Source organism: Neovison vison, chromosome 7, assembly GCF_020171115.1.
Source record: "Neovison vison isolate M4711 chromosome 7, ASM_NN_V1, whole genome shotgun sequence".
NCBI lineage: Eukaryota > Metazoa > Chordata > Mammalia > Carnivora > Mustelidae > Neogale > Neogale vison.
In genome coordinates, this window is record NC_058097.1 from 119,109,359 (window position 1) to 119,162,074 (window position 52,716).

At 51.1% G+C, this 52,716-nt stretch overlaps 1 protein-coding gene across 2 annotated transcripts; it reads left to right on the plus strand.

Annotated features, from left to right (window-relative positions):
* The first annotated feature begins 2,120 nt into the window (after window positions 1-2,120).
* On the plus strand, window positions 2,121-42,073 carry ST14 (ST14 transmembrane serine protease matriptase). Of its 2 annotated transcripts, none has more exons than XM_044258211.1 (19): window positions 2,121-2,341; window positions 24,689-24,848; window positions 25,171-25,298; window positions 25,538-25,608; window positions 26,368-26,525; window positions 26,754-26,789; window positions 27,052-27,292; window positions 29,092-29,231; window positions 29,546-29,643; window positions 30,374-30,483; window positions 30,575-30,705; window positions 32,024-32,128; window positions 32,423-32,533; window positions 32,635-32,748; window positions 33,049-33,171; window positions 33,992-34,178; window positions 40,056-40,330; window positions 41,108-41,244; window positions 41,409-42,073. In XM_044258211.1, the coding sequence occupies exons 1-19, from the start codon at window positions 2,261-2,263 to the stop codon at window positions 41,568-41,570; spliced, it is 2,568 nt and encodes an 855-aa protein (XP_044114146.1). In that variant the 5' UTR covers window positions 2,121-2,260; the 3' UTR covers window positions 41,571-42,073. The 2 variants fall into 2 exon arrangements, with proteins under 2 accessions (XP_044114146.1, XP_044114147.1); XM_044258212.1 differs by lacking the exon at window positions 2,121-2,341 and adding an exon at window positions 15,244-16,021.
* The last annotated feature ends 10,643 nt before the right edge of the window (window positions 42,074-52,716 follow it).

A 52,716-nucleotide genomic window follows, 5' to 3' on the forward strand; every position in this document is an offset into this window, starting at 1 on the left:
TGGTGTAGAGGGAAGGAAAGCCTCACGGAGGAGGTAATAGATTAGGGTGGGCTAGGCTTGTTGCAATATCAAACCACCCTCAACTACCAGGGGCCTACTGTCCCCAAAGCTGGCTTCCCATTCAGTCTCCGCAACCAAAGCCCGTCAATCAGCAAGAGGCTCTGCTCACTGCAGCTGTTTCGGATCACCGGGTGAGTGAAGGTCTTACCTAAACACATACTTCACTGGGGCAGAGGGCATGGCACTGTGTATTCCCTCTTTACGCTCCTACCTGGAAGTGGTGTTTACCTCCTCATTTAACAATTCCTTGTCCACAGCTGGCCATATGACCACACCTGACTTCAAAGGAGAGGGAGTGCAATCCTAGCCCGTGCCCAAGGCATAGAACTAAAAACACCCTGTGAACAATGACAACACACTCATAACTACTGTGAGCGACTCTGTCCCCATGTGCAGAGACGGGTGTGAAGGAGAAGGGCTTTTCTGTGCATGAGGAGCATTAGGAGAGGAGCACATGTGGGGAGGTCTGCTTGCGGAGACCGGGTCCAAACAGGAATGCTGGGCAACAAGGTTGCAAAGGAAGACGGGTGACACTGTGAGAGCCATGCTAAGGAGGATGGATTTGATCCAAAAGACAGGGAAGGTTTTACAAAAGCTGCGTCTTCGGAAGGGTAATGGCGCTGTGTGCAGGAGGGATCAGAGGGGAGCAAACTGGAGACAGGATATCCCTTTGCTTCTTACACAAATCCAGGAAAAGGGTGATGAGGGCTTTTATTCAAGCGGTCTTTGAAGGAGGGAGGACAGAAAGGGCTATCCCTATCAGGTCTTGGAGAGAAAGACTTGGCCAGATTTGGAACAAATTAGATACAAGGTGTAAAAAGATAGAGAGTCAAAGATAATTCCAAGATTTTGAGTCTAGAAGACTACTATTACAGCCCGAGGAAAGTGTGGAAGATGGTCAAGCCTGGGAAGGAAGTTTGGGGCTTGTGGATTGCAAAGCACAGATTTTTGTTTTGTTTATTGTTTCCCAGCACCTACAAGAGTGCTGAGCATATACCATGTGCTCAGTTATATTTGTTGCCTGTGTAATACTGGTAGAACACAAATGGAGAAGTTTCTGAGCTATTTTTAATGCAGAAAGGCAGTCCTTCATGACGTCAATATTAGAAAGGCAGATTTACCTACCTGAAGCCATTAGAGGAGATGAGATGTCAAGAAAGTGTAGGAAGGAAGGCTCAAGAGACAACTTTGGGAACCTTGACCTTTAGGGGCCAGAACATAGGGACCAGAATCCAGGGAAGGTGAGCCTTTGAGGATGGGATCCATCAGTATGGGATGTGGGGAGTAGGTGAAGGATGCTGGGAGCCGGTAAGATTACATTTGGTGGAGCAACTGGAGTCTCTGGTCCCCCAGCCAGGGAAAGCTGGACACACATCCCAGTAAGGACCTCCCAGCAGAGGGGAAGAGGCAGCAACAGCCATGGCCACGCACCGGGAAGGAGGGCCGTGGCTGGAGGGGGAGGCTGGGTCAAGGAGCAGTTCTGGTTTTTGTTTAGGTTTGGAGGGTTATAATTGAGACCTAGTCATAGAGCAAGGTAGAGACTGCACAGAGATGCCAGAGAGAGGGAGAGAAACCATGGCTGGCATCAGGGAGGTGGACGGAAGGATTGTCTCCCGGCGCAAAGTGTCACCTCTAGGAGAGGAGGAGAGCGGTGGGTTTACTCTCTTTGCTCCTAGGTACTCACCTTGGGCCCACACGGGCGGGGCACAGTTCATGCTAATGGCCACCACCACGCAGGTCGCTGAGTTTTACTTGTCCCTCACCTTCCGGGCCATGGCCTGCTCTTTCCCTTCTCCCCGAGGGGAGGAGGCGGCGCGGGGCTCTGCGCTGGGCGGGAGCGGGCGAGGGGGCGGCAGGCCTGGGAGGGGTGAGCCGGAGAGGCGGCCGGGCGGCGGGGCGGGCCCGGGGAGGCCACACCCTGAAACTACCTGCCCGGGACAGGAAGAGTGAGGGCGAGAGCGACCGCCGGCGGCCGGCACGCCGGGCTGCGACCGGAACTCCTCACGCTCCGCGCCCCCGGCGCCCCCCGCTCCCCCGCGCGCCCTGCGACCCCCGCGCAGCCCGCGCGACCCTCGCCCCGGTGAGCCTCGTGCGCCCTCGGCCGCCCCGCGCCCTTCGTGTCCCCCGCGCCCCGACGACGATGGGAGCCAGCCGCCCGCGGGGACCACGCCTCTGAGACTCGCGACCGGCCACCGGGACCATGAAGAGCAATCGCGCCCGCAAGGGCGGAGGGGGCTCCAAGGACCTCCGCGCGGGACTCAAGTACAGCTCGAGGCCTGAGGTGGGAGAGGGGCGCGGGCTTTGCGCGCGTCGTCGAGGCCCGGGAAGCCACCCCAAGTGGCCCGGCGCTGGGCGCTGCGCGCGGGCGCATAGGGCCCCGGGCGCTGTAGCGCGGCGCTTTGTCTTGGCAAAGGGAACCGCTCCATTGCCCATTTGTGGCCCGGGCGCTGGCCGGCCCGGCAGGTGGAATTTCCTGTTCGGCGGGTGCCTGGCGGACCTTTGGTACCAGCCCTGCCCCGCGCCAGCCGGCCACGGTGGAGGCGGCAGCCCACAGGTCCTTGGAGACGCCGAATCTCTCCCCCGTCCTTTCCCTGACCTGAAAAAAGGGCTCCATCTCAGTTCCTCCATTAACTCCGTGCTCTTACCGCACACCTGGAAAGAACCAGGGGTGGAGGCACGGTGATTTGGGGTGAGGAAGGGAGGTTTCGGGGGCTTTGGAGCAGAGCCTCTGCGGGAGTTTGCTTTTTTCCTTCCCGGTCAAAAGGCATTTTGCGACCTCTGTCGAGGGCGACTGGGAGACCAGAGCTAAGGTGGTGCTAAAGTTCTAACGATTTCAGGGTTGGGCTTCCCTGGGCTTCGAAGAGGGAATGGAGCCCTTTGGGAAGGTGATTCTCTGGGAAGGGATGTGAGACCATGTATCTTGAGCCTTTTGGAAGATCCCAAAGCCGGCAGCTCCTGTTATACAAAACAATGAAAGACCTCTTGAAAGATCTCAAGGATGTTAAACCTTAGTGCGAAGATTTGGGCATGGGTTGTTCCTTTACTGAAGGACACACAGGTGGCGACACGCAGGTGGGACTAGCAACCAGGACTCTACCTCCGTCTAACTGGGACCCTGGTTTCCCAAAATGTCAGCGAACTCTGGCTCACAGCAGACACTTAACGGGTGCTCAGAGGCAGGGCTCCCTTTGCAGGGAGCTTTCCCCTCCGCAAATGATGGGGGGCTCTGCATCACCAGCTCTCACTTTCTCTCCTGTCCTGTGTCTGCTGGCACACTTTGTGGCCGTTGCTCCATGTCAGGCCACAGTTTGTAGCTCTCTGAAATCAATTCCTTTTCTCCAAGTGGCCTGGTGACTGGGGGAGTTTGCAGAAGGCCAGATCCTGGGGCTGCTGTGATTAGCCGGACCCCAAATAACCATCAAGGCTGGTTACTCTTGTTTTCTCCACATTTCACTTCCTGTGTGGAAGGAAGCACGGACAGGGCAGCCAGCCCAGAGGCTTGGGACTGGGTTCCTGCTGAGCCTCCCTGCCTGAGGCCAGTTCGACCCCATGTATGCCTTTTATTTTCACTTCTGTAACTGCCATGTTTATGAATCCCTGATAATCACCTCCTGGGGTTCGAGTGTCCTGCCTCCTCAGCAGAGGGCGTACTGTTTGGTATTTGCTATTTCAGGTTTTTTTTTCAGAGTCCCCCACCCCCACCCCACCACCCCCCGCCACTTCCCCTTCTGAGATTCCATAGTCTTGTCTGTGCTGCCCGGCTACCCACACGCCCTCCAGACCAGGGGCCAGGCCTGGGGCCCATCTCCATGCTCCCCCTGGAGCCACAACAGCCAGCTTTCTCTCATCACCTGCAAGCCCTTGCTTATTTTCCCCCTAGGCCCCTGCTGGTTTTCTCATCTTCTGTGAGCTCACGCGTTCTCTCTTCCATTGGGTTTTCCCCTCCATTTCGGATTCTGCGATTTTCCTTCACTCTGTCATTTCTCCTGCCAGGCTCCATTGAACCAACTCTACCTAATCCCAGGCCAAGAACTGTTGGAGGGAGGGTTCTCAAAGACAAATAAGATACAATTGCTTCCCTTAAGGAAACCACAATCCTGAGAGTCGTGCTGAGAGACGTGTGTAAAAATTAGGTATGATGCAGTGTATCCAGAAGAAAGTAGCCGACTGTTCCCAAAGCTCATTTCCATTTCTCCAGGATGTCCTCAGATACTCCTTCCCACCCCATGTCTTCGCAGAAATCTCGTTCCTGGGATCACCTTACAGTGTTTGCAGTCAGGGTCTGTAGACTTGGCCTTGACCTCCTTGACCAGGAGGTGCATCTGCTGTCCCTGGTTTTGCTCTGTGTGTCAGCAGAGCCTGGAGTGGTTGTGCTGAGCCCCTCAGGGGGACTATTGCTTCTGATTGCCAATTTCTGGCTACTTCCATTCCTGCATGGATGGAGAAAGTCTCTGTCTGGAGGTTCTCATATTTGGCTGCATCCTTCCCTAGGCCGATGATGGTGAGCCTCGCCCCACCCCAAGCTGTTCCCATCAAGCAGGAAGTGGCCACCACAGTGTTCCCTACTGTCCCCAGGGCCCTACTGACATATGCATTGTGTCTGGGGATTGTGTGAACCCTCCCTCCATGATAGCTAGTGTAAAGATGCCAATTATTATGGCCAGAACTGGGAAGCTTGCCTCACTGAGCGCCCAGTATTGAGTCTTTGCTAGAGCTATAAAAGTACTTTGACGTCCATTGGTGCCTTCTCAGGTCAGGAGTGGCCTGGGTGGGACTCAGTATCCACTAGGCACACGGAGATCCGAACTGGGAAATCATGTGTGGGGGCTAGGCTCTACAGCTCTGGCTATTCAGAGAGTCGTCTCTTTGTGAACTGGTCACACATTCACTCATCCATGTAACAAATATTTATTAGATACCCACTGACTGAGCACGTGCCAGGTTCTGGACAATAATAGGAGAAAGACCCCAGTCAGAGAGCCCCTGCTTGCAGGGGACATCAGTATAGTGTGGAATACAGGAAATTAAGTTCTGTGCGTATGGTAAGCACTAGAGTCCGGAGAATCCTGGGCAGAGTGCAGGAGATACTTCGGAGGCATCTAACCGAGGTTCAAAGGCTCAGGGTAGGGGAATTGGGGCATGGGGCCATCTGTGATGTGGTGGCGGGAGTGTCCAACATGATGGAACCAAGACCTGCTGCCTCCACTTTCCTGGTGGGAGATCTCGGAGATGTTACCTAATGTCTAAGCCTCAGTTTCTATGACTATAAAATGGGGATGACATGTGTGTTATAGATTTGCTGCAAGAATTAATAGGGATACTTTACATCACAGCCCTTTGTAAGTTGCAGCGTGGTACACGCATCACACGGGTTGGAAAAGGCCTGGAGACCAACAGGAAGGTGCGTTGTATCGGTAGGAGGCCTGTGCAGAGGCCCGGAACCCCGGCTGGCACTGGGGCACTGGCCTCCCAGAAAGGCCGGCCTGCCCTGCTGAACACAGGGACTCTCTCTGAGGAGCTGTGGGAAACGAGAGCACCCTTTATGTAACTTCTATGGGAAAGATCCTTCTATGGGAAGGAAATGTGAGCCCAAGACCAATGCAACTGACTCCTTCTTCCCTTCTTCCTCCCGCTGCCCCCTCCCCACCCCGCCCAGACTTTAAAACAACTTCCTTCTTTCCGGGCTTTCTTGAGCATGTGCCGGGCTCTCTCAGAGGCCCTTGTGCTGAGAAGGGGTATGCAGGGAGTGAGGGAAGAGCAGAGAGGGTGGGCAGTGGGAAACCAGGATGGTTCTTTAGGTGGGGACTCGTCTCCTGGGTGCTGTGAATGAACAGGGAGGCTGCCTACTCCGGGGGGGGCCTCCAGTCCTGGGAAGACCTGGACCTTCATGGCCTCATTTGGGAGATGGGGAAACTGAGGCAGAGAAGACAACCCTAGCTCGGTAGCTGCCCAAGTCAGAAGCCCAGGGCATCTAAATCCATGGGACAGTCCACAGTGGGGGTGGGGTGGGGTCTCCCAGAGCCGGCTTGTTGGTGGTAGTGCCCCATCATCACAGCTCCCCGCCCCACTTGGACCTCTCATGCTGTGGCCCCAGGGGGGATGGCTGCCTGCACTGTGGCTGTGGCCACACCGGCCATAGCTGGTGGCCACCGTGGTGCTGGAGTTCCCTGGTGTCAGTTCCTTCTCTGGCCTCTGGTCCTACCCAGACTGTTGGCTCATGTCTCTCCTAAGAGAGAAAGTCTGTTCTTAGAAGAAGAAAGTGTGACTCAGCCCAAGGCCTGAAGATGTTGCTTCTGACATTGTACATATACTACTGGAATGTTCAGATCATTGCTAGCATTTGGTGAGCATAGACCAATACCTCTTAGTATTATTATCACCCCTTCATAGGTGAGGAAAGTGGAGCACAGAGAGGCTAAGTAACTTGCCTGAGGTCACAGAGTGAAACAGTGGTGGGATTGGAATCTGAAGCCAGGCAGTCTAGCTCTGCTGTGTTCTCCTTGGCCTGCTGGAGTGTCAGACAGTAGGCTCAGGACTGGATGGATTACTGAGGCTAAGAATGAGCTTGATTTGGGTAGAAACTGGATTTCTCTTCTCAGGACATTTCTGAGATGCTGGGTGCTTACCATAATTATCATGGTCAGTTTGTAGATGGGAACGGGAACTTCTGGGCTTCCCTCAGAACCCTCACTCAGGCTGGCCGTGGTGAGAAGGTGCTTGGGGTTTGTTCTCAGACAGTAATTGCCCCTTTTTCTTTGTTAAGAACTTTTCCAGAAGCAGGTCTACTAAAATTTCTGGTTTGGAATCTCATATTTTCTGAATTTGTGTAGTTTGTCCAGGCTTAGCAACAGAATCCTTAGAATCCTTGGGACAGTTGGTGAACTGGTCAAAATCTCAGATCCTTTGTTTCTCTGACTTGGTGATGTTAGTGAAAAGGTAGAGCGGAATAGGATTACAACCATTTCTACCCATCACTCAACGTTCATTATCTCTCTCTCTCCTCACAGCAACTCTAAAGGAAAAAAAGCCCAGTTTACAGATGAGACTACTGAGGCTCAAAAGGTTTGCATAATGGCCCAAAGGCAATTAGAGGTATACCAGGGTTCAGACCTAGATCTGTGTGACTTCAAAGCTTAGATCTTAACCGCAAAGCCATTATACAGTTGTATTCCAAAGGTGATGGTGATTGATGCATATCCCCAGCAAAATTTTGGAACACGTCATTAAACAGAGAGTGGTAAGCACCAGGCGCCAACACAAGTCCACAAAAACCTCTCACACCAGACTCGTCTGGTTTCCGCTTTTGATGAGGTTACTCATCTGGTGGACCAGGAGACTGGCAGGAGATGTGATTTCAACAAGGCTTTGAACAAAGTGTAGCCTTATTTATTATACACATGATTACAATTATAAAGGCAGTTTTAAAAGGAAGAAGGCAAAAATTCACCTACCCAAGCCAACACATCAGGTTGTTTATGATTTACTCTTACCTGCCTTACCATATGTGTATGTTTTACCCAGTTCCTTGCTGTGGAGACAGTTTGTGTCCTGGGGAATGGCTGTACAAGCCTTCTATCAGCTTAGCATGGTGGCAGATGGGGGGCTGGAAGACAGTGAGGTCTGGTAGATTTGGTCTGTGCCCAAGAGGGTCCTTTCATGGACAGTGTCACTCTGTGCTGTACCTGGGGGCTGCTCCTGCCTTGTTTCTGGGTTCTGGGCCATTTCTTTTTTCTTTTTTTTTTTTTTTAAGATTTTATTTATTTATTTTACAGAGAGAGAGAGAGATCACAAGTAGGCAGAGAGGCAGGCAGAGAGAGAGGGGGGAGCAGGCTCCTCGCCGAGCTAAGAGCCCGATATGGGGCTCGATCCCAGGACCCTGAGATCATGACCTGAGCTGAAGGCAGAGGCTTAACCCACTGAGCCACCCAGGTACCCCCTGGGCCATTTCTTGTTACTAGCAATTCTTTTTTCATTTTTTAATTTATTTGACCGAGAGAGAGAGCACAAGCAGAGGGAACAGCAGAGGGAAAGTTAGAAGCAGGCCCCTTGCTGAGCAGGGAACCCGATGTCGGGGGCTTGATCCCAGGACCCCAGGACCGTGACCCAAGGTGAAGGCAGCCACCTAACCTACTGAGCCACCCAGGCGCCCCACTGTTTACTAACAATTCTGGTGAAGTCTTGGAGCATTTGCTTATCAGCTTTGTAGATGACAGCCTCCTGGGAGGGAAAGGCCAATACCTCAGATGACTTAATTCTGAGTCAGAAGGACCTGGACAGCCTGTATGGTGGGGTGTCAGGAATTGTGTCCATCTTCGTTCAGAGTAAATGCCATGCGCCACCTTAACACTGGAAACAGAAACCACCTCCCTCCCACGACTGGGATGTGAGGAGATGGGGGAGAAACAAGCAGGGCGCTATGGGAGAGCCAATATATTGAGTCAACGGCAAGCTCACTAAAAGCCAGACATGTTCCGTGGCTCCCTAAAATGTAAAGGAAATTCCTCCTTCCCCACATTTGTATTTGGTTACACCCTTTAAAATTATTATTAAGAAGACTAAGATATACATATTTAGAGACAAGTTGGATAACTCAGATAAATAAAAAGAATTGAGAAATGGGAGAAAGAGCCCTAGAAAGACATTTTAATAATTTGGTATTGCCTATGCATTTCTCAAAAAGAAAAAAGGTGCTTCTTTTTCTGAATACAAAAGTTAGGAAGGTTTTTTTTGTTTTTTTTTTTTGTTGTTGTTTGTTTGTTTGTATCAATCGACGTAGAAATATGCAAACTAGAAAGCAAAAGACCTCTGAAATTCTTTCTCCTTGGTTTTATAACCCCTACAAATAGTTTGGCTTATATTTTCCCACAGTCTTTTTCTTTTTCTCTTTCTTTATTTTTTTTTTAAGATTTTATTTGTTTATTTATTTATTTGAGAGAGAGTGAGAGAGAGAGGGAAAGCCCCAGCATGAGCAGGGGGAGGGGCAGAGGGAGAGAGACAAGCAGGGGGCCTGATGCTGGGTCAGGACCCTGAGATCATGACCTGAGTGGAAAGGCAGATGCTTAACCGACTGAGCCACTCAGATACCCCTGGGTCATTTATTACTTGTGTTGACCCATACTGGGACTGTGGAACAAGATAGCCTGTTTCTACCATCCTTAAAGAGCAGGTGGTTGACCTTGAGACGGTGAGAGGCTGGGACTGAGGGGTGTTTGGGGTTCTAACGAACCCTTGAGAAGTCACCTGACTAAAACAGAGGAGGAAGGGCCCTCCTTGGGAGCCTCTCAGAGGAGACACCAGAGTTGACTTTAGAGGAATGGGAAGTACTTATATGTTTTTTTACTCCCCCCCCCGCCCCATTTTAACCCTGTATCTTAGAGGATGCCTGGATGGCTCAGTTGGTTAAGTGTCTGCTTTTGACTCAGGTCATGATCCCAGGTCCTGGTTCGAGTCCCACATCCGGCTCTCTGCTCAGCAGAGAGCCTCCTTCTCTCTCCCCCTCTGCCTGCTGCTCCCGTACTTATGCTTTCTCTCTGTCAAAGAAATAAATAAAATTTTTAAAAAATCTTAAAAAACACAAAACATTGTATCTTAGAGTTTTTTCATGGTATTACCTATCCTTTGAAAATCCATTTTTGATTTGTGCATAAGCTTTCCTCAAGTGGCTATATTATCTTTTATTATTATTTATTTTTAGTATTTGTGTTAATTGAATGTATTATTGGACGATTGATGGAAATCGAGCCATCGGGATAAGGGAGGTAATTGACAAATGGCTGCTGTGCAGACCATGCCCGTCCCTGTTTGCATTATGCTGTTGAAATCTGGACACTGTGTCTTCACGGGAATACTGCTACCTGGGAGGTTGCAGATGGCCAGAGGTTTAGAAAACACATCGTTTGAATCATTGAGGGGAACGTGTTTAGCCAGATCAGGAGCAGACTCGGTGTAGGACTGTGTCTGGAGTCAAGGGCTGGTTCTATCGCAGTGCTAATGTGCGGGGTTATTGTGACGCTGATCATGCTGGTGTGACCAGAGAGCTTCCTAAGATTGGCAGGAAAGGAAAATACTATCCCCTCCCCCAACTCTGGAAGGTATGGCCCTGGGAGCACAGGAGATGACGTGGTGTCTACAGCCTGTCTCAGCTCTAGGAATGTGATTCCAAGGACACATTTCTAGGTTTTCACTTTCCTGCCCTTCTGCTTGCACCACCGGGATTCTGGCCCCCGACTGTGGACTTGGGCCTCCAGATGCCTTTCCCTCAGGGCCCTGCTTACTTGCTTCTCCAAGCCTCTCACTCACACTGACCCTTCTGTTTATTGCTCTCTAAACGTGCCTGACGTGGCTTTGGGAATCTAGTCAGTTCCAGGAAGCGGGTGGCTGGGGCTTTCCCTACCTTCTGGAGATCCCTGGGTGTCCTGAGGCAGCTGTTAAAAAGGGTTAGCGGAAAAGCTGTTGCACAGACCGTGGTGCCTGCGTGAAATACTACTCAGCAATAAAAAGAACACGCTCCCGGTGTCTGCGATGACTCAAAGAATTCTCCAGGGAATTTTGCTGAGCAGAAGAAGCCAGCAGTCTCAAAAGATTTTATCCTGGATGATTCATTTCTATGACATTTTTTTGCAAGGACTACACTAGAATAAGAGGCTAGTTGAGCAGGGAGGGGGCAGGAAGGAGGGGGGCGTGGCTACCGAAGGGTGGCGGCTGGAGGACCACCCTCCCCCGGCCAACAGTTACAAGGAGCTGAACACACACACGCCAGTGAGTCTGAGTAGAACGAACGCTGCCTCAGTGGGTTATGTCGGCTTGTGGTATTATGATACAATTTTACAAAACGTTACCGTTGGGGGAAACTGGGCAGAGTGTACAAGGGATCTCTCCTTGAGTTATTTCATATCACTGCACCTAAACCTAGTTCTCCCAATAAAAAAATGAAGTAAAAAACAAAAACAAAAACAAAAAACCAAGAAACAAAAAACACCAGCTTGTGAAATCGGAAGGCGCGTTCAGTGAGAAGTTGAGGAATTAATGAAAAGAGTTGCATGGCGCTGCCCTCCCCTCATGACTCTTGTTTCGCTTCAGGTGTAATCTCTGTTTGGGCTGCTCTGGGCGGATGCATCTGCTCCCTGAACCTGGGAACTGGGCGCAGGAGGGGAGAGGGATCGCAGGAGATTAAGGACGAGGACCAGGCGGACAGGAGGAGGAGGAGCCCGGGGTAGGGCGGGGGGCTGCTGGTGGCATTCTTTCCCACCTGATCTGGAAGCAGAGATGGAATTCTCAGGTTGAATTACAAAAGAGGTTGTGTCCTGCGGGGGAACATGTAATTGAAAGCTAGGAAAGGAAGAGGCTGGGGGAGTCCACACTTAGGTGGGCCTGCCCAAAGCAGGTGGCCAGGCCAGGGCTGATACTAGAGAGCTTAGGAGGCTGTCAACAGAACCGTGGGGAGTGGACTGACCATTCTCTCCCCTTCTAGGTAGATGAAGGTACCTTGGGGATATGAGACTGGAAACTCCTGGGCCCTGGTTCCCCAGAGAGTCTCACCTTGCCCCCATAAGCTCCCCAAGTGTGGCTATGGAAAATGAGGTCCCTCAGTCAATCGACCAACCAACCAATCAAGTGCTACCTCTGGGCAAGGTCCTTAAGGGGGTTGAGGAGAGAAGCAGTATGAAAAAGAAACAGGGGTAACCTGACCCCCTAGGACTGCCTGGTCTTAGCATGGCACTGGGGTATCGCTGATGCAAGTGGATGGTACAGGTCATAAGGGAGGTGGGGTTCCAAGAGAAAGTACTGTGGGTGAAGGTGGTCCATGCAGGTTTCCTGCAGGAGCGGAGCCTTGGGTCATGTTTTCAAGGGCAGGTGGATTTGGTAGGTGATGAGGAGAGCAGAGCCATTCTGAGTGGGCAGGATGGGAACAGCTTCCCAGCTCCTTACAGGTGTGGGGGCCTCCTGGCTGGGGCCAAGGTCAGAGGTGGGGAAAGTCAGCACCCCAGACCAGTGTTGAAGGGGTGGAAATGCATAGACAGTGTTGGGCAAGCTGTCTCACCACTTGGGCCCCCGAAAACGGTTTTGTTGTAGGAAGAGTTTTGCAGAGAGTTCTTTAAGACTGTTCCTCTCTATACTTTGGTGTGCTTGTCTGCACGCTGCGGGAGAAGAGGTGACAGCTGACCCCGCTGAGAAGCAGCAGGCTGTCCATCCCTTGGAATCTGGAATTCTGCCCTGCCACTTTTTAGCTATCTGGGTTTTTGATGTAACCCTCCTTTACACATTTCCTCATGTGGAAATGAAACCTATTTGTAGGAATTAGGGATAATCTGTACTTAAGATGCCTAACGTAGCACAAAGATGCATAGAAATCACGACTATGTTTGTGGTGGCCTCTCCTCGTCTCCGGGAGCTGTGAGGCATGAGGACGATGGGGGTGGGTGCCCTGGCAACCGTCAGGGCATCCCCAGGGCTTCCGTGGGCTTTAGCCCCTTTCCTGTAGCCATCCAGGAAGGCCTTGGGTTAGGTGCCGTCTACCTCTGTGGTTTGGAAGGCTGTCACTGTCCTTGAGGGCAGTGATTCAAGAAATATTCTGGACACCCTTTGGATCCTGAGGCCACTTGAGCCAAGGTATTTATTATTTTATTATTTTGAGGTTCTGCAAAAAATTGCATTCAAAATGGATTTCTAAAAAGACTTCTTTACTTGAGAGGGGGAGGAACGGGCAGAGGGAGAGAGAAAGAGAATCTCCAAGCAGACTCCTGCTGAGTACAGAGCCAGACATGGGGCTCCCAGGCCTCCCCACCCCCAAGATCTGACCTGAGCCGAAATCAAGAGGCAGCTGCTCCACAGACTGAGCCACCCAGGCGCCCCTGGAACGGATTTTTTTTTTTTTTAAGATTTTATTTATTTATTTGACAGACATCATAAATAGGCGGAGAGGAAGGCAGAGAGAGAGGGGGAAGCAGGCTCCCACTGAGCAGAGAGCCTGATGCGGAGCTTGATCCCAGGATCCTGGGATCATGACCTGAGCCGAAGGCAGAGGCTCAACCCACTGAGCCACCCAGGTGCCCCAATGGATTTTAATGTTTTAAGAAATGTTTCGGAAATGACTGGAAACTTGACGTGTAGATGGAGGCCTAGAATGTAAGTAGATGGCAGACTTGATGGGCTTGCTAGGTTGAGTCGCCTCTGGGCTGTGAGCGGGTGCAGAGGTCCCTAGGAAGGCTCTCTTCTCCCCCCAAGGCCAGTGCCTACCTTCCTCAGAAGGAGGAGAGGACGGGAAGTGTGGGAGCCCAGACGGGAGAACGAGGACTTACTGGTGATTTTTGGTCAGGGCGAGTGACAAGAGGGCAGGGGACATGGGCTACCTTTGAGGCTGCCTGGTTGTTTTGCACCAAAACAACCATTACATTCATTGTAATGTTTGAACTTGAACTCTGGCTGTTTGACCAGACCAGGGGGAGGAATGCGCCTTGGTCACTTTAGGCAGGTGGACCGACTGTGGGTGGAGAAATGAGCATCAGAGGGCAGTTGTAGGGAGGCCTCTGTCATTAGCAGGAATCAGCTAATTATGTTTTACAACACCTCTACTTAGAGACTGTAAGGGGTTATTAACCCACTTTTTAGAGGGGAAAACTGAGGCCCAGTGAGAAATATTGGCCCCCATAGCTCAGGGTTCTCAGGTATGACCCCTCATCCAGGTGATGACCAACCCAACCCTTCAAAAAGGAAGGAAGGGATTTGGATCTGGTGGTCCTGCCCTCTGTCTGTTTTCCATTCCCTTGTGAGGTCTCGCTGCAGGAGCATGTGGTCCTGGCCCTCGGCTGTGTGGGTGGGGTCTGGGAAAGGGACATGGCGTGACACCTGCGGCAGCCAGATGCCGGCTGTGTGGGAACTACTGAGTCTCTGTGTAGCCCACGGTGGCAGAGTCAGGCCCCAGGGGACTTTCCTTCCTGCTGTGACCAGGTGGGCAGAGTTGGGATTTACTTCCTTCAGTAGCAACTGTTGGCTGTGGGTCGGCTTTTCTCTCCTCTAGACAGCTCGAGGTCACAGATCCACAGGTGATTCTGGATCCTCCTTGGGGCCCCGAAGCCCCACCCATTTCCCAGCAGCTGCTTCTGGTGGGGCGGCTGAGGACAGGGATGGGGTCAAAGGGCAAGGGTGAGAGGGTTGGGCACCAAAAAGGCGGAAAGGTTTAGGGAGTCCCCCACCTGCTGACCAGGCCTCGGCTGGGAATGCGTTACTCTGAGGAACTCTGGTGGCAGCCTTGGGGACTTTGGGGTGATGCTGATCCCCTCTTGTGGGACCCATTGTGGGAGGGTCCCTGGGCGAGAAACAGAGCCCAGTCTGTAGAGCAGGTGCCTTGCGTGCAGGTGGTTGTTTAAAATGGGGCGGGTGAAAGCCAACCTGGCTGGCTCCTCTCACAGCAACAGGAAGTGGGTGAGTCCGGCAGGCAGCCTCTGGGAAATGGCAGGTGGAGTTTCTCCAACTGTCAGGTTCCTAAGACTCACCTGGGTGAGTTGTTAAACTTCTAGATCCCGGGGCCCTGCCCCTGACCTCCTGAAATCAGAAGCTCCAGGGAGAGTGGCTTGGGAATCTGGATACCGGGCAAGCACTGTGTTTGCTTTATTTTATACTTTTATGATCTTTCATGACCTGACAAGCCCAGAAAATGTTAAAGTGGTAGGATCATGGGAACGGGAGCCTCTTGTGGGTTTCTTGAGACTCCTACCTTCTGTGGGTTTGATTGGGTCAGTGTGGTGAGTGGGTGGAGGATTTCAATGTTCCCTTCTCATTTGTCCCCTCGGTCATCCCATGATGAACAAATCAAGTGTCCTCTCTGTGCTGGTCACTGGGAAGTCTCTGCCCTCAGAAGTCTCTGTGCTGGTCACTGGGAAGTCTCTGCCCTCGGAGCCTGTGCATGGGCTGGGTGTTCTTTGTCCACAGCGGCTGAGTTTGGAGAGAGCCCAGCTACGTAAGGACCCACCTCCCTTCCTAAACAGCAACTGGAAAAAAGAGGCCTTTTTCCAGGGTCACTCACATCTGGTGGGTCAGTTCTGTGCATGTCTGTGCTCAGCATCGCCTGGGATGCCACTACAGTGCTAGTGTTCAGAGGTCATTCCTTGCTCTGTTGTCTCAGGTGACTTTGCACTGTGCTGTGTTTCTAGGGACTTTGTCCAGGCTTGGACTCGAACGAGCATCAGGGGGTGGCCCTGGGGAGTTACGCTGGCTTTGTCTTGCTCCTTGCAAAGGAGGGCTTCTTCGAGTGCTACAGAATACCTCCTTGCCTTGGAAAGCCGTTGCAGAGGCTCTGGCTGTCCTTTCGTGCTTGGACAGTCTGAGGGACATTCGCATGACTGTGCTGGTGATGATGACACCGTGAGATTGGGACCCCTCCCATGAAGCCAGCCACCCTTGTCCTTGTCTATGGTGGGAGCAAAACACCTATGTCTCTAGCCAGTGACATCACCTCTGCCCCTTGATCCTGATCTTCCAACAGCAGAAGCAGATGACCAGTTGTTGTGTGATGTCATCCCACGAATCCGCGTGACTTCTTCAGTGTTATTTTCCTCCCCTGCCTTCCCATCAGGTCCCACCCAACTGTAGCCGAATGAGGAACAATCATCCAAAAAAAAAAAAAAAAAAATTCTAGCACGAAGGTTAACTGCTCCCCACCCCGCCTCCTGCCGCCCGCTCTGATCGAAATCTTGTGTAGATTTTCGGATAGTCAGTGTTATTTTTGCTGTTTAAAATGCACGCACTTACCAGTTGCTTGTCTCCAGTGAAGAGCACCTTCTGAGCTACCAGAGGAAGGCTCTGGCTTTGGATTTGCTGGTCCCTGGAGCCCATGGGAGGGTGGGTCCTGGAGAGTTGGAGCCGGTGACAGGCACCCCAGGAGAAGATGCCTTTCAAAGTGGGAGGAAGTTTTGGTTGACTTGGACACCGGGTTTTGTTTGCTTCACATTCAACTTCAGTTACGGTGAGTTTTTACTTGATGGGAGTCAGGTGACGGCAAGAGTTTTCCCTGTGTCATCAGAGTTTTCCTTCTCTAAGTCATTTTCTTTCGGACGGTCCCTGGATTTCTGTACTGTACCTCCTGGTCCCCTCCAGGAAGCCGGATGGAAACGGTGGTGGTCTCATCTTGTCCCTGCATCCTGTCCCTCGGGTTCTTCCTCTTCAGCCCTCCAGGTTGTCAGCATGTGTGTGCTCCGAGCCCTTCATGTTCATCTGTCCTTTGGCAAGTCATTCCTTGCTCTCTTGTCTGAGCTGGCTGGCCTTGAGCCATCCTGTTTCTGGGGACTCGGGCCATAATTTAACTTGAGCTGGCCGGTGGGAATTGGCCACAAAGTTATGTGGCCTCTGTCTCTGTTCATGATAAGTGAGCACCTGGCTTCCCAGCACTGAGATTCTGTGTGCACCTGTTGATGTGTTTACTTTTATGAGAGAAAGGAGAGGCAGGAGCAGGCACTGGCATACTTTGTCTTCCGTTGGTTTTATGGCCCTGCAGAGAGATTGGTACATGTGGAGAGTTGGTTACATATGCAGTTAAGATCTAGTGGATGGGAGCTTCCTGCCACCCCTCCTCTGGAGGCTGAGGGACCTTGGGCAGGTCTGAAACTCCATGTGCGGCGGGAAGGACATGGCTCTTGTCTCAGCTTTGCTGCTTTCCTGACCTCACTCTCTTTGTGACTTTGGACAGGTCACACTCCTTCTCTGTCAGCCTCAGTTTCCTTATAAATAAAGTGACTAAGTTAGGCAAGATGATCTCTAATACGCCTAAGAATGGAACTGAGAGTAGGGTTATAAAAGGAAGCAGTCTAGTTACTGATTAAACAGCATGTCTGGGCTGAGTGGAGCCCCAGAATTCACACTGGAGGGGTGACTAAGGCCCTCCCATTGAGCCAGTCCCAATGCTGACAGCTTTGCTCTACAGCAGCGCTGGGGGTGGCCCCTGGGGTCCACTGTCCATGCTGTCAGCTGCTTTCCCCTTCCCAAGGAGCTTGCTTTCCATTTCCCTCAATACCTGCATCCTGAGTTCCTGAAGCTGATCACACTGGGAGGTAGAAAACCAGGATCAAATCTGGGTCTGCCGCCAAGTAGCTGTCCTCATTTCTCCCTGCCCTATCGATAGAGTGGGAGTGATGGTGCCAGTCATGAGAGATTCCAGGATTGAGGATCTGGTAAGAAAATATTGTGAATTACTCTGAAAATGGAAAATTAGGTTCGTAAGTTATTATTTTGTTACATTTTATCGACACGTGTAAACATACACACACTGTATTCAGAGAGTCTTGCCAAAGCCATACTACTTTTTTTAAAAAAAGATTATTTATTTATTTGTCAGACAGAGTAGACACATGTAGGCAGAGAGGCAGGTGGGGGGCAGGGAGTAGGCTCCCCGCTGAGCAGCGAGCCTGATGCAGGGCTCCATCCCAGGACCCTGATCATGACCTGAGCCGAAGGCAGAGGCTTTAACCCACTGAGCCACCCAGGCGCCCCAAAGCCTTACTACTTTTTCATTTGTAAACATGATTAGACTACCAGGGGCCATTGGACATTTAATGAAAATTTACACCCTGAAAGAGAAAGGCAAAGACAAAGCCAAAATTCTAATGTAAATCAATTAATCAATCAATCAATCGATCAATTTAGTATCCTAAGAAAGAGCAAGAAGGTCATGTAGTCATAAAATAAGAAAAGACTGCTCTAAAAAGTAACCATCAAAGTATAAAACTTCAGTCTTGGAAGTGAAATATATGATTTTTGAAGTTAAAAATAAAATTCATTGCCTTTATAAAAGGCTTAAGATTAGGTGACACTGGTCCAAAAAGTTTTGTTCTTTTTATTCTGAGTCTTTTGCATTTTCCATGTGAATTTCATAAGCAATACAGCAATTTCTCCAAAAAGCCTGCTGAGATTTTGATCACGATTATATTGAATCTCTAGGCCAATTTGAGGAGAATAGCCAAATATATTGAGTCTTCCAATCCCTGAACATGGGATATTACCTGATTTATTCAGTCTTCTAAAATTTTTCTCAGCAGTATTTGGTATTTTTTAGTTATAGGTCTTGTATATCTCTTATTAGATTTGCCCCCTAAGTATTTCATGTTGTCGATGTTATTGTAAATAGTATTTAAAAATTTTTTAAATTTCTAATTGGCCCTTGTTAATATATAGAAATACAATTGACTTTTGTGTATTAATTTTGTATCCTGGAAGCTGGCCAAACTCACTTAGTATTTCAAAAGCTTCTTTGATGTACAAAGCTTCAGTAATGAAGACAGTATGGTGTTAGCATAAACATACATAAGGAGGTCAGTTGAACAGAATGAATCTGGAATTAGACCCAATTAAACATACATAAAGAGATCAAGGGAATAGGATGGAGGCTGGGATACAGACCCACAAATATATGGACAACTGATTTTAAAAAATTAAAAAATAATTAAGAAAAAAATTTTTGATTTTATTTACTTATTTGACAGAGAGAGCACAAGTAAGCAGAGAGGCAGATGGCGGGGCGGGGGGGCGGTGGGTGGGAAAGTGGGCTCCCTGCTGAGCAGAAAGCTCTATGTGGTGCTCAATCCCAGGACCCTGAGATCATGAACTGAGCCGAGAGCAGAGGCTTAACCCACTGAGCCACCCAGGCACCCCTAAGAAAAAAATTTCTAAGTAAGCTCTGTCCCCAACATGGGGCTTGAACTCACAACCCTGAGATCAAAAGTTGCATGCTCTACCAACAGCCAGTCAGATGCCCCTTGGACAACTGATTTTTGATAAAGATGCAAAGGCAACTCAGCAGACAAAGGATGGTCTGTGCAACAAATTATAGTGGAACAATTGGATATCCATATGAAAAAGGAAAGAAAGAAACAAAGAAAGAAAACTTTCATCCATACCTTGCACCAAATAAAAAATTTTTTATTTCCGGCGCTTGGGTGGCTCAGTGCATTGAGCCTCTACCTTTGGCTCGGGTTGTGATCTCAGGGTCCTGGGATCGAGCCCCACATTGGGCCTGCTTCCCCCTCTCTCTCTGCCTGCCTCGCTGCCTATTTGTGATCTCAGTCTGTCAAATAAATAAATAAAATCTTAAAAAAAAATGTTTTTATTTCAGAATGCATTATAGGTCCAAATGTGAGCCTAAATGTATTGGAATAAAACATAGGAGAATATCTTTGTTGTTTTGGATTAGGCAAAGATTTCTTAGTTACAGCACCAAAATCACAATCCATAAAAGAAAACCTTGACAAATTGAATGTCATCAAAATGAAAATCTCTTCTTCAAAAGACCCTGTTAAGAGAATGAAAATACAAGCTGCAGGCTCGGAGGAGAATCTTTGCAAATTATGTATCTGTGAAAAGGCTTGTATCCAGAATATATGGAATGAACTCTCAAAACTCAGTAATGTGAAGCTAAGCAAACCAATTTTAAAAAACTAGGGAAGAGATTTGAAAAGACACTTCTCCAAAGAAGACAAACAGATGGCAATTTAAGCACATGAAAAGATGCTCAACATCGTTAGTCATCAGGGAAAAGCAACATAGGACCACAGTGAGATGCCACTATACATCTATTAGAATGGCTGAAATGAGAAAGATTGACCATACCAAATGTTGGATAGGATGTGGACAATGGGAGTCCTCGTACACTGCTGATGGGAATGTAAAATGATATAGTCACTCTGGGAAACAGTTGGGCGGCTTCTTACAAAGTTAAAAATACACCTGTCGTGCAAACTTGCTCCCTTCCTTTCATAGGTATCTATCCAAGAGAAATGAAAGCATGTGCCAGTACGAGGATTTGTACAGGAATGTTTATAGCAGCTTTATTTGGAATAGCCTCAAATTAGAAACACCCCAAATGTTCATCAACAGATGAATAAGTAAACAAATCGTTGTATGTACATATAGTGGGATACTGCTCAAGAATAGGAAGGAATGCACTGTTAACATAATAAACCTAATATTGTGGCTGAATCTCAAAATATTGTGCTGAGTAAAAGAAGCCAGACAATAAGGAGTACATGCTGTATAATTCCATTTTTATAAAGTTCTGGAAGAAAGCCAATTAATCTTCACTGATAGGAAGCAGGTTAAGTGGTTGCTTTGGGACTGGAAAGGGAATCAGAGAGGAATGGGAGGGAAGGGCCAGGAGGAAACTTTTGAAGATGACAGATATGCTTATTATCTTGATTGTGGTGATGGTTTCATGGCTGTATATATATATGCCAAAAATTGCACACTTTAAAAATGTACAGTTTATTTTATGTCAACTATATGTCAGTGAAGCTATTTTAAAATTCCATAGAAGGTTCACAAGAGTAAGTTTAAAAAATCCCAGAATAGAACCAAATGACAAAGAAATGTAAAATATGAGAGGGGGGAAAAAACACCAGGGAGAGATGCAAAGGATTTCCTCTATCCTTGGTGTCCTGAAATTTCATTGTGATATGTGTAGTTAAGCATGCTTTTTCATGTATCTTTCTTACTATTCAATGAGCCCTTTGGGTTTAAAGATATGTGCCTCTCTTTAACTCTTGGAAATATTCTTACAGTATTCTTTGATAAACTCCTGTCCAGGTTCAGGAGTTGGGCTCAGGCTACGAGATAGAGGAGAGCTAGGGATGGGCATTGTTAGAAATTCCCAGATCCCCACTTTGATCCCAAACAAACATACCCCTACCCCACTAGTCCCCCATAAGGGATGGGAAATTGATTTCTCTAGACTTGAGGACACTAGGTACAGAGGAAGGCTGTAGTGAGGGGTGAAAAATAATCAAAGGCTTATTCTCTCATGTGTTTCAGAATGCCAATGGCTGGGCTTAAATTGGTCTATCCAGGAGATTAGAAAATTATTCTCAGGAACAATTAAACCATTCCATAGAAAAGATAGTTGGGAATGTCTAGTGAAAAAAAAAAAAATCTGGCTAGCCACTTAATTGTAGCCTACAGTGAAGCCGCTGGTGGCAAACCACACACACGGAGCTTCCCAACTGCCTTTAGGACCTCATTCGTAAATATGGGTGAACAACCAAACACCCTGAGGCATTTGAGGGAAGTCTTCAACATGAAAAAGAAAGTAAAAAACAGAGAAAGGGTACTCAATAGCAATATAAAGATGAGAAGATTTTGCATTCAAAATTCAGAGAACAAGAAAGAAGAAAATTCAGAGAACAAGAAAGAACCATTGGAAATAAGTTAACAACAGAAAAGAAAAACTCACTGGAAAAGTTCAAAAACAGTAAGATGGGGGTGTCTGGCTGGCTTAGTTGGTAGAACATATTACTCTTGATCTCGGGGTTGTGAGTTTGAGTGTTGGGTGTAGAGATTACTTAGAAAAAAACCAATGAGATGTATAATAGCAGAGAAAGGATAAGTAGAGGATCAATTATCGGGAATTGGAGAAAGACTAGAAAGAATGAAGGGGAAGACATAATTTAAGAAATAACACAGGCATCCTTGGGAGATATTGTAGGTTCAATTCCAGGTCACTGTAATAAAGCAAATGTCACAATAAAGCAAGTGAAGTGAATTTTTTGATTTCCTAGTGCTTATAAAAGTTATGTTTACACTATACTGTAGTCTATTAAGTGTTCATTATGTCTAAAAAAAGTATATGCCTTAATTTTTAAAATACTTTATTACTCATAAATGTCAAACATCATCTGAGCTTTCAGTGAGTTTTAATCACTGATCACAGATCACCATAACAGATCTAATAATGAAAGAGTTTGAAATATTGTGAGAATTAGCAAAACATGGCACGGAATCTGGGCATGAGTAAATGCTGCTGAAACAGTGGCACTCCTAGACTTGCTTGGCCCACGGTGCCACAAACCTTCAATTTGTAAAAAGTGCATTATCTGTGAAGTGCAGTAAAGCAAAGCACAATAAAACAAGGTCTGCCTATACAAGAAAGTTTCTCAGACTGATACAAATTTCCAAATTCAAGGAGCAGGTGGAGAGAACACAGCACAGTGAAATTTAATGACCCAATTCAAAGCACATTCTCAAAGCTTTCAGAGAAGGATAACAAATTATGAATAAGAAATAATGATTTGTACTTTATGTTATTTCTCAAAGGCAAAATTGGAAGCTAAAAAACAATAGAGCCTTCAAAATTTTAAGTGAAAATTATTTGAGGGGCGCCTGGGTGGCTCAGTGGGTTAAGCCGCTGCCTTCGGCTCAGGTCATGATCTCAGGGTCCTGGGATGGAGTCCCGCATCGGGCTCTCTGCTCTGCAGGGAGCCTGCTTCCTCCTCTCTCTCTCTGTGCCTGCCTCTCTGCCTACTTGTAATCTCTCTCTGTCAAATAAATAAATAAAATCTTTAAAAAAAAAAAAAAGAAAATTATTTGAAACCTATAGTTCTATACCCAGCTAAACTATGAGCAAATGTGAGTACAGAGTTAAGATACTCAGAAACATGGAAAGTCTCAGAAATTTTCCCTCTTGGGAAGCTACTGAAGTATGTATTCCACCAAAATGAAGTAAGCCAGGAAAAAAGAAGACATGGAATTCAGGAAATAGGGGTTTTAACACAAGAGGGAGAAGAAGGAAATTCCCAGGGTGATGCTGAAGGAAGTTCCAGACACTAGCTATAGGAAAGGGCAGAGGGCTGCCGGAGGGAAGCGCTCAGGAAAAAATGAAGTGGGAGGTTATTTGACAGACTTTATATGTGGAAGATTAGAAGAGTATTACAGAGCTCTTAGATTGTATAGAAACACCTGGGTATATGTTAAAAAAAAAAAAACCCAAGTAAATCAATTTTGCAGCAGGAGAAACAAATTCGTTGTTCTGGGAAGGAAACAATTGTGAACAATATTTTCAAAGACTAATACAATTGACTTCTGAAAAACAGGGGTTTGAATTGTGTGGTCCCACTTATATGTGGTGCTTTCTTTTTTTGATAAATACCGTATGGCACTATAAATGTATTTTCTCTTAAGATTTTCTTAACATTTTTCTCCAGCTTACCTTATTGTACAGTATGTAATACATATAACATATAACATACAAAATATGTGTTCATCAGTAAGCCTTCCTGTCAACAGTGGGCTGTGAGTGGTTTTGATGGAGTCAAAAGTTACATGTGGATTTTTGATTGTGTAGGAGGTGGATACCCCTAACCCTCCAAGGGTCAGCTGTAATGAAAATATAGAGTATGGTTATAAAACAAAAACAAAAACTTTAGCCCTATAACTATTGGGAGGATGGGTGAGACAAAGAGAAAGAAGGATATTGAATTTCACATTATCATAATAGGAAGTCAGATGCTTGTATTTTAAATAGATGAATCAAGAGATAGTGGTATTTAGAAATATGGAGATAAATTCCACAATAAGCAGATCACGAAAGCATTTTAAGTGGTTGCCTCTGGGCTGTGTTTCTTTCCTTTTTAAAAATTTATTTTATTGAGATATAATTGACATAGAGCATTGTGTAAATTTAAGGTCTAGGACATGTTGATTTGATAAGTTTGTATATTGCAGTATGATTACCAAAGTAGAGTTAGCTATGGGGTGTGTTTCTGTATGCAATATTAAAGTCACAAAAATAACCAGTTATGAAACAGAAATATAGTATCCAGGGTGGCAGGAATGGGGAGACTCTTTGAATGGTGAAGTTAACAGATGATGTGACAAATCAAGAAATGTCAGTTCAAGCACATCGTGGAGAGCCCGAGGTGGACACCAGAACCACATCTGGAAACTGTTAACATGACCTCATCTGTGGAATTTGGGGGTGGGGCTATTGCTTTTAGCACATACCCCTTTGGAGTGGGTCTGAGGTAGCTAAAGCTGGAAGGGCAGGGCTCCTATCTGGGATTTCGGGCAGATAGAGTGTGTGTTAGAGTGCTGGAGAGCTTGTCTTTCTGTCACCATGTGCCTGTGGACACCCCACCTGCCACAGTCACACTCCTGTCTTCCTCGGGAGCCCCTGGCCGGGAGGAGCCTAGGTAAGCCACCGTCCTATTTGTGGGAAGTTTTGCTTTTCCTGCTCTCAGGGTGAGCATGGGTATGGATTCTAGTAGAGACGTGGCCTTGCATCACCTTGAGTTTCCGGACCAGGACACCTGAGGCGAGAAACAGAGTGGCTGCTTCCACAGGGCTGTGGCAGGGCGGCCAGGGTCGACTGCCTTTTTACTTTGGGCTGGTTAAACATTGGCAGAGCAAGGCCACTGGGTAGGGTGTACAGTCTCTGTGTGGCCCATGGGCTCCTGGCCCACACCTCCCCCAACCCCCTCCGTGATCGGTGGGGACTGAATCTGTCGGGGCCCCCTGCACCACACCCCAGGGCTGTGTCAGCCCGGGGAGGGGCTGCCTGGAGAAGCTGACATGGTGGTGGTCCCGGGCTCGGCCTCTTCTCCCCGCACTGTAAGTGCGGAGCCTCCATGTGAGTGGAGAGCCTCCATGACTGGGTTTAGACAGCCTCTTTGTTTGATTTTCCTTTAAACTACCAGTCCTTAAGCAATACCTGTGTGGCGCTGCCCAGACACGGGGATGCATGGATGAGAAGGCCATTTCTCCTTGCCCTTTTCCCCAAGCTGGACCTTAGGACAGATAATCATGCTTCCCGGAGCAGGGCGGGGAGGCTGCTGAGGTGAGGGAGTGTGTCTGAGCTGCGTTGCCTTTCTCTGTTCAGAGCATGAACGGCATTGAGGAAGGCGTGGAGTTCTTGCCAGTCAACAACACCAAGAAGGTTGAGAAGCGGGGCCCGAAGCGTTGGGTGGTGCTGGTGACCGTGCTGGTTGGCTTATTCTTGCTTTCTCTCGTGGCTTGTTTCCTGGTGTGGCACTTCCAGTGTGAGTAAAGCCGGGGCTTGGCTCTGGGGTAGGTGATGTGGGCGTGGCTGTACCTCCCTTCTCAGTGGACAGGGGCGGGGGCCGTTGGTTGTGGACAGGAGGGAGGAAATGGAGGGTGCAGCGGGGGGCTGTGGGGAAGGGTCCAGGGCTCTGCCTCCCCTGGTTCTTTGAGGCCATAAGGGACAAGTGCTGGCCCAGAGGCCCATGTATGCCCTGGCCCCTCCTGGCCTTTGCTCCCCGAGGGTAGCTGAGGGCAGCTTGAGGACCGTGGGGGTGACGGTGTCACTTCCTCTGACCACCCTCCTTCTCTGGTCTCCTGTAGACCGGAATGTGCGAGTTCAGAAGGTCTTCAATGGCTACTTGAGGATCACAAATGAGAACTTTCTGGATGCCTATGAGAACTCCAACTCCACGGAGTTTGCAAACCTGGCCAACAAGGTGAAGGAAGCGGTGAGTCCGGCCCCTGGGAAGGGAGCCCTGTCCCTGCTGTCCACCCTGGCACTCCCACCATCCCCCAGCCTGGAGGGCACGGCTCCCCTTCCTCCCAGATTGCAGGTGGCTCGGGCTTCCAGACACCAGGGAAGGGGGCCCAGGTCCCCGGAGGGAGGGAGCAGGGCGGACTTGTGTGGGACGGAGCGGGGATTGTTGCCTCTCTCTGGCCTGCTGTGAGCCTTCTCTCCTTCCCTCAGCTGAAGGTGCTATACAGTGGGGTGCCATCCCTGGGCCCCTACCACAAGGAGTCGGCGGTGACTGCCTTCAGGTGGGTGCTGGGGAGGAGGCTGTGGGGTCGGTGCTGTGTGGTCCCGGTGGGGGGTAGCCGACAGACTGCGGGGTCTGGCTCGGGGAGCATGGCGCCCGGCCTGTTCCTCCCTCAGCACACACTGCGTCAGGCTGTCCACCAGGCAGGGGTGACCACGGGGGCATTGCCAGGACAATACGGGTGAATGAGGCGGCGTGTCTGCCACAGAAGCCACTCAGTAACGGTGGTGACCGTTCATTCCTTTTCCAAATCGCGCTTTGGAAGGCGTCCGTGAGCCTTCATGTTTTCCTTGCTCACCCCGCCTTCAACAGGCTTTTTTAAAAATAGACTTTATCTCAAAAGTGCTTTTGATTTTGTCAGTTTAATTTAATCCTTATGAATGCTGTGTGGCAGGTGGCATCATCCCCTCTCCAAGATGAGGAGACAGACTCCAGAATTTGTTACTCAGGGTGCCCAAGCTAGTGGGAGAGCTGAGTCCACGACCCAGGGCCGTTTTCCCAGTCCTAAACCCGATCCGGCCCCACAGCACGGCTGGACGGGTGCGAGACGTGAGAGGAGAGGGTGAAGGGGCACGATCTCGGGCTTAAGGAATCAAAAGGTGGGGAAGCATAAAAGAATCCGGGGTGGGCCCCCGCCTGGAGGACGGTCTCATTGGGGGCCTGAGCTGTCCCGTCTGTGCCCGGCATCGGGGAGTGTGGGGACGGGTGGTGTGCCCAGGGCCCCCCGCCCCAGCACCTCAGGCTCGCCCCTCTCCCCCAGCGAGGGCAGCATTATCGCCTACTACTGGTCCGAGTTCAGCATCCCCAAGTACCTGGTGGAGGAGGCCGAGCGCGCCATGGCCGAGGAGCGCGTGGTCACTCTGCCGCCCCGTGCCCGTGCCCTCAGCTCCTTCGTGCTGACCTCCGTGGTGGCCTTCCGTGAGTACAGGGACGCTAGGGGTGAGCATGTGTTGGGCCTGTCTTTGGAGGAGCAGGGCCAGCCCCTGGACTGCTGGGGGGACGGTCGGGGGAGCAGCACTGCCCAGCCAGGACGCGGAAGGGAAGACGGCCTGCCTGCCGGCCCGGCACCTCCCTCTGGGGGAATAAGGAAGCAGGAATGAGGAAATTGACCGCGTCAGTAAATACTTTATTCTCCTTGTTCTTTAGCCACTGACCCCAGAACAGTCCAGACCGCCCAGGACAGTAAGTATCGTGCCCTCCTCCCAGAAAAGAGGAGGGATGTGGCCAGATGCCCCTCAGTCACGGGGGTCCCCCAAATCATACACGCACACACTCGCCTCTCCCAGGCCACGAGGAGCCCCCTCTTCGGTGTCTCTGGGTCCAGGGCAGCCTGGGACATCTCAGAGGGGCCAGGCCTGGTGGCCCCACCAGGGAAGCCCTGGGCGGCTCACCCCTGCCAGCTGTGCCCAGCGCTACCCCCACAGCCTCTCTGTCTCCCACGCAGACAGCTGCAGCTTCGCCCTGCACGCCCGGAGCGGGCAGCTGACCCGCTTCACCACGCCCGGCTTCCCCGACAGCCCGTACCCGGCTCGGGCCCGCTGCCAGTGGACCCTGCGGGGGGATGCCGACTCCGTGCTGAGCCTCACCTTCCACAGCTTTGATGTCGCGTCCTGTGATGACCGTGGCAGTGACCTGGTCATGGTGTACGACACCCTGAGCCCCGTGGAGCCCCGTGCTGTGGTGCAGTGAGTGTCCCAGGGGTGCAGAGGTGGGCTGGGGGCTTTCCTCGTGGGCCAGAGATGGACTGTGGGACTCGAGGCCCCAGGGCACTTTAAAGGCTATAGGGATCAGCAGAGCAGCTCAGAGGCAGTTTCATCAGCCATGGTCGGGGTGAGGAACACTCAGTGGCCCCTTGGTGCCGGCGAGCTGGGTGTGCTTCCTTTCCTCGCCAGAGTGGAGATGCAGACCCCACTTTATTAGACTCACTTATGTTGAGGCTGATGGCTCAGGAGATGGCTGCCCATTGAAAAGTTAGTTTGTTCTGACTGTTTGCAAGAGGAGGGACAGTCCCCAGGTGCCAGGGCACATAGTCCCCAGAGTCAGGAGAGGCAGAGCGGGCGGAGGGGGTGGAAACGGGTGAGAGCCTTTGTCATGGTTTCTGGGAAAGGCCAGGCCAGGCCGTGTAGGCAGGTTTAAGATTGGCTGGTTCAAATAATTCCAGTGGGTTCTGGGGCACAACACAAGGCCATCTCTAGCTGTCTGGTACCTGGTTGTGGCGTGATGAGGGCTGGTGGACAGTCACCTGGAGGGGAGAGCCCCATGGAGGAGGTGGTTGGGGTGTGTGGGCTCTGGATTGAGGGGTCTGTATGTGGAAGGCTTGTGCAGGGGTGACTTTTGACTCTCTCTGGTAATTGCCTAGTCCCGGGAGGGGCAGTGTCGCCAGAGCCAGCAAGGCCCCAGCCTGCGGCCAGAGCATCAGGACCACAGGAAATAAGGAGGTGTTGTATATGCGTGGGGCCACCCGCAGCCCCCCGTCCCCGGCCTGGATGGAGCGTGCCTCGCTCAGCGCTGTGTGTGGGGGTGGGCTGCCCCCTCCTCAGCTCTCCCTGACTCAGTGGGCCACAGCCTTCCCTCGCTGTCTGCAGAAATGAGCACAGCAGATGTTCTGTGATAAATAATCGGCTAGAATTCCGGGTCCGGACAGGATAAAACCATCTGCTGCCACAGCTCAGCAGCCAGGGCTCCCTTTCCTGTAAGGTTTACCCCCTCTCTCATTTATGAATCGTACAACAAAATCAGCATGTGGCTCTGAAGGGAAGAACTGGGAAATCGGTGTGCACAGAGAGCACGGATCTCAGTCATGGTCTCGCTCTCTAGAAGGAGTCGCTGAGAGGCTTGCGATGTACGTTTTTTCCTGTGCATGGCTATGTTTGTGTGTGATGTAAAAATGGGATCAGAGGGCTCGTTTGGTTTTGCTCTCTGCTTCTTAAAACTGAAGCATGTCACGGTGCTCTTTCTGAATCAGTAAGTGCGCTTCTGTCGTTTGTGGTGGTCGTGTAACGTGGCATTCTCGTGTGAGGGCAGCGGGACACCGTCCTTGGCTGCGTGGGTCGGGGAGCCGGGGGCCTGAGGTTTGCGTCCAGCCCCACCACTTAGTCACTGTGGATCCTTGGGCAAGTTACTTCTCCTCTCTGTGCCTCAGTTTCCTTGTCTGGAAAGGGGGGATTTTAGTATTTACTTAGTAGAGCTGTTAGGAAGAACACTGAGTGCATGTTCTGTTCCTAGGTGGTGTCGGTGCTGTTACTGTTACTGTTCTTAGTTAACACATAGCTGAATGGATCTTCTGTGGTCAGGCATTCAGGGTTGCAGAGTTTTTGCGGTTTGTTGAAAAGACAGTCTTACAACTAAATCCTTACTCAGGTCGTGTATGCAGGGAGGAGCTTTGAAGTGACCCCGCCCTCGGCCTTGTGTGGATGGGACCAGGGTTCCGGGACGCCGGGGTTCTTGATGCTGTCAGTAACACGTGCCCTTTCTGCCCCCACAGGCTGTGTGGCACCTACCCGCCCTCCTACAACCTGACCTTCCTCTCCTCCCAGAATGTCCTGCTCGTTACGCTGATCACCAACACCGAGCGCCGACACCCTGGCTTTGAGGCCACGTTCTCCCAGCTGTCCAAGCTGAGCAGTAAGGAGGGGCACGGCAGGGCAGAGGAAGGATGGGTCTGAGGGGCTGGCCCGCGCCCACGAAGCCCGGGCCAAAGCCTTCGGTGGGTGAACCGACTCGGGTCAGTGACAGAGGTTGGCAGCTTAAGCCGTGGGGCCTTTGGCCTCTCGTGTGGGTAGGGAGCCCTCCGTAAAGTGTCGGGCTCCCCGCACTCAGGCCTTCCAGCAACGGGCTGCGGAGCGCACAGGGGCCCTCGCGTGTAGCGTGAGAGACGGGTGGGCCGGCTCTGCCAGGGCCCCCAGGTCCTCGAGCCTTTCTCCTGCCTTTCCTGTCAGGCTGTGGAGGCTCCCTACGTGGCACCCACGGGACGTTTAGCAGCCCCTACTATCCAGGCCACTACCCGCCCAACATGAACTGCACGTGGGACATCCAGGTAGGAGGCTGTAGGGTGCCTGTGAGAGCAGAAGGTGGAGGGAGGGAGAGGGGGCTCGAGGGGGAGGGAAGAGGGGAGAGAGGGACACTCCAGGAAGGCAAGTGAGGAAGGGCAAGGAGATGGAGATGGGCTCCCTGACCAGCCCATCCCAGGATGGTGATGTGTCTAAAGCGTTGCAGGGTGGGGAAGGGTGGGGCAGGGTCGGGGAGGGCCGATCTCATAACGCCCCCGCAGACTCAAATCCTAGTTCTTGACCGGTGCCTGCCTGAGGGACCCCGGGCCGGTAGCTTCACCTGCCAGGCCTCAGCTTGCTCCTGGGTGAAGGGAGAGTAAGGGAGAAGCAGAGAAGGGTGTCTGCCTCTCAGAGGTGAAGTCGCAGAGTGTGCGTGGAGAAAGCACTTGCTGGATGGCAGTGGGACGGGAGTCTTGCTGCCTGGCGCTTCCGCTCACTCCCTCCAAGTCAGAGACCTGCTCTCTTTCCTTTCTTCGGTGACACCGGAAGGACCTCTGGTTTTTCTTGCCTCTGAGTCCAGAAGTTCTTCCAAAGGTCTAACTCGAGTCCCTCCTGCTGTGTGTTCCGTATTGCCAACGGGAGTGGTAGAGAGGAAAGCGCAGTGGCCGTGCCATGTGCCATGGTCCCCCCAGTGCCCGTGGCCAGCAGCCCACGGCGTCCCTGGGTTTAGGAGGAGGGAAGGACGCAGCAGACCCCCAGCAGCGTGTCCCTTCTTAGGTGCCCAACAACCAAAATGTGAAAGTGCTCTTCAAGCTTTTCTACTTGGTGGAGCCCAACATTCCCCCGGGCTCCTGCCCCAAGGACTACGTGGAGGTCAATGGGGAGAAGTAAGTGCCCTGGAGCGACTGGAGCTGGAAGGGGAGGGGTGCCCCAAGCCCCTCCGGATCCCCCTCTTACCTCTGACCATGGTCCCCATAGGTACTGCGGAGAGAGGCCGCAGTTCGTGGTCACCAGCAAGAGCAGCAGGATCACTGTGCGCTTCCACTCCGATCAGTCCTACACCGACACGGGTTTCCTGGCCGAGTACCTCTCCTACGATTCCAGTGACCGTGAGTACACGTCTCTAGAAGGAGGAACCTGGCTGGAGGGACCGGCCCGCGATGACCCCTGTGTTCTGTATCTTCCCAGCATTGTGCTCCCCTGATTCTGAGATCCCGAGAACTCAGGGTGCATATCACTCAGGTGCCTTTTGGAGGGATAAAAGGACAGGCTGCCATGAATGCGTTTCTTGACAAAGGTGAACAGTGAATGCTGCTACAGGCTGTGCCCTCGAGTCCCTGTGGGAGGCACTGGAGCCCAAGGGCCCCCCAGGTTCCTTGGGGCCATCTGTCCCTGTGTTTCAGCAGGACCACACCTCCGGGAATCCATGCTTGTCTTTGTGGCCTTTTAGCCACAAAGACATTGGGGAATAGCATAGTAGTTCTGAGACACGTGAGAAAATCCTGGGGCAGGAATCATGGGCTCCGAAAATTCTGCCATCTCTACATAAGAGATGTGGCGGTTTCTGTGGCTTTTAGTTTCCCTGCCTGCTGTGGGCAGACCAGCCGGTCCCTATCCACGGGAACTTTTTGTTTTGGCCCCACGTCAGAGAGTGACCTTTTGGGAGAGCTTTTAACTATACACGAGAATCCAGATTTAAGTTAGAATGCACGGCCCGGCTCACCACCTGGAGTCTACCTGGCAGGCAACAGGGCCAGCGGGCAGGTGAAGGCCCCGCCTTCCGGGACAGGCTCACCCCCACCTACCCGCAGCTCTGTCACCGGCCCTACAACGTCAGGTGGCAGATACCTTCCAATTTCAGAAACATGGAAATGTGAGAACAACCTTAGAATTATGGAAATCTTGAGCTGCCTTTTTTTTTTTTTTTTAAAGATTTTATTTATTTATTTGACAAAGACAGATCACAAGTAGGCAGAGAGGCAGGCAGAGAGAGAGGGGAGGAAGCAGGCTCCCCGCTGAGCAGAGAGCCCGATGTGGGGCTCGATCCCAGGACCCTGGGATCATGACCTGAGCTGAAGGCAGAGTCTTTAACCCACGGAGCCACCCAGGTGCCCTTGGGCTGCCATTTGACGCTTGGGTAGGACACCTATATCATCTATTTGCCGAGCTAGGTCCATGCCGGGCAAGGGGAACCTGGCACTCGGGGGGATGTGGCTGGCCAAGGACACGGGGCAGGAGAACCGAGTGCACACCCAGCCAGCCTGTCTCCATTCTGCAGCTCCCTGGGGTTTGATTGCTGGTGGTCAGGAGGGGCCCCTCACTGTGGGTCTGCGGCTGGCCCTCCCGGGGCGGCTGTAGGTGGAGGGCAGCCAGCGTGGGAGGGAGGGCTGGTGCTCGTGGACTTGAGGCCTGCCCTCTCCCCTGCAGCATGCCCGGGCAAGTTCATGTGTAACACCGGGAGGTGTATCCGGAACGAGCTGCGCTGTGACGGCTGGGCTGACTGCACGGACTACAGCGACGAGCTTAACTGCCGTGAGTCCCCTCTGCCTGCGCGGTGATCCATTTAGACCTCATGCCCCATCCCCCCCTCTGCTGTTTGGGAGGCTGGCCGCCTGCTGCAGCGGGCAGTGGAGTGTTTCTGCAGTGCCGGGCTCAGCTTCCCTGGCCGGGGTACCAGGGCACCAAAGAGCTGCCTCCCCCCAGCAGGAAAGGGGGTCCCTGGGCAGCTCTCTGGTCGCCCCTGCTTCTGTGGGAAGCAGTGAGCAGTGACTGATGTCAGAGCGAGGGCTCAGAGCCCCGCTGACTGTGGCCCCTTGTTCCCATCAGAATGCAACGCCACCTACCAGTTCACGTGCAAGAACAAGCTTTGCAAGCCCGTCTTCTGGTTGTGTGACAGCGTCAACGACTGTGGGGACAACAGCGATGAGCTGGAGTGCAGTGAGTGTGGGGTGGGGCTTCCTGGGCCACCCCGCGGCCCACCCTCAGCAGGGGGCATCGTTGAGCAGCTGCTGAATGTTGTTGGTGCATCCTGCCCCCAGGCTGTCCAGCTCAGACCTTCAGGTGTGGTAATGGGAAGTGCCTCCCCCAGAACCAGCAGTGTGACGGGACTGACAACTGTGGCGATGGCTCCGATGAGGCCATGTGTGACCTCGGTGAGACCTGGTGGGAGCAGGAAGGAAGGAAGCAGCTGTGAGCACACTCACATCTCAGGGTGTCCCAAATTTAATAAACACACACCATCCTAGATGTGAAATGTGATGAGAAAACGCGTCAGTGTGGGGGAGAATCTTCCGGAAGGTGGAGAGCCTTTGGCGAGGCTGGGAGGACACGGGCATGAGTGTGGAAGGGTGGGACAGGCTTGATGAGGGGCATCAGGAAGATGGGTCATCAGGTTTCTGGTTGGGTGCTGCAGAGGAACTGATTCCCTGCCCCTTGGACTCCTTCTTGAACAGTGAGAACCGTTGCCTGCACCAAACACACCTATCGCTGCCACAATGGGCTCTGTTTGAGCAAGAGAAACCCCGAGTGTGATGGGAAGAAGGACTGTAGCGACGGCTCAGATGAGAAGGATTGTGGTGAGCAGGGCTGCTGCATACTGTTGCGCAGGTTGTTCACTGTGCAAGGCACACACAGAGATGGAAATGTATGCAGTTGTTCACTGCATACATGTGCAGGTTGTTCACTGTGCAAGGCACACACAGAGGTCAAATCATGCCAGTGTCTCACTCATCCAGCTCTGCCCTGGTGAGAGGGTGTATCTGTCTGGGGGAAAGGACGATTTTGCTGACTGGCAGAGAGGCACTGTTGTCCTGGAGGCAGGGCCGGTGGCCACCAGCATGTCAGCACCTCTGTGGCAGAGCTGATGTCCTGGCTGATGTGCTGGGCTGGCCCCTGCTCTGTGGACCTGGCCATCTTGCCCGGCTGCTCGGGCCTACCTGAGCAGCCGGCAGGTTTCACCCCACTGCACCCATGCATCAGTTTGTGGCCTCGTGTGTATTTCAGAAGCATTGGCCTGAGGTTATATCTGAGCCCAGCTATAGCCATTTTCTGACTTCACGTCGCCTATCCGCTCTTTCCTGGGAGCTGTGCCTGTCAGCAGTCAGCAAGGAAATCTAGGCAAATGACACTCAATTTAAATCCGAGCAAACCAGCAGATGTCGGAAGGCCTCTAAATGCATTTGGGCATGGATGGGGAGCAGGGAGTGCAAGGGTTTTGGGTTTGGAAGCAGGGAGAGGGGCCGGGGACCATCAGTGGGATCTCTGAGTCTAGAAGATATTTGTAGGGGGTCCCACCCACAGGCGACTGCCTCACATGGTCTCTTGCTGAGCCTGGGGTGGGCTGGGGGACTGGTGCCCCGCCTTGACTCTGACCTGTGCGTTTTCGGCACTTCCCAGACTGTGGGCTGCGGTCGTTCACCAGGCAGTCTCGGGTGGTCGGCGGCACGAATGCAGACGAAGGTGAGTGGCCCTGGCAGGTCAGCCTCCACGTCCAAAGCCAGGGCCACGTGTGCGGGGCTTCGATCATCTCTCCCAACTGGATGGTGTCAGCAGCTCACTGCTTCATCGATGAGAGAGATTTCAGGTGGGCCGCTGGGTGGGCAGGGTTCTCCTTGGGTTTTCTGGGCTCGGAAAGCCCCCTGTATGTAAGTCATGCTGGAGCGGATGGCGCTGGGACTGGATCGGGCGGAGTGGCAGACACCCCGGGATGGGGCTTAATAACAGTAATTATGAAAACAGACCCTCGTTACGTGCTCCCTCTCTCTCTGTAAAGCGTATCGTAGTGCCTCTCCTACAGCCCAGTTAGATGGGTCCTGTTACGTCCCCATTTTACAGAAGCGGGGGTTCACGGAGGTCAGGACCTGTGCTCATGAGTGTGCCGCTGGGAGCGGCACCGTCAGACTCAAGCCTGGGTGTGCCGGGTCCCAGGCGTGCGTGGTCAGTTTGTGCACGGGGCCGCCCCGGGACCGGTGCAGACTCCCCATGAGCTCTTACCCTCGGGGCCCTGAGAGTAAGAAGCACGTGCTCCTGGAACCCTGAGCTCTGCGCGGGGCACACAGTGCGCTCGGCCCATTGGAGCTTGTTGGCCCGTCTTTGTTTCTGTGATCTTGACAGCCCGGAGGCCGGGTGTCCTGTAGAGTGCCCCGCATCCGGGTTTGTCTGATGTTCTTGTCCTGCTCAGACTGCGCTTCTGGGTGTTTGGAAGGAATATCACATGCTGTCACAGGGCACAGGACACCAGCCTGACTTATCACTGGTAACGGGAATCCTTCTCGGCCGGTTGAGGGAGTGTTTGCCAGGCTGCCTCACGGTGAAGTCCCCCTTTCTCTATTTTTTGGAAGCGAGCCAATGTGGAATTCTTCTGTGAGGAAGCTTTGTCCCTTCTCTTCCATTTATTTATTTACTTAGCTATTTATATTCGTATGGGCGCACGCGTATTCACGTTTCTTAGGGTTGTAATCCAGTGCCGTGACGTGACTTCGTTGCTCGGATTGTTCCAGATTTGACCATTGCCCTCTCTTCCAGTGTAGCTCCTGTGTCCCTCTGATCTGACCCCATTCTTTTGTTCTTTTCAGCCACTTCCATGCGTTCTGGCCCTACCAGGAGTTCTAGGCTCATCTTCTATTTTCCCTGGCCCAGGGCTGGAATGAGACACTCTCCCACACTCCTACCCAGGGAATCCCGTTAGCAGGGAACAGCGAAGCTGGGGCCCTCCGTATCCTGTGTTACTGCAATCCCACTGCTTCTAGACCCTTAGCAGGGCAAGCCAGGATCTCCATGTGTGGTCCCCATCACCTCCATTCCTTCTCCCTCTTTCTCTTGCTTCATCACTCTCTCATTTCCTCTTCCTTCATTTTCTTTTTTTTTTTTTTTAAGATTTTATTTATTTATTTGACAGAGAGGGATCACAAATAGGCAGAGAGGCAGGCAAAGAGAGGGAGGAGGAAGCAGGCTCCCTGCTGAGCAGAGAGCCCCATGCGGGGCTTGAACCCAGGACCCTGGGACCGTGACCCGAGCCGAAGGCAGAGGCTTTAACCCACTGAGCCACCCAGGCGCCCTCCTTCATTTTCTCTTGATCATCAGTCTTCCATGAAAAAATAATGCAGTGAATGCATTCGACACCCGATGCTGTTACTAGCATCGGGGACAGAGATGAGTAAGCCTTCTTCCCCGCACTTCCCAGGCTTCCCAGGCTGGGGAGACGAGATACGTGACCCATGCTCGTGCACACACACGTACATGAGCGCATGGCAAGTGCTGTGTGGGGGCTGGGTAAGTTACCTGGGCCCAGCATGTGGGAGTTGAGAATTCCCACCCCCTTCCCCCTGGGGCGGGGGTGGGAGACTTAGTGCTTCTGTGAGCAGGGGTGTCTGATAGGAGTGTTGAAACCTGAGAGTGTTTGCAACTGGACGAGGTGACGCAGACCTTCCAGACAAAGAAGGGTGTGAGCGGAGGCAGGTGGGTGTGAAGTGTGCAAGGATCTGGAGTGCAGTTACTTTGGACACATTTCTGAGTTGGCAGGTGCTTGCAGGGTGTGGCCATGGTTAAGAGTAGAGGCTGCCTGGGTTCAGTCCTGTCCACAACTCATCAGCTGTGTGGTCTTGGGCAAGTCAGTCCTCATCTAAAAATGGGCAGCCCTACGTTGAAGGGCTGCCTGGGGGATGGCATGACTTGACGTGTCAGCACTGAGAAGAGAGCTTGGTGTGGCTACCACCAGCGCCCTCCCAACCACCCGCAGTCCCCGGGCTCCTCTGTGGGTGTACCTTCACACCTGGTCTCTCAGTTGCTGGTGAGTGTGTGTACCTTCAACGACTAGAGATTAAGTCTGCTCATATAGTCGAAAGCTGTCCTAGACTGAAGAATGTAGACTGGAGAGAAAAGACCACCATGGCAGGCTTAATGAGGAAGGTTAGAGAAAGAGGGGCTGGGGTTGCTGGGTGAATGGGACTGGCAAGGGGGTGGGAGGCACAGGACTTAGCATGGACCCAGGCGACAAAGACGTGTCTACAGCAGGTGACGGGATCATGGACAGATGGTGCCAGAGGGGAGAATGATGACTCCCCCACCCTGTCCCCCCAGCCCTGTCACATCCCATCCTTTCAGCCACTGGCCCTTGCCTGCTCAATATCCCAGACCATCTGTACTCTTTCCCACTCACCTTGCAGCTGCCCTGACTCTCCAGCCTTAGCGTCCGTCTCCCACAATGTGGGTGTGGTCTTTCTAAAGAGCTCATCTGATCCCAGCAACCCCTGGCTTGCGGTAACTTGCAGGATAAAGCAGAAAAGGTGTAACATGACCGACATGGCCACATTCTCTGGCCCGTGACATCTCTCCAAGCTCAGTCTCCTGTCCCACCGTCATTCCTTCCATATATTCAGTTTTGGGGGGCATCTACACATTCCCTGGGCTCTCTGTGGTCTTGCTGCTTTCTCCCCCATCCTCAGGATTTGAGTAGCCAAGTCCATTTGAGCTCCAGGGCCTTGTTTATGACATGCTTCCTCTCCTGACTCCCCAGCCCCCCACCTGATACTCTGCCGCAGTCCGCTGCCCATCATTCTGGAGGTCACCCTACTGTGCTGTCATGGTGGTGTTCATGGCTCCTTCCCCGAGTACAGGGAACACTTGAAGGTTGGGTCTCATGCAATTCCTGGGACACTATAGATGGTTGGGAGAACAAGTCAGAAAAGGTAAGGCTGAATAATGCAGATATAGCATGCCTGGCTGATCTGGAGGTCTTGGAATCACTTCAGGCTGTTCAAAACGGCTCTCACAAAAGAAGTTTTCAGGAATTTTTCATCTGGCAGCAACAGATTAAAAAGAGACTGGAGGGGCGTCTGGGTGGCACAGTCATGCTTAATTTGCCTTGGCTCAGGTCATCGGAATCCCTGCTCAGCAGGGTGCCTGTTTCTCCCTCTCCCACTCCCCCTGCTTGTGTTTCCTCTCTCATTGTGTCTCTCTCTGTCAAATAAATAAATAAAATCTTAAAAAAAAAAAAAAAAAAAAAAAAAGGAAAAGAGAGACCAGAGGCAAAAACACGGTTTGGAAGCTGTTGCTACTGTCTGGATATGAGGTTCTGCAGGGAGGCGGTAGCAGGAACCGGGAGGAGGGGATGGAGGCGCAGGTTAGCGGAGGGCGGGGCTAGCAGAGGGCCGGGCTAGAGGTGGGCGGGGCTATCGGAGGAGCGGGTTAGCGGCGGGTGGGATTAGCACAGGGCCGGGTTAAGCAGAAGGCGGGGTTGGCGGAGGGCAGGTGAACTCGGCTTCCGAGGCTTGGGGCGAGAGAGAGGGAGGAGGGGCTAAGGTTCAGAGCTCCGAGGAGGGAAGGAGCGTTGCTTGGACATTTTAGGACTGGTCACTTGATTAGCCTCTCGACTTTCCTGAGAGGTTAGAGAAAATGAAGCTGGCCTTCGTGCCCTTCTCCTGCATGCAGACTTTCTATTTTAAAGATTTATTTTCCCCAGTTTTTTATTTTGAAAAGTTTTCAAACCTACAAAAAATTTGCGAATATAATGAAAGAAGAAAATGACAATGAATTTCTTCATACCCTTTATCCTCAGTCATTATCTGTTGAATATTACCACATTTGTTATTTCTCTACACATACACGTGTTTTTCTGAACTCTCTGAGTTGGGTGTAGCCATGATGACTTCCCTCTCCTAAGTGCCTCCCCCGCTGGCTCCTTTCTCCCAAGAACAAGGAGAGCTTCCCACATACTCACAGTATCGGGATCGCCTCTAGAAACGACAGTGTTGACACAGTATTAGTGGCGAGCATGTCTTTCATGCTTCAGGTGTCCCCCTGTGTCCCCAATGTTGTCTTTCATAGCTTTAAAAAAAAAAATCTAGGACCCCGTCAAGGGTTGTGGTCTGTAGTAGTGCTTAGTTTTCTTTAGTCTCTTAAACTCAGAACAGTTCCCCTAAGCCTTTATTTTAACTTTTTTTTTTTTTTAAATTTTTTTATGGCATTTCATGTTTGAAAAGTCCAGGCCAGTTATTTTGCAGACTGTCTCTGAGTTTGTGTGTTTTTTTTTTATTGCTTTTTCATGGTTAGAATTAAGTTCAAATTTTTTCCCTCCCTCTGGAAAACACTACATGGGGGATGCTGTGTCCCAGCCCACTGGTGGAAATGGCCGGGAGGACAGTCTGATCACCTGGTTAAGGTGGGGTCCATGGCTTTCATCCGTCATAAATATGCCCCCACTTGAATGACACTGAATCGGTGTGAGTATCTTGTTGCCTGACAACTCCCTCCAACCCCCCCTTTTGGAGAGGGAGAGAGAGAGGGGGAAAGAGAGGGGCAAAGGGAGAGGGAGAATCTTAAGCAGGCTCCATGTCCCTCGTGGAGCCTGTTGTGGGGCTCGATCTCATGACCCTGAGATCATGACCTGAGCCAAATCAAGATTTGCACGTTTAACCAACTAAGCCCCCCAGCAGCCCTCTTGCAATCTTTTACCCAGCGCTAAAAGTGTCCATCAGTGATTCTTGGTGGTGTTCGTTATTGCCTAGGTAGATGCAAAATGCGATTTATTATATTGCTTCTTCTGTATTTATTAGCTGGTGTTTTTCTGTAAAGAGTAGCTTTCCTTCTGTCCTTATAAAGTTTTGAAATTCTTTTTTAGAATTCAAGATGGGCTCATGGATTCCCCTCCCCTTTTTCTATTATTCAGCATGTGTACTGCTTTGATGCTATTGTTCATGTTGATGTTTGGATGGTCCTGATAACTGGCTCCATGATTGTTGGAGCACTTGCTTACTTCTGGTAAATCAAAATGTTCCCAGGTCACTTCATGCCTTCCATGCTTCAGACCTGAAATCAACCATTTCTCCAGGGAGCCTTGGTTCCTTTTAATGGAGAAGAATATAGAGAAACCAAGTTCTAGGTGTTATTGGGGATGTCATTGCTTTGGGGCCATTTTATGGGGGAAATCCTGAGCTTTAATTGCTACCTCTGATTGCACTCCCTCCTGCCCTACTCCCTTTGTAGCTCCCTTTTCCCAACACCAAAAATTGGCTCCCAGCGATGACAGCGCGTTATGTTTACTTGTTCAGGTCGCCAGTGTGCACAATGCAATCCGGAATCACTATACTTGTCTCACTACCAACAAGAGACATAGTATGTGAAGTTCAGTCTACTTTTCAATTCATTTTGTTCTTAGGATACTTTAGCACAGTGGTTAGGTATTTGTTAAAGTGTTAAAGTATTTGTGCTGAGTTCTGTAATTTTCTTTCTGTGAAAGATCAGGTCGCTAAGAAATCTATTTTGGTAATCAGATTAAAAATGTATTAAAAGAGGGAAACAAGGAAGTGAAGGGGGCTGAGTGCTGTGGTGGGGGACACCAGTGGTTTTGGTGGAGGGCTGCAACCACATGGAAGCCACGGCCCCCTCACGGACTGGGCTGTGGTGGGTGGCTTTGGCTAGGTCAGTGCTTGGCTCAAGGCAGCGCTCTGGGCTCTTCTCGCAGGTACTCTGACCACAAAATGTGGACCGCCTTCCTGGGCCTGCATGACCAGAGCAAGCGCAGCGCCACTGGGGTGCAGGAACTTGGGCTCAAGCGCATCATCACCCACCCGTTCTTCAATGACTTCACCTTCGACTATGACATTGCAGTGTTGGAGCTGGAGAAGCCAGCCGAGTACAGCAGCACCGTGAGGCCCATCTGCCTGCCGGAATCCTCACATACCTTCCCTGCCGGCAAGGCTATCTGGGTCACGGGCTGGGGCCACACCCAGGAAGGAGGTGAGTGGGGTGGTGGGGCTGGTGGCAACGGGGCTGTCCCCCCACCTTCTGCCTGGTAGGGTGAGGTTGTTCAGGAGTGAAGTGGAGGCTAGGCTCTGGGTGAAAGGCCTGGCCATGCCACTGAACTGAGTGACCTTGGCTGTTGCTTAAACTCTGAGTGTGTTTCTTCACCTATAAAATGAAGATAAAACACTCTCCCAGATGGTACTCAGTGAGCGGAAGGGACACTGGGGGGAACCCTGAGTGATGTAAAGGCCTGGCAAGCTGGGCCTGTGTCAGGTCCTGTGGGGGGAGCCTGGCCTCCTCGGTCCTTCTGCCTCCATCTGAAGGCTCTTAGCTGGTAAATGGTAAATGGAAAAAAAAATCAGTTATAATCGTACTACAGCACACTGTGGAAAATCTATAGAATAGAGAGAGGAAGAAGAGAAGGAGCTTGACATAAGACTTTACATTCTTAACACAGCCCTGGAGCCACTCTGTGGTGCTTTCCCTCACTCTTCTGTTTCCTGTTTTCCACACCCAGTCCCCATGCCGAACATCCGATTTCCTGTCACCTCTGGCCCAGTTATCCACAGGGCTGCACGATGTCCCCTCGAGTTGGCGAGGCATCAGTTCCTTGAGCATGTCAGCCATGAGCACTGGGGTTGTGTCCGCTGATTTGCTAGTGAGGTCACTGCCGTGGGAGCTCCTGGAATGGGGCGCTGGCCGTTGCACTGCTCGTCGGGGTGCCATGGCCCGGGTCAGCCTCGGCCCGCTCACTTCTCCCCTTCCACCCAGGCACAAGCGCGCTGATCCTGCAGAAGGGCGAGATCCGCGTCATCAACCAGACGACCTGTGAGAACCTGCTCCCGCAGCAGATCACCCCCCGCATGATGTGCGTGGGCTACCTCAGCGGTGGCGTGGACGCCTGCCAGGTGTGCGCGGGAGGGGGGGGGAAGGGGTAGTGAGCGGGGCGGAGCGGGGCCCGAGATGGAGGGCGAGGCTCGGGTAGGGGGCGGGGCCCGAGGCCTGGCGCCATTTGGCAGGCGAGGGCGCAGGCGGGGCTGGCACTCACACTGAGGCGCTGGTCTCCCCGCAGGGCGACTCCGGGGGCCCCCTGTCCAGCGTGGAAGCCGACGGGCGGATTTTCCAGGCTGGTGTGGTGAGCTGGGGTGATGGCTGCGCTCAGAGGGACAAGCCCGGCGTGTACACAAGGCTCTCTGAATTTCGGGACTGGATTAAAGAGCAGACTGGGGTGTAGATGCAGGGGCCATCCGCGGGCCACCCCAACGTGCACACCTGCGGGCCAAGGACAGGATCGCTAACTGCACCCCTGACTCGAGCTCCCCAGAACCCAGACTGTGAACTGAATCCCCAGGACTCTGGAGAGGGTGAATCGGCCTTGAGAACTTCTTTCCGCGCTCAGCCTCCGAAGCAGGAGATGGGAGTTGGGGACATCCCTCCCAAAGGGCACAAGCCCAAAGACACAGCCTTTTCCCTCCAGTCCCAAACTGTACTGAGGCTCCTCTTGAAGATCTTTGCGCTCTGCCTGCCTGACACAGGAGCTTTGGGACCCCTACAGTGGGGCTGGTGGGGGCGCTGTAGGCTCCTAGGGTCACACTCTTCAGGAAACCCAGGCTGGAGGACCCTGGAAGACAGATGGACCCAAGATTTGAATTTTTACCAGCTCCTAGCGTGGGCTTCATTCAGTGTATGTATTTGTGTGTCTGAGTAAACTTTGTTTTTAGGTAAATTTTTTCCTCAGTGGACTTGATGGACTCTCCTTCCTCTTTCTCCCAGCTCCAGTTGCAAGTAGTAAACTGGGTTTACATTCCGCATCAGCACAGACCCTGGAGTCAGGCTAAGAGCAGAGGCCACAGTGCCCTGTGGCCTTTTCCAGAACAGCAAGGGACTATGTTTTGCTTCTGAGCAGAGCCTGGTGCCCTGAAAGGAGGAGTGTGCAGGGTAGAGGGGGCCCGGCAGTGAGGCATGAGGTGGGAAGGCTGTGCAGTAGCTGCCCAGCCTGGGTGCCCGAGGAGAAGGAGGAGCTATGTCCCAGGAAGAAAGGAGGAAGTATGGCTTTCCCTTAGGCAGGGAGATGAGTTCTGTGAACCGGTGTGTGCTTGTACACGCAGACATGAGGGTAGGCATGATGTTGAGGCTGTCCAGTGTAGGCTGAGCAGATAGTCCCTGAGCCTTGCAGGAAGGATGGTGCCTTGCTTAAGTGTTCTCACATTTCCAGTGTACCTTCTTTGATTTTTTTTTTTTTTAAGATTTTATTTATTTATTTGACAGAGAGAGATCACAAGTAGGCAGAGAGGCAGGCAGAGAGAGAGGAGGAAGCAGGCTCCCGGATGAGCAGAGAGCCTGATGTGGGGTTCGATCCCAGGACGCTGGGATCATGACCTGAGCTGAAGGCAGAGGCTTTAACCCACTGAGCCACCCAGGCACCCCTCCTTCTTTGATTTTTGTACTTATTAATTTCAAATATTCTCTTTCCTTGCTTGGATTGACACAGAATGACATCAATGATCTAGGGAGGGCTTAGGGAGTTCCTGAAGGGACATTTGAGAGCCTTCTGTATGCCAAGGCATTATACAAGGCGCTAGGGGAAAGGAGGGGCTTAAAAAGAGAAATCAGATGGCCAGTGTCACGGACAAGGTGGGGTGGTCTTTGCTCATCACCATACCCCTGGCTCAGGCCTGGCTCCTAGAAGATGCTAATACATATTTGCTAAATGAATAGTCTTTGCCCTCCATGAGTTTTGGGAACCAAAGTGAGGAAAACACAGTTTGGTTGGAGCAATCTGGACGGACCTCTTGGAGGAGATCAGCCGCCTCTTTGCTTTTAGCCTGAATGTTTGACTTTCTGGAGGGAGGAGTTTTGTCTTGACACCTGCACAGGCATGTACATTGGATTTTCCTTCCAGGGAAAGGAACGAGCGCCCATTCTCCACCCACCCCGGGTTTTTTTTTTTTTTTTTAAATTAACATATAATGTATTATTTTCTTCAGGGGTACAGGTCTGTGAATCATCAGTCTTACACAATTCACAGCACTCACCATAGCACAGACCCTCCCCAATGTCCATAACCCAGCCACCCTATCCTTACCCCTCACCCCCAAGCAACCCTCAGTTTGTTTCCTGAGATTAAGAGTCTCTTATGGTTTGTCTCCCTCCCAATCCCATCTTGTTTCATTTTTTCCCTCCCTTCCCCCAACGAACCCCCATCCTGCCTCTCAAATTCCTCATATCAGAGAAATCATATGATAATTCTTTCTGACTGACTTATTCTGCTTAGCATAATACCTGCTAGTTCCATCCACGTTGTTGCAAATGGCAAGGTTTCATGTTTTTGGATGGCAAGAGCGTTCATTCTTCACCGAGGCGTGACAAGTAGAAGAAAGAAGAGGTTGTCAGAAGACTCCCCTGCCGGGGGTGCCGTGCTGTAAATCGCTGACACTCAGTGGGAGGCTTCACGTGCGCTCTGCTTCCCGAGTTTGCACACCCCTTGGGTCACCAGCCTTGGCTCAGGTGTAGAGGTGGTCGCCCACACAGTGGGGTGTGGGAGGCCGGCCTGTGCCTGCCCATTGCATCCTCTTTCTCCCACCATGGGCGAGCACTGTCTTGAAAACTCCCTGCCCAGGTCAGAAATGCACACAAGGTCATCAGGAGACTTCCATGTGGAAGTCCCTTCGTCCCCTAAGGGCAATTACCCTGTTCTGATTGACTGTCGTTCCTTAGCTGTTGTTTTCCCCCTGGGGAGTGGGTTAAAAATACAGATAGTTCTTCAGAGTCACTTCCATTTCTCTGGGAGCCTCAGTTTGGTGGGGACTGGGCACAGCTTCTCCCACAGCGTGGCCTCTGGGCCAGGAGCTGTGACACCACCTGGGAAGGCTCATGCTTCACCCACACCTCGTGCATCAGAAACTTTGGGGTGGGCCCTTTGGTCTGTGCAATAGCAGGTGTTCTGGGTGCTTCTAACCCACCACCATTTCAGCAGTGTATCCACAGGCTAAGGGCATCAGCCTCACGGGCGTCCAGGGCAGTGATGTTCAGGTGTGTCCCGCACTCCTGGCCCTGCCCTAGAAGCCTCAGACATTTGATGCCTGGAAGCTCAACGAAATGTCAGTTCTTTTAAAAAAGACCATGGGGCCAAATCCTTTTACTCCTGACTGGGGATAAGGATAGCCTAAGAGGGGCGCCAGAGTGGCTCAGTGCGTTAAGCCTCTGCCTTTGGCTCAGGTCATGGTTTCAGGGTCCTGGAATCAAGCCCTGTGTTGGGCTCCCTGCCCAGCAGAGAGCCTACTTCCCTCTCTCTCTCTCTGGCTGCCTCTCTGCCTACTTGCCATCTCTGTTTGACAAATAAATAAATAAATAAATAAAATCTTTTTAAAAAAAAGAAAAGAAAGAATAACCTAAGAATCCTCAAGTAATGGGAAGTCAAGCTCATTCCTTTGAGGTCACTTAGTCTCTAAAGATCCATTTCTCTGGTTCTCTCCCAACTACCCTTAATTGCAGTTGTTTTAGCCACCAACCAAAAACATTTAAAGTTTAGAGAATGTTTAATCCAGTTGCATGGACAGGGAGTCTGATCCAGATGTGGATCCTGCAGAAATAACAGTGAGTTTGGATGAGTTAGGATGGAGTTTATAGACAAAGAATAAGCCCAGTTTGGAAGTCTTCCGAGCCCCAGAGCCCCAGAACCCATACAGCAGGGAAGGAAATTGTCCAGTCATCATGGGGCAGCACAGGATTCCCTTCTGGGCCTCGGACCAGCTGGAAGGAATAGAACCCGTTGCAGCCACAGGGGAGGGGTCTGCTCCCTGCCCTCTGGGGTGGGTTGTGAGTAGTAGGCTGGTGAGGTGGGATGGCGAAGGACCCCAAGTCCACCTCTTCTCAGAAGGCTGCCTTCTGCTGCTTTTCAGTAGCTTTTCTAGTGCAATCAATTGGTGCCCTCTTGTAGGGTGAGGGTCAAGAAGCCCCAGCACGAAGCCTTTCCTGGTCAGTCCTGTGGCCCCATTAGTGCCCCCGCCCCTAATCTGCAGCCAGAAGCGCTGGCCCTCAGACACTGGGACCTGGAGGTCAAAGACAGTTTTGAGAACAGAGACAGAGGTCACCTCTGTTCTCTGTGGGTAGGAGGTACATGTCATCACTCAGAGTAGCCAACAAGTATGAAACATCATCCCATGATACACTCACAGTTGGCAGATAGCTGTGACATACACACACATGCAGGTATGCTCTTACACGCCACACACACACACACACACATTTGTGGGGAGGAGCAGGGCGTGTGTTCTAGGGACCAAGGTCCCAAATTGAATATGTCACAGGAATATGACATATTCACCTGTCACCAGGACCCCCTCTCCCTCCGCAGGGGCTTCTAGGTGACTACAGGCTTGAACTTGGAGGGTCTCTACCTTTTGGGGATGAAATGATGCTTTTCATTTTTCTAGGCTTAGAGTCATGGGTGCATGTGTCATGTATGTGGATGCTTTGCACACCGGCACCCACATGTAAGGGGAAATGGGTCTTTAAGTCAGTGGTTCTCAGACATTTGAATTTCTTGGAACTGTGAAGTTGTAGGAATACATGGCCCCGACAGATCTCCCACTTAATGATGAGCGCCTTCTGAATGTTCTATGTGCTTTATTTGTCTTAGTTAATATGAACCTCACTACGATCATTCCCATTGTATAGACAGAAAACCAGGGTGCTAGAAGTTTAAATCACTGCCCCAGATTCCACCTTTAGGGCCTATTGGATCGAGGACTTGAGTGCTCTAAGGCATTTGTGTCCCACGGCCTATTTTCTGGACTGGGGTTTTGCCAGCCTGGGTGGAATGGTGCCACTGATGGGGTTCCTGGGCTCCACCTAGCTGCCAGGCCATCTCATTTGGCCAGTAAGAGTGGTTGGTTGAGGGAGGGAAGGAGGTGGGGGATAACCACTGTCTCAGGACAGGTGCCTCTGGTCGGGTGACCATCTGGGAAAGCCACCAAGTACTACTGAGAAGGAAGAGACCAAAGATGGGAATGTTCATCATCTGCTTTTACCTCTTGGCATGACCTAGAAAGTGGTTCAAACTGTTCTTCCACAAAATGACCAACACGAGGAAGAGGTCAGAGAGGTTTTGAGCAGGTGGCCATTGGTCTGGGCCTGTGGTGGGGGGTGGGCACGGACTCCCACCACCCAGCTCGTGGCCAGCAGGGGCCTGGTCTGGCTCCACTTGAGATGAGCCCTTCTCAGCGGGTGGCAGAGACAGGACATGGGAGGGAGCTGCCGTGGGATATCAGAAAAGCAGGAGTGAGCTGGTCCAGCCACTGGCTGAACGTACAGGGGAAGCCTCGGTCTAGATTTATTATCTCTTCCCTGCCCCCACCCAAGGAAAGCCCCTGAAGAAAGAGCAGCTTTGATTCTCAGATGAGTGCCTGTCCAGCACACTAACTGCTTTAGTGCTCAGATAGAGCCCCAGTGATGGTATATTTTGATAAAAAAATCCTCTTACTCTTAGGATTTCAACTGGTTTCTCTCTCCTTTTTCTGTTTCCCTCCTTTTCTTCTCGAGAGGGGTGTATACTCCCAAGTTCCATTGTCCCGGGGCTGTAGCTTGGAGACCGTGTATTTATTGTATCCCCTCACCTCCGATTGTTTCCTAAAAAGTCCCTATCCAGAGCTGTTTCCAGGCGTCGGCGGAGTCCATTCCATGGTCTGTCCGTTCCATCGTTGCAGGCTCTTCCAACAGGAGGAGGCATGTGTGTATTTTCCTGGGATGTAAACTAACTTTCCCTGCCCCTTGGCTCTCCGTGCCTCCCTTCCACTGCACGCGTCCTTCACCTTGGAGGTCATCACTGTTTCCCTGCCCACACCCTTGTGATCAAGAATAACTCCATCTCTGTGCCAGACCCCTCCTCTGGAACTTCATATGGACTTGCTTAACTCAAAAAGGAAATTCTTAGCCTGTGCTCTTTTTCCAGAGAGCTGCGAGAACACAGTGGGTGTGTGTGTGGTGGGGGTGGGGTACTGGGAGAGGAAGCCTGGGGGCAGAGGAGGACAAGGTCCAGTAGAGGAGGGTAGAGAAGTTCTCTTCGCACAGAAGTATGTTCAGAGAACAGTTTCCAGAACAAATGGCATGAATTTCATAATATACTGTCCAAAGGCCTATGAGGACTACAGAAATGTACAGAAGCAGACTAGAAAAACTTGCTATCTTTGAAACCTCTGACTTGCAAAAAGTGGTAACAAGCTTATTTATATAAGCCAGCCAGAGGGAAGGGTGGAGAAAGACGTCATTCACTAATTCAACAAGTTTTCGCAGGGGACCACTCTGCCGTTTGTGATGGGGAAAGGGCATCACAAGGAGCAGGAGCCACCTTGGGCTCCTCCACCCCGGCCTAGGCAGACACTTGGGAAGCCCGCCTTGAAACCTGTCCAGAGCCTGCGGGGAGTTCGCATTCCTAGCAGGTGTGAGGTCACAGGGTCTGGCTCCCTGCCTGGGCAGGGGAAATGTGTCTACGCCTGGGGCCTTTCCAGTGAGTGCCAGGACCTTCAATTGCTCAGTGGGAATTATTTCCTGGGATAACCAGGGCCTGAGGGGCCTTCAGAACTGGGAGAATACCACCAGTCAGGGTCACAGTTGGAAAGAACCTTAAAGGTCATCTAGGACAGAGGCACTAAGTTCCTCAGCCTGTTAGGCATCCAACTCTTGATTTCGGCTCGGGTCATGATGGGCTCCACGCTGAGCATGGAGCCCGCTGAAGATTATTTTTCTCCCTCGGCCCCTTCCCCACTTGCTCTGGTGTTTGCTCTCTCTCAGTATAAATAAATAAGAAAAAAAAAAAAAAAAGGTCATCTAGGCCAGTCTGCAACAGAGCAGAGACAGGCTCCTGATGCTTAGGAACTTGCTCTCCCTCCACCTGTCTTTGTGCATCTGTCCTGCCAAATGGTGTTACAAGCTATCTTGATGTCTGTTTCTTCCCCTCACCCTTCCCCCCAACCCCCACTGGATCGGATGTGAGAGCTTGTCTGCTCCAACAATATATAAGAAGTGTCAGTAACGGGGCACCTGGGTGGCTCAATGGTTAAAGCCTCTGCCTTCGGCTCAGGTCATGATCTCAGGGCCCTGGGATTGAGCCCTGCATCGGGCTCTCTGCTCAGCAGGGAGCCTACTCTTCCCCCTCTCTCTCTGCCTGCCTCTCTGCCTATTTGTGATCTCTGTCTCTATCAAATAAATAAATAAAATCTTAAAAAAAAAAAAAAAAGAAGTGTCAGTAACAACCAGCAGTGTGTGCTGGGTGTCATCACCGTCTTCTGAAGTATACTTTCTCATTCCGCTCATTACACGAGGGGAAACTGAGGCCCGGAGGCGCACTGCATCCTGCTCAAGGCTCTTCAGTGATGGAAGAGGAAGGATGCAAACTCAGCTGCTGGCCTCCTAAGCCTGTGCAATTAATCCTGCACTGCCTTCTAGAAGCAAGGCTCTCCACCAGAAGCTTTGCAATGCTGGGTCCAAGGACCCCCCTTGCCAGGTAATAAACTCACTGTCTTAGGAACCACATGGAAAAGGCTAAAAGGAACTTTCTCTAGCTGGACTCTGAAATGACTCCTTCAGCATTTCAAATCTTTCCTGTTCCCATTTCCCTTCAGCCCCTGGCCATTTCCCTTTCTTAGGGGCCAGACCATCTGCTTTTTCTTATTCTTCTGCCTGGGGCCAGTGTGGACTGGAGGGAGAAAACATTTTCTCGTGGCCTGGGCAGCAGAACTCAGTGTTCTGACCTGTGGCTCAGAAGGGTCCTCCTCTGCCCCTCATCTTGCTCCCCTTGGCCATGCATTTCTGCTGAATGCTGGTTGCCTTTGGGGGAGGCTTAAGAGAAGGGCAGCAGAAGCCCAAAGTGATAGGACCTGAGGGAATATAGCAACCAGAGCTGTAAAGACAATTCCATTTTGTTCTAGTTCAAAGGCTTTTGAGAAATAAAAAAAAAAATCGTTGACAGTTTGGACTGGTTATTTATTTTAGGCAATAAATTTAGACAATAAAATAAACAATTTTGGACTGTTGCACTGGGTATTTATTTTAGACAAAAAGCTTTTTAAATTTGGTTTAAAAACATTTTGTTGAGTTTAGCTTAAGGGCAAAGATTATTTTGAACCCAGGCTCTGGGGCTTATTTTGGTAAGAGCAGTAGGGGGCGCTCACACACCACATTTCCTACGACGAGTCGGGGAAGCAGCAGGAGCAGAGGTCCTGAGGAAGTTTTGGGCAGTTCACCTCTCCCCACAGCGTCCCTCCCGTCCAATTTATGACGAGTCTTGGCGAAGCGTAGGTGTAGAACTCCTGCGTCCCCATGTGTGGAAACCCCGGGTTTGGACACCGCCGTGATGGCGCTTTCCAGTGGCTTCGCTGCCTTTTCTCCTCCTGACCCCTCACCCCCAGGTGTGAACACCAGCGGGCAGTGGCCCCCTGCCAGCTGTGTCCCCGCACACCGCGGGGGAACGCACTGTACTTGGCAGACGCTGGCAGGCACTTTTAAGTCCCACAAGTATTTCCCGAGGTCCTGAACTGGATGGCCTATCTCTGTGCGTGGTGCCAGGCTCATTTGTGCGACCTTGGACTGTGTGAAGTGTTGGAATCATGCAGGAGTCCTGGCAGATTCCTAGGGGGGAGCAGGTTTATGGGAGGCGAGAGGGATTTGGGATCACGGTCACCGCTCGGGGAACTGAGCATTTTCTTTTCTTTCTTCTTGGAGCTCCAAGGAGCTCCCCAGATCACCTTTCCAGAGCACGGATTTCATCCCATTTAATGTATCTGGAAACGTTTCACATATCTGAAGTTTTTTCTTCTCCACGGTTGAATAATTTTAACCCCTTCAGGCGTCCCTCACTACTTTCTAGCTTTGCAGTTATGTTCACATCAGGGAAGCTGATGAGTAGTTCAGGATTAGGTGTTTCTTCATTATTGAAGGTGAAAATGACAGGGGTAGGAAGTGTGTTGAGGCTTGATAATACACTTAAAAAAAATTAACTGCAATCTGACAGAATGCCATTAAAAAAATGTTTTTTTTTTTTTCATTTGATAGAATGCACACAAGGGGCAGAGGCAGAGGGAGAAGCAGAATCCCCCGCAGAGCGGGAGCCTGATGTGGGGCTCGATCCCAGGACCCAGGAATCATGACCTGAGCCGAAGGCAGAGGCTTAACTGACTGAGCCACTCAGGTACAAATGCCATTTTTATGGACCCATTTCCATGGTATGTACATTCATACCTCATTTATTCAATCAAAGTGTAATTACTGACTTCTTACTCTGTACCATTCCTGTTCTAGGCACCGGGTGTGCACATGATGATTCTGAGTACCTCAGGAGAAAGGCAGGGCTTAGGGAAGTGAAGTGACTTGCTCACATGCTGTACTCAGAATTTCCTGACTCTGCACACGACACTGTCCCATCTGTGCCCTTGTCTGTCACGGGAGGGAAGAAAAGAACCTTAGAAAGGCAGGAGCAGAATTGAACGTTCTGTAAAAACTTTATCAATGCCCAGCTACTCACAGATAAGTTTTTGGCTTTGGAAAGGTAAGCATATTTTATGTTACCACATGTTCCTGTCATCCTAGATTAACATTATCTGGGACTGAGTCTGAGTTGGATTCAGCCTTGACCTCCCTAGATACTTTGCATTCTTCTTGGGACCAGTGATCCTGTTCTCTGTTGTCCTTATTCATGGGACTGCATTATAACTTCTGGGAAGCAAAGATCAGTCATGTCTAAACCGAGAACAACTTACTTAATATACTTAAGATGGCCTGTTGTAATGGTGTGTGGGGAGAACCAGGGAGAAGGCCAGCCAGTGTCCCAAGGTTTAGGAACTCCGGCGCTGAGCGTTGTGCTGCTGTCTGGGGCATCTGGTTCCCACCGGAGGCTGGGGTTGCTGGGCAGCACTGAGCTGCTGGGTTTTCTTTGGCTCCTGGCTCTGCTCATCTCTCCACCCCCACTCCCAACCTACACTTCACGGTGGGAGAAGAGCTGGAAAATCCACTGATGCACGTGAAGAGCTGGGATAAACCAGGGACTGTGAGTGAGAGTCGAGGTGGGAAGGGATTGGGCTGGGGGGAAAACCTATACCTGGTGCCTACAAACAGAGGCAAGAAGGGGCTAGATTTTGTTTGGCTCTGGGATGGTGGTGTTGCTGACAGGTGGCCTGTGAGAAGGGGAATGTCAGGCTCAGTTGGGAGCACACTCGTCTTTACTGAACACGAGAGGGCTTTCTGCCCCAAGTGCTCCAGCGGGGAGGCTCGGGCTCAAGGGAGCGTCTGGTAGCTGTCCTGGCGTGGGGGCATCGGAGCGGGCAGGACTGTGTCCAGAAGCATTCCAGTGACATAGAGAGGAGCTACAGTAGTACCCACTGACTGTAACAGAGGCCCCCCTTTCCTTTCACCCCTCCTTTCCAGTGAGTGTGTGTGTACGTTTGGGGGCACTTACAACGTGCAAGGCAAAGTTGGAACTAACTTCCCCAGAGTGAACCTGGGCTGCTCTCTTCCTTCTGGTACTGCACGGGAATCCCTACTGTCACAGTACCTGGGAGGCCTGTGATGCTGTGGGACCGAAGTTCTGGATAGAAATGATGCACAAATGTACCAGGTACTAGTGGGTGATCAGTGCTTAGATTTTCTAGGCATATGCAATTTCCCTGTGTCGACCTCATCCTTTTCACAATACTTCCCTGCTGCAGCTCTTTGAAAGGCACCTAATAAAATCTTTTAGGGCAGTGGTGCCTAGCTCTTAACCCGTCAGATAGTTCTTGAGGAAGAGTCGAAGAAAAGCCATTTGATGTTTGCAGGATGAAGAGCACACACTTGTGGAGGACATCTGCGCACACAGGAGTGTGTGTGTAGTCGGTCCTCCTACAGCAAAGGATGTGTCCACCTATTTGACACAGAGGTCTTTTATTTTAATTAATTAATTTGACAGAGATCACAAGTAGGCAGAGGCAGGTAGAGAAAGAGGGGGAAGCAGGTTCCCTGCCAAGCAGAGATCCCAATGCGGGGCTCGATTCCAGTACTCTGGGTTCATGACCTGAGCCGAAGGCAGAGGCTTAACCCACTAAACCACCCAGGCGCCCCAGACAGAGAAGTCTTTTAAATGGCATCTTAAACTCACAAAGAATCCTCAAATTTGGATATAGAGAATGAGCTCAGCTATACCCCAATAAATAAATAAATAAATAAATAAAAATATAAAATAAATGCTGTAAGTACTGCTAGTGCCTGGCTTTAAGCTCAGTTCCTAACTCGGAGCAACCTGCTTCTTGGCTTGCTCTGAGTTTGCTCAGAAAGATGTATTTTATGTCTGGAAACGAATCTCCTTCATGCGGTTTCTGTTCCACATTTCAGTCTCTGTCATTGCCTCTTCT

What these genes read in the sequence shown, in the direction of transcription:
- ST14 (XM_044258211.1), top strand. Translation starts at nt 2,261, where the DNA reads ATGAAGAGCAATCGCGCCCGCAAGGGCGGAGGGGGCTCCAAGGACCTC. An exon ending in AGTACAGCTCGAGGCCTGAG is followed by an intron (nt 2,342 to 24,688) that starts GTGGGAGAGGGG and finishes TTCTCTGTTCAG; the next exon opens with AGCATGAACGGCATTGAGGA. An exon ending in GGGCCACACCCAGGAAGGAG is followed by an intron (nt 40,331 to 41,107) that starts GTGAGTGGGGTG and finishes CCTTCCACCCAG; the next exon opens with GCACAAGCGCGCTGATCCTG.